General features: G+C 46.9%; 1 protein-coding gene across 1 annotated transcript; it reads left to right on the forward strand.

Moving 5' to 3' along the window:
* Positions 1 to 11628: 11628 nt before the first annotated feature.
* Positions 11629 to 57832, forward strand: LOC118855246 (nascent polypeptide-associated complex subunit alpha, muscle-specific form-like). Its single transcript, XM_036765327.1, has 16 exons — positions 11629 to 11759; positions 15335 to 15509; positions 15818 to 16576; positions 22260 to 22433; positions 22614 to 23324; positions 29006 to 29190; positions 29317 to 30070; positions 35748 to 35932; positions 36059 to 36896; positions 42580 to 42764; positions 42891 to 43728; positions 49420 to 49604; positions 49731 to 50568; positions 56265 to 56310; positions 56429 to 56487; positions 56618 to 57832. The coding sequence occupies exons 1-16, from the start codon at positions 11629 to 11631 to the stop codon at positions 57830 to 57832; spliced, it is 7278 nt and encodes a 2425-aa protein (XP_036621222.1).
* The last annotated feature ends 12810 nt before the right edge of the window (positions 57833 to 70642 follow it).

Below are 70642 nucleotides of genomic sequence, written 5' to 3' on the forward strand. Positions count from 1 at the left end.
GAGAGCAAGGAATAGATTACCTGTCAGACCTGTGGAGAAAGGAAGGATTTATGACCAAACACGAGGTGGAGAATGTTATCAAATGCAAAATGCAAAATTAAATAAAATGGTTTTTGGGCCAACAAAGCCAATGCATCCTTGGGTAGAATGGAAACAGAAAGCTGGGAAACATTTTGGACAACCAAATTCTCTGATGAAGGCCTCAGTTCTAAAATATACAGAGAACAGGCAGACTTCAGAAAAGCCTGGAAAGACTTACATGAACTGGTGCCGTGTGAAGGGAGCAGAACCAAGACAACATTGTCCACAGTAACAGCAACACTGTGAGATGCCCAACTTTGATAGACTTAGCTCTTCTTAGCAATGCAAGGATCTAAGACAACTCCAAGGTGCTCATGATGGACAATGCTCTCCACCTCCAGAGATGCAGTCCAGAGACTGGAGTCTGAATGCTAATCGGAGCATAGTATTTTTTCTTCTTGCTTTCCTTTCTCTTGGTTTTTCCTTTTAGTTTTGATTCTTCTCTCACAATATGACTAATATGGAAATATGTCTAATTGGACTGTATATGTATAGCCCATATCAGATCGCATGCCCTCTTGTGGAGTGGGGAGTGGAGGGAGGAAGAAATAATTTGGAGTTCAAACCCTTGTAAAAGTGAATATTGAAAGCTATCTTTACTTGTAATGGGAAGAAACAAAATACTATTAAGTGGGGGGAAACATTTCCTGCTTTAAGTTTCGAGTTTCAAATACTCTTCACCTTCATTTCCATCTCTCCTCCCTTAGAAGGTGAATAATCTGCTTTAGAATATATGTGTGCAATCACATAAAACATTTCCACGTTAATCATCTTGTGCAAGAAAACATGAACAAGAAAGAATGAATGAAAAAACAGAGAAAAGAAAGGGAAGAGAAAGAAGGAAAGAGGAAAAGGAAGAGAGAAAGAGAATGATGAAAGAAGAAAGAATTAGAAAGAGGAAAGATTGAAGGAAAAGATAAAAATGAATGAGAGAAAAAAGAAAGAAAAAAGAGAAAAATTCAGAAAGAAAGACAGAAAGAAAGAAAGAAAAAGAAAGAAAGAAAGAAGGAAAGGAATAAAGAAAGGAAGTAAGGGAGAAAGAAAGGAAGAAAAAAGGAAGAAAGAAAGAAGGAAGGAAGAAGAGAGTAAGGAAAGAAGTAAGGCAAATTAAAAACAATTTGTTTCAGTCTTCAATCTGATGTCACCAGTTCTTGCTCTGAATGCACAGTGCATTTTTCATCATGAGTCCTTTTGGATTTCTCTTCCCATTTTTTCCTCACTTGCTTTTCCAAATCCTTTTTGAGCTCTTCCATGGCCTGAGACCAATTCATATTTTTCTTGGAGGCTTTTGATGTAGGCTCTTTGACTTTGTTGACTTCTTCCAGCTGAATGTTTTGATCTTCTTTGTCACCAAAAAAAAAAAAAAGATTCTCAAGTCTGAGTCTGAATCTGAGTCCTCTTTCACTGCCTGGCCATGTTCCCAGACAACTACTTGACCCTTGAGCTTTTTGTCAGGGTATGACTGCTTGTAGAATAGAGAGTACTTTGTCCCAAGCTTGAAGGGCTGCACTGCTGTTTTCAAAGCTACTTCTATACAGCAAGCTCTGCCACAGCAGCTCTCCTCCTCCCCCAAGAACCACCAACCAGGATGGTGAGCCAGATCCCAGCAGGGCAAGGAAGGCTCTGCACTCCCGCTCTGATTCGCCACTTAATTCCTCCCACCGGCTAGGCCTGGCACCAGAAGCAACTGCAGCTGGAGCTCTGGAAGCAGCCTTAGAACTGAACCACCTCCACCACCCCATGGGGCTGGGGCCGACCGTGCCCTCCTCTCACTCTGATCTAGCAGTTTGTCCACAAACCTGCTCTGTTGTCTTTGGTGTTTGTGGGTTGAGAAGTCTGGTAACTACCACAGCTCAATGATTCAGGACCCCACGGCCAGTTGCGCCTGGCTCTCGGTCTGGTTGGTCCTGGCGTGGCCCACGCTGGGCTGTGCACATTTATTTTCTTGATGAAAAAAATTGGTGAAATGCTAAATGCTAACCCCCTGACCTCTCTCTCTGTCTCTCTGTCTCTGTCTCTCTCTCTTTCTCTCTCTCTCTCTCCCCCCTCTGTCTCTTTCTCTCTGCTTTTCCTTCTGACTTTTCATCAGTGCACTTCATTCAACACAGTAGGTAGGCCCATTTTATGATAACACCACACAGGGCAGCCCAGTTTCTTCACCAAGAGAGTCTTCACCAAGAGACTGTTCCCCAACAGATGTGAAGCCCACACCTGAATTGATATAAACAGATCACTTTCAGTAGCATGAATACAGAGTGGTGACCTAACTGAGACCTTAAGTATCAAGAGCACTGCTCCATGGTTCCTTTGTTGTAGGTCTGGGTGTTTTGATGGAATGCAATGTCATTTGGAATCAGCTGAGGAATGGGGCAGCCATGCTTGTACAAGCATCCTTATGAAGCCCTGGCTGGCTGGAGAGGGGCAGGAATGAGGCATTGAGGCTGTCCCTTGAGCACTTGACACTAATCTTGGGGTAAATGGAGGCCCTAATCCATCCATTGCCAAGTGCTATGTGCCCAGAATGGGCTCTAAAAGAATGCACTCTTGGCATTGTGACCATCACCCTAGAGAAGTCACTCAGTATTGGTGGAACCCAAGAGGAGGATGCAAAATGCATCAGGTCTGGGCCAACGTCCCACAGTGTCCCAATGTCCCAATGTCCCAATACTCCAAGACCCCAGAATGTCCCTGCCTGCAAGCTGCTGACTAGGTGCTCAGGGCACAGGATGCAGATCACCCCAAGGCATTTGTCAAGACAAGGGAGACATTTTCAGGTTTAAGGGCAGGTTTCATTAAGAGGAAATGATTGTCCAGGTTCCCAGGGATGGGAAATGATGCCCAAGAAAGGCAAGGAAACACTTTGTAGGAGAAACTGGAGGAGTCAGGGAATGAGGGCTGTTGATGGGCAGCTCAGGAACCTCCAGCCATGGCCCAGCATTTGGTGGCAGAGCAGAAGATCCTTCGGAGACGACCCAGAGGTTTTCCAGGGAGTCTGGGTGGTGTGCTAGGCAGCCCATGGGTGTGTTCCTTTGCAGTGTGATGTCCCCTTGGCCAAGGAGGAGTGGTAGCATGGAAGGATGGGGGATTGGGAGAGCTGCTGTCTCAGGGCAGCTTCCTGGGTAACAGTAGAGAGCAAGCAAAGAAGAAATCATGGTTCCTTGATGGACCAGTGGCCTGGAGATCAGCAGAATGCTGAGAAAGGAGCAGTGCTGCTGGGAACTGGGAGTGGATGGTGGGTCTTGTAGAGTGGTGTGTTTTCCTAGGGGTCTCAGGGGAAGTTCAAGGTGTAGGTATCAGATCTTACACTGGCAGCAAACTGGCACACAGCAACTGGAGCCACAATTGGACTGACAGCAGCTCCCACAGCCAGAGCCACAGCTGGACTGACAGCAGCCTCCACAGCCAGAACCACAGCCTCCCTTGCAGCCCCCACAGCTGGAGCCACAGCCTCCCTTGCAGCGTCCACCACAGCTGGAGCCACAGCCTCCCTTGCTGCCTCCACCACAGCTGGAGCTGGAGCAAGCTGGCACACAACAGCAGACAGGCTTGCAACAGCTGGACTGAGAGCAGCCCCCACAGCCTCCACCACAGCTGGAGCAGGAGCAAGCTGGCACACAACAGCAGACAGGCTTGCAACAGCTGGACTGACAGCAGCCTCCACAGCCTCCACCACAGCTGGACTGACAGCAGCCTCCACAGCCAGAGCCACAGCTGGACTGGCAGCAGCCCCTACAGCTGGAGCCACAGCCTCCCTTGCAGCTTCCACCACAGCTGGAGCCACAGCCTCCCTTGCAGCCTCCACCACAGCTGGAGCCACAGCCTCCCTTGCTGCCTCCACCACAGCTGGAGCAGGAGCAGGCTGGCACACAGCAGCAGACAGGCTTGCAGCAGCAAACTGGCACACAGCAACTGGAGCCACAGCCCCCACAGCTGGAGCCACAGCCTCCTGAACAGCCAGAGCAGCCCATGGTGCTGGGAGCTTGGAGGAACTTGGTGTACACAGGGGTGGAAGGTGTCGAGAGAGAGAGAGGAATCAGTGGGTTGTGGCCGCCGCTCTCAGCACCCAGCTTTTATACCGTGGGGCAGCAGCACTATAAAAACAAAGGGCATGTGCTCACTTCCTTCTTAATGTTTACAGTTGTCCCCTGGAGTTGCTTTTGTTTTGGTTGCTGGTCAGCGGGCCACGGGCTGTCCTGGCCTGCAGTTTAGGGAGCCTTCAAATTTTTTTCTTTAAAAAATATTGTTTATTTAAAACATTTTTTCTTTTTCATTTTGAGTTCCTCATGCTCTCCCTCCCTCCCTCTTCATCCACCGGCCACTGAGAAGACAAGCAATATGACATCAATTTTACATGTAAAATGCCAAACACATTTCCACGTTAGCCATATATTTTTTTAAAAGGGAGAAAAATAAGGAAGATGAGCCAATCCTACTCCAATTCCCACTCAGAATTAATCAGTTCTCCCTTTGGAGGGCAACAGCATTTTTTCATCATCAGTCTTTTGGAACTGTCTTGGACGTTTGTATAAATCAGAGTGACCAAGGCTTTCCCAGTTTATCACCATTGCAATACCACTGCTACCATGCACAGCGTTCTCTTGCTTCTTCTCACTTCGTTTTGCATCAGTTCATATGGGTCTTGCCCTGTTTTTCAGAAACCATCTTCCCTGTCATTTCCCACACCACCATCGTACTTAATCACAATCATATGCCACAACTTGTTCAGCTGTTCCCAATTCATAAGCATCCTCTGAATTTCCAATTCTTCATCACCACTGGAAGAGATACTATAAATATTTTTGTACATATATGTCTTTTTCCTTTTTCTTTGTTCTCTTTGGGATATAGACCTACTACTGGTATTGCTGGGTCAAAGAGTATATGCAGTTTTATAGACTTTGGATTTAGTTCCAAATTGTTCTCCCGAATGGTTGGACCAGTTCTCAACTCTGCCAACAGTGTATAAGTGTACCTGTTTTTCCCTCATCCCCTCTAGCATTTGTCATTTCTGATAGATATGATGTGGTACCTCGGAGGTGATTTAATTTACATCTATCTAATCAAGAGGGATTTTAGGCATTTTTTTCCATACAACTACAGATAGCTTTGATTTCTTTTTCTTAAAACTGTCTATTCATATCTGTTCATTCTATTCATATTCATATCCTTTTATCAATTCAATGGCTCTATAAATCTGACTCAATTCTTTCCTCAGTATATACTTGAGAAGTAAGGCCTTTATCAGAGAAACGTGCTATGAAAATGTTTGACACTACTTCCTTGTCTATGGTACCTTTTAGCAAAATGTAGTCTCCCTGATTATCCCTTTTAATTAGGCTTATTTTTGCTTTTGTTTTGTCCAATGTCATGATTGCTATCCCCACTTTTTTTTTTATTTCAGCTGTAGCATAAGAGATTCTGCTCCAGCTCTTTACTTTAATTCTGGGTGTGTGTCTTTGTATTTCAAATGTAAACAACATATTGTTGAATTCTGGTTTCTAATCCATTGTGCTATATGCTTTCATTTTATGGGTGAGCTAATCCCATTCACATTCATGATTCTTAACTGTATTTCCTTCTATCCCATTTTCTGCTGCTTCTTCCTCTTTCTTTGTATTTTTTATCCTGTCCCTCCTCAAAAATCTATTTGGCTTCTAACCACTGCCTCCTTTAATCTGCTCTCCCTTTTATCATCCCCCCTTTCTCTTTTCCCATTCCCCTCCTATTTCCTTATTGGGTAAGTTACATTTGTTTGTATAACAGTGTGTGTGTGTGTGTGTGTGTGTGTGTGTATGTATATACATATGTATACGTATATATATATACACGTATATACGTGTGTATATATATATATATATTCTTCCTTCTTTGAACCAATTCTGATGAGAGTGAAGTTCAAGCATTGTCCACCATCCACTCCCCCCATTTTCCCCTCCAGTATTAAAGTCTTTCCTTGCACTCCTCTTTTATGTAAGAAAATTTCCCCATTCTACCTCTCCTCTTTCTCTCAGTACATCCGTCTTTCTCACTGCTTCATTTTTGGAGGGAGATCATTTCAACAAAATGATCAGCTCATACCCATGCCCTCTGTCTATGTAAACTCCTTTTAACTGCCCTAATAATGAAAAAATTTGTAGGAGTTACATTATCATCGTCCCATATAGTAATAGGAAAAGTTTAACTTTACTGAGTCCCTTATGATTTCTCTTTTGTGTTTGCCTTTTTATGCTTCTCTTAAGTCTTGGGTTTGAATGTCAGATTTTCTATTCAGCTCTGCTCTCTTTGTCAGGAATGCTTGAAAGTCCTCTTTCATTAAATATCCATTTTTTTCCTTGAAGGAATACACTCAGTTTTGCTGGGTAGATGATTCTTGATTGTAATCCTAGCTCTTTTGCCCTCTGGAATATTAATGTAGAAGATGCTAAATCTCATGTGATGCTCATTATGGCTCCATGATATTTGAATCATTTCTTTCTGGCTGCTTAAACTATTTTCTCTTTGATTTGGGAGCTCTGGAATTTGGCTGTAATATTCCTAGGAATTTTCAGTTTGGGATCTCTTTTGGTGGATCCTTTCAATTTCTATTTTACCCACTGAATCTAAGATATCAGGGCAGTTTTGCTTGATAATTTCTTGAAATATGCTGTCTGGGATCTTTCTTCAATCATGGCTTTCAATAGTCAAATAATTTTAAAATTATCTCTCCTTGATCTACTTTCTAGGCCAATTGTTTTTTTTTTTTTTCCAATGAGCTGTTTCACATTTTCTTCTATTTTTTATTCTTTTGACCTTGTTTTATTATTTGTTGATGTCTCATGGAGACATTAGATTCCACTTGCCTAATTCTAGTTTTTAAGAAATTATTTTCTTCAGTGAGATTTTTTAAAAATTTCAAAAATTTATTTTTTCCCATTAAATGTAAAATGCACACGTTGTTATCTCTTTCAGGACAGACCTCACTTGGATTTTGAGTGTCTTCCCAGAGCTTGGTCACAAGAATGTTTTTCTCATACATCTCACTGTAGCCTGGACATCACTTGGGCTCTATCTACACCTATATATCTCGTTATCTCTTCCAGGACAGACCTCACTTGGATTTTGAGTGTCTTCCCAGAGCTTGGTCATAAGAACATTTTTCTCATGCATCTCGGTGTAGCCTAGACATCACCTGGGCCCTAGGAGGCTGTGTTCCAGTAGCCTCAGCTTTGGCAGTCAATTCAGTATAAGCTATGCAGCAGAGCAAGCTGTGTTTGTGCTCTGAGAACTAGCCCAGCTAGTTTTAGAAGTCCTCAGTCTTCAGGAGACTACTGCCAGAGGAGGAGTATCTTTGGTGACTGAAAGGATGTCTCAGTGGAGAGAGGGCTGAATTGGAAGTTAGAGGACACAGCTTGAAATTCTATCTCTGTCATTTAGGACTTAGGTAACCTTGGATATGTCACTTGCTTACTTCTAAGCTTCAGTTTCTTTATCTGTAAAATGGTGGAGTTGAAGAGGATGAGCTGTAAGTCATTTCCAATTCTAGTTCTCTGACCTAACTTTAATCTGTGTTAAAAAAAGGGATCTTTTTCTGGAGGAGGGGAGGCAGGGCAATTGGGGTTAAGTGACTTGCCAGAGGTCACACAGCTAGTAATTGTGGCAAGTGTTTGAGGCCAGGTTTGAACTCAGGTCCTCCTGACTCCAGGGCTGGTGCTCTACTCACTGTGCCACCTAGCTGCCCCAAAAGAGGGGTTTTTGTAGAAATGAAATCTCAGATCCTTGAAATATTGGGATCGGAACTTATTCATTACAACCCAATTTCATTCCATGCCATGCCATGCCATGCCATGCCATATATCTAAACTAACACCTATCCAGTTGTATCAGTGAGGCAAGATTCATGGTCTTGAAGATGACCATGAACATGCCCATATAGTTTGGAATCTCAAAGTATAAGAGATTCTCTAAATAGAAGGCAGAGGAAATATAACATTTATTTAGATACCAGAAGATCAAACCCCAAGACCAGTAACTCCAACCCGGCATAGCAGTAATTGTATTCCAAAGCCAGTAGCTACCTCAATGTAACAAGAAGGAAATTATAACACAGCATTACAGCAAGGAACCAAATCATCCTATAACCTTCCTACCCTGCTGGAGCCTTCCCATAAACACTCATGAATCCCAACTATCTGCTTGCCTTCATTCTCTCTCCCTTCAATTCTCTGGTCTCCACTCTTCCCTGGTTTCTACTCTTCATTCTGCACTCTGCAGCTCTGTCAACTCTGAGTTCTAACTCCTTCTTGGGCTGAATTCTGAATTCTCAACAGTTACCTTCTGGGTATATATACTCTTTTTAGGGCCCAATCAAGTAAAGCATATAGGCCTGGGGCTTAGCGCCTAGTAAGTAAAGGGTATAGGCCTGCCTTCAAACAAACCTCTAATCAAGCCTTCCTTAACTAGCTCCACCTGAGGCATATTGAATGGGCGAGAAAGATCTTTAATCACTGATTGGCATCACACCAGTGCTTGCTATCTACATGGCACTTTGGTAGGTGCTGAGGATACCGACATGAAAGTGAAACAGTCCATGGCCTCAAGAAACCTGTGCTTCAGAACCACAGATGTGGGCTTGCACAGCCTGGATTGTTTTCTTTTAAAATTTTCAAGAGTTAGCTCTTTGGCATGGGCCCCTACCCAGCTTTGACTCCCAAGAACATCAGAATTTAGCTCATTACTTGCCCTCCCTCAAGGGTATTCAATTCCCCAGTGTGCATCAAGGCACAACTGCACAAATCATGGAGAAAGTATATCTCACACACCAAAAAATGGAAAAAAAGGCCCATGTCAGGCTCGTGGAGAGGCAGGGAAAATTTCCCCTTTGACGTCTATGACTTCCTTCAAGTCCCAGCTCAAGCTCCTCCCTTGAAGCCTTTCCCAGGCTGGCTTCATGCTCCAGCTTCCCCTCAGTTTCTCCTGCCCGGAGGCTTTTTGTAAGTTATTGTTTCCATCTTGTCTCCCTTAGACGGGGAACTCTGGGGGGATAGTGGCAGGTGCGTGCCTTCATATTCTGTAATCCAAGGACAGAGCGCAGTGCCTGCCATAGAGGAGAGGCTTGTTTGATTCCACCTGACTTGATTGTTCAGGCACCTATCCAGCTGTTGCAGGCTTACAGGGCTACCTTGCGGTTTAAAGACCTTGACGGCAGGGAAGGAAGTCAGCATTCCTAAAGAACCGGCCCATCTCCCTAAATCTATCCTGTCCCAATTGCTCCATACCAGGGATAACAGAGGCCAGCTTTGTCCCTCCACGTACCTCTATGCCTTCTCGTTTCTTGAGCGTAGACAGTTCCCTGATCCTCAAGTCTTGTGCAGCCGGCTGGGTTGGGGTCTCTACTCTGGAGTGTCCCATTCCTCTGCTGCTGGTGTCCTTCCCTCCAGGTTCCTGGACTAATTCTCCACCTCTTTTGAGTCCATTTGTGGCTTGGGATTTTTCTGATCTCTCATCCCCATGGATATTTGGCAGCTCAAGGACCTCCAGCAGCTCCCCTTCCTCTAGGACACAATGCCTTTGCTTGGTTTTCAACCCACTGTGATCTGGTTCCAGCTGACCTTTGCAGCCTTAGTGCATAGCACTCTCTTTTCAAGGCACCCTGCGTTCCTTCCAAACTGGCCCAAACAGGATTCTGATGGAACAGCACCTCCATTTTGGTCTCTATGTCTTTGCCCGGGATATCCCCTCTCTTTGGGCAAGTCACTTTACCCTGTTTGCCTCAGTTACCTCATCTATAAAATGAGCTGGAGAAGGAAATGACAAACCACTCCAGCATCTGCCAAGAAAAGCCCCAATGGGGTCACAGAGTCAGACACAGCCGAACAACAGCAAAAACAAGAAACTGATGGAGAAAAAGTTAGTAGACTGAACTTAAAAGGGTGTCAGTCGCTAATCGTTTACCATTGCGGGGAATAGAAAAAAACCCAGAAGATATTCTGAGCGATGTCCTCAGAAGAACTGAGGACGGCTTTAAAGAGCTGAAGCAAGATTAACACTAGGAAGAAACAAAAAGCATAAGAAGAAGAAAGTGTAAACATTAGAAACCACAGGAACAAGGAAGCAACAATGTTTACGTGCTGAACAGAAAGAGTGAGAGGGGTGGGGGAGGGGAGGACCTCTATGAGGACTGTAAGAGGAAATCGGCAAGAAAAGGAGTAGGACCAACCACAGGCTCTGGAAATTCAGACTTTAGAGGACGGACAAGCTGAAAAACCAAAAGTGAAACGAGCTCAGAAAAGAACTCGGCAACCGAGAGAAATGGGAAACCTGATGATCTGAGTGTCAGACCCAGTGGAGGTAGAAATGCCACCACCTTTAGGATCACTGACATGCCAGGAAATTTAGTGAAAGAAAAGTATCTGAACATTTTGTTCCATGAAATCGTTCTAGAGACCTTTCTAGAAATAAAAAGCCGATAACAGACAATCCACCTGGAGTCTGGACAACGGGCCGGCCTTCTCTACTTCTCTTTGCTCACAGATCTCTTCGGGCAGGCTCTGCAGTGCTCCAGGGCCTGGGCCATTCAGCCCGATGCCATCTGCAGAACTCAGATACCGTTAGAACTGGGTGTCTTCCATGACAGTAGAACTCACCTGGGGTGAGCATATGTCTTCCTGCTTCCTCCTTCCTAATCCCCCCACTTTTGGATTATTTTCTATTCATTTGGCACATACTTTGTCTATGTATCTGGGTCCATGCATTTTTTTTAGCACCATTTCTATTTCTTTCTGTGCTGCAGCACATTGGAGCTGTAAAAATTACCCAAATGTTATGATTCAGCTCTCCTTAATAGTGAAGAGTTACAAATAAAAATCTTTCTGAAGCCCGCCCCCTTCCCCACCAGGGCTACTCCCCAACTCTCACTAAAACCCCATGGGGCAGGGTTCCAGGGTGAGGGTTCAAGAGGGAACCATGAGGTGCTGAGAAGGGTCCAGCATTAATTCACTGAAGAAATCTATTTTTAAAAGTATTTCCTAAGGCTTTAGAGGAAGAATAGTTGATACAAAACATTTTCCCACAAATCTGGGACACTTTCCGACAAGCACCTACAGAGTCTGGGGAGACTACACTTAGGCTTAGAGAAAGCGTACCCCCCTAGCTGTGCTTATCTGGAGGTGCCTTCTCCCCTCGGGAAGGTCCCTTTTGGCTGGGGGGGCTCTTACCAGGGCTCCAGGCATTACTGAGTCCGCAGAAGCCAAAAGCTGCTCTTCCTTGGTCTTCCTGGGCCAGATCTGAGGGATGCCACATGGCAAAGGCAGCATGAATGGAGGGATAGGAAAGGAAAGGAAAAACAAGAGAGAGTCACCAGTGAAAACTGTCCCCTCAAAGCAACAGACTGAAAGGGTCCAGAAGATGCCTGCCACCACAGTCTTTTCACGTCCTTGCCAAGTGAAATGCTGGCTATGGCAGCCAAGGACAGCAGCTGTTTAGAACACAGATTCATTTGTAAAATGGTATGGAGGAGAGGGGTGGAAAATTCTAAATGGTGTGGCCTCATACAGCACTGAGGAGCGGGAAATGACCCAGCTAAGCCTAATGATGCTGAGTGCTTTTGAGAATGCCCCAGGAGGAAAGTGGGCAATATCTGTGAAGAGAAGAGGGAGCATCCCGCACTCACAGGGTGCTCTAGACCCTGGCACCCTGCTCGGGTGAGAAGCTTTCTTGATGGAGAATCACTGGAAGGGGGAAACTTGCTATTCAGTCGTATTTCAGTTGGGTCCAGCACTTCATGACCCATTTGGGGGTTTCTTGGCAGAGACACTGGAGGGTTTGCCATTTCCTTCTCCAGCTCATTTTACAGATGAGGAAATTGAGGCCAGCAGGGTGAAGTGACTTGCCCAGGGTCACACAGCTGGGAAGTATGTGGGGTCACATTCGAACTCAGGGAGAGAAGTCTTCCTGATTCCAAGCCCAGTGCTCTGTGCACCATGGCGCCACCTAGACGCCCCAAGGGGCATGTGAACAAGGCGATATGTGAACACTTCCAAGACACTTCTACTGAATCAATCAAAAGGAATCAAATAGGAATAGACTGAATGAAGACAGATGAGCCACACAATCAATGTCATATGGGTGGTTGAAGAAAACCAGCCATATCCTGTAGGACTTAAATGAAACAGCAAGACCCTTTGGAATCTGGCATTCTAACAGCAAGTAAGACTAGGAGAGCGGGCAGGCTAGCTCCAGGCGAGCTCCCGAGAGGAATTCCTTGGGGAAGAGGAAAGAAAGGGAGGAAAGACTTTTGGTCTCCTTTCCGTTAACTGGACAATGGATTTCCTGTGTGAAAGGTGAAAAGATGTGAAGTGTCCATCAGCACTTGAAATACTGCCCCTGAAAAAGTAAAGGCAGTGGAGAGAAGGATATTGCTAAGGTTGCCAGGTGAACTGTGCCACCCTGGGGAGTTCATTTTGTCTCTTCCGCTGTCACCTATCCATCATGCCCAGGGGACTGAATGGCACCTGGCACAGGCACTCAGCTTCTAGTGCATGGATCATTTCCACGATATTCCACAATATGCCCAGCTGCTCTTTCTACCTCCTGTTTCTCCAGTCAGACTCTGTGCCGGGTACATTTATCTGGCACCTTCCTTCCCTTCTCACCTTTGTCCTATCATAATTGCTCAAGCACATACTGTAGCAGATTGCTTACCTTTCTGGGGGAGGAGAGAGAGAAATAAGGGAGGAAGGAATTTGCAACTCAAAACATAAAACAAGAAATGTTAAAAAATATTTTACCAGCAATTAGGGGAAAATGAAATTGTTTTTAAAAAAAAATCCATAATCACTTCAGCCTTGCCAGCCCCTGGTCAGGGCAAGGAGGATCCTTGGACCAAAGTGGGAGAATTCCTGGTCTCCAGAGCCTTTCCTGATCAGATGACCACAGTCTTCCTCCATCATCCAGCTCCTTTCCCCATTACTGGTGACCCCAAGCCTTCCCTTCTTTTCCATAGCCGCCATGAGGGCCAGGAATCAGGGTCACAATGCTACCCATCATTCCCCCTGCCTCCAGCAGGCATGCAGACCCCTTGCCCCATACCCCTCCAGTCCCTGACTTAGCTCTTCACAGCAATATAACAACGCTAGACACAATCCAAAAGGACTCATGATGAAAAATGCAATCTGCTTCAAGAGCAAGAACTGGTAACATCAGATGGAAGACTGAAGCATACTATTTTTAATTTGCCTTATTTCTATCCTTCCTTCCTTTTTCCTTCCTTTCTTCGTTTCTTCTTTCTTTCTTTCTTTCTTTCTTTCTTTCTTTCTTTCTTTCTTTCTTTCTTTCTTTCTTCCTTTCTTCCTTCCTTTCTTTTTTATTCCTTTCTTCCTTTCTTTATTCCTTTCTTTCTTTCTTTCTGTCTTTCTTTCTCTATTTTTCTTTTTCTTTCTTTTTCTCTCATTCATTTTTATCTTTTCTTTCAATCTTTCCCCTTTTTTCTAATTTTTCTTCTTCATTCTCTTTCTCTCTTCCTTTTTCTCTTTCCTTCTTTTTCTTCCCTTTCTTTTCTCTATTTCTTTCATTCATTCTTTCTTGTTCAAGTTTTCTTGCACAAGATGATTAACATGGAAATGTTTTATGTGATTGCACAGATGTATCCTAAAGGAGATTGCTCACCTTCTCAGGGAGGGGAGATGGAAATAAAGGATGAAGAGTATTTGAAACTCGAAACTTAAAGCAGGAAATGCTTCCCCCCACTTAATAGTATTTTGTTTCTTCCCATTACAAGTAAAGATAGCTTTCAATATTCACTTACAAGGGTTTGAACTCCAAATTATTTCTTCCTCCCTCCACTCCCCACTCCACAAGAGGGCATGCCATCTGATATAGGCTATACATGTACAGTCCGATTAGACATATTTCCATATTAGTCATACTGTGAGAGAAGAATCAAAACTAAAAGGAAAAACCAAGAGAAAGGAAAGCAAGAAGAAAAAATACTATGCTCCGATTAGCATTCAGACTCCAGTCTCTGGACTGCATCTCTGGAGGTGGAGAGCATTGTCCATCATGAGCACCTTGGAGTTGTCTTAGATCCTTGCATTGCTAAGAAGAGCTAAGTCTATCAAAGTTGGGCATCTCACAGTGTTGCTGTTACTGTGGACAATGTTGTCTTGGTTCTGCTCCCTTCACACGGCACCAGTTCATGTAAGTCTTTCCAGGCTTTTCTGAAGTCTGCCTGTTCTCTGTATATTTTAGAACTGAGGCCTTCATCAGAGAATTTGGTTGTCCAAAATGTTTCCCAGCTTTCTGTTTCCATTCTACCCAAGGATGCATTGGCTTTGTTGGCCCAAAAACCATTTTATTTAATTTTGCATTTTGCATTTGATAACATTCTCCACCTCGTGTTTGGTCATAAATCCTTCCTTTCTCCACAGGTCTGACAGGTAATCTATTCCTTGCTCTCCTAATTTAAAGCAGGAAATGTGAAAATTTGTTTCACATGGAATTGGAGAAAAATAAAATATTATTTTAAAAACAAGCACAATGAATCACCTCCCCCTTGCCAGCCACTGGTTAGGGCCAGGAGGATCCATGGACCAAAGTGAGAGAGTTCCTGGTCTCCAGAGCCTTTCCTGATCAGATGACCACAGTCTTCCTCCACCATCCAGCTCCTTTCCCCATCACTGCTGACCCCAAGCCTTCCCTTCTTTTCCCCAGCCACCATGAGGGCCTGGACTCAGGGTCACAATGCTCCCCATCTTTCCCCCTGCCTCCAGCAGACATGCAGAAGCCTTGCCCCTGACCCCTCCAGTGCTGCTCTCTTGACTCTGATGGGGCATGACAGGACCTCTCTGCCCACATGGTGGCAGCAATGAGGTTGAAGCCTCCTTGCTCAGCTCACAAGACACTGCCTCCTCTGGCCTTGTCCCCCGTGGCAGGCCCTTCCCAACTTAGCCCCATCAGCTCTGTTGGACCTGGGACTGCTTGCCCGACTGCCAGTTTTGTCTGGGCTTGCTTCGTCCTCTCTTCCTTCTCGAGGGGAGGCAAGAGCTGGGCCCCTCTCACCTGATACGGCACAGGACATGCTCACTTGGCATCCACCTGTGGTCTTCCCTTCTTCCTCCTTGAAGCAAGGTCATCGGTGCTTTGCAGTGTCTGCCAGCAGCTTTCTCAGCCCTGCCTTGGCCATGACTCTTCTCTCAGCCTGTTGACTTAGGGCATGTGCATGGGGCTCAAGAACCAAACATGTTGTGTCTCACACATGCATGCTATCACCTGCCCACAGATTTCTAGGGATCCTCTGCTTCTTCCCTGGCTTCTGGGCTCTCTGCATTTATTTGCCAGCTGGGGCTGAAGTGGGGGAGCCTAGAGGCTCCTGGGTGGAGCTGTCAGATCCCAATGTCCCTATGGGCAGTGCCAAACAGCCCTGTTGGCCAATCAAGGCAGCCTGCTGCTTCCAGGTGAGTCATGGCCACAAGGCCTGCCCCAACACGATCCAAAGACTGAGCCAATGGCAGCCAGGGCCCCAGTGTACAACAACAACCCACCAAGCCTACAGGGGCTTCTCCTGCATCTGCAGGGCTTCAGAGTGAGGGGCAAGTGAGCATGTGCCCAGGTCTGTCCCTGCTGCTGCACGCAGTATAAAAGCTGGGTGCTGAGAGGCGCGGCCACAACCCACTGACTCCTCCCTCTATCTCGACACCTTCCACCCCTGTGTACACCAAGTTCCTCCAAGCTCCCAGCACCATGGGCTGCTCTGGCTGTTCAGGAGGCTGTGGCTCCAGCTGTGGGGGCTGTGGCTCCAGTTGCTGTGTGCCAGTTTGCTGCTGCAAGCCTGTCTGCTGTTCTGTGCCAGCCTGCTCCTGCTCCAGCTGTGGTGGAGGCAGCAAGGGAGGCTGTGGCTCCAGCTGTGGTGGAGGCTGCAAGGGAGGCTGTGGCTCCAGCTGTAGGAGCTGCTGCCAGTCCAGCTGTGGCTCTGGCTGTGGAGGCTGCTGCCAGTCCAGCTGTTGCTCTGGCTGTGGAGGCTGCTGTCAGTCCAGCTGTTGCAAGCCTGTCTGCTGCTGTGTGCCAGCTTGCTCCTGCTCCAGCTGTGGTGGACGTTGTGGGGGCTGCTCCCAGTCCAGCTGTTGCAAGCCTGTCTGCTGTTGTGTGCCAGCTTGCTCCTGCTCCGGCTGTGGTGGAGGCTGTGGGGGCTGCTCTCAGTCCAGCTGTTGCAAGCCTGTCTGCTGTTGTGTGCCAGCTTGCTCCTGCTCCGGCTGTGGTGGAGGCTGTGGGGGCTGCTGTCAGTCCAGCTGTTGCAAGCCTGTCTGCTGTTGTGTGCCAGCTTGCTCCTGCTCCGGCTGTGGTGGAGGCTGTGGGGGCTGCTCTCAGTCCAGCTGTTGCAAGCCTGTCTGCTGTTGCGTGCCAGCTTGCTCCTGCTCCGGCTGTGGTGGAGGCTGTGGCTCCAGCTGTGGAGGCTGTTGCTAGTCCAGCTGCTGCAAGCCCTGCTGCCGGCAGTCCAGCAGCTGTGTCCCTGTTTGCTGCCAGTGTAAGATCTGAAGCCCACCCCTTGAACTTCCCATGAGACCCCTAGGAAAACACACCACTCTACAAGACTCACCATCCACTCCCAGCTCCCAGCAGCACTGCTCCTTTCTCATCATTCTTCCTGATCTCCAGGCCACTGGCCCATCAGGGAACCATCATTTCTGCTTTGCCTGTTCTCTACTGTTACTCAGGAAGCTGCCCTGAGACAGCAGCTCTCTCAATCTCCCATCCTTCCATGCTACCCCTCCTCCTTGGCCAAGGGGACATCATACTGCAAAGGAACACACCCATGGGCTAGCCTAGCACACCACTCAGACTCCCTGGAAAAACTCTGGGTCATCTCCAAAGGATCCTCTGCTCTGCCACCAGATGCTGGGCCATGGCTGGAGGTTCCTGAGCTGCCCATCAACAGCCCTCATTCCCTGACTCCTCCACTTTCTCCTACAAAGTGTCTCCTTGCCTTTCTTGGGCATCATTTCCCATCCCTGGGAACCTGGACAATCATTTCCTTTTAATAAAACCTGCCCTTAAACCTGAAAATGTCTCCGTTGTCTTGACAAATGGCTTGGGGTGATCTGCATCCTGTGACCTGAGCACGTGGTCAGCAGCTTGCAGGCAGGGACATTCTGGGATTTTGGGGTCTTGGGACATTTTGGGACATTGACCCAGACCTGATGCACTTTGTATCCTCCTCTTGGGTTTCACCAACACTGAGTGACTTCTCCAGGGTGATGGTCACAATGCCAAGAGCTCATGATTTTAGAGCCCGTTCTGGTCACATAGCACTTGGCAATAGATGGATTAGGGTCTCCATTTACCCCAAGATCAGTGTCAAGTGTCAGTGGCCATGGGGTCCTGACTTCTCAACCCACAAACACCAAAGACAACAGAGCAGGTTTGTGGACAAATTGCTAGATCAGAGTGAGAGGAGGGCACAGTTGGCCCCAAACACATGGGGTGGTGGAGGTGGTTCAGCTCTGAGGCTGCTTCCAGAGCTCCAGCTGCAGTTGCGTCTGGTGCCAGGCCTAGCCAGGGGGAGGAATTAAGTGGCAGGTCAGAGCGGGAGTGCAGAGCCTTCCTTGCCCTGCTGGGATCTGGCTCACCATCCTGGTTGGCGGTTCTTGGGAGGGGAGGAGTGCTGCTGTGGCAGAGTTTGCTGTGCAGAAGTGGCTTTGAAAACAGCAGTGCAGCCCCTCAAGCTTGGGACAAAGTGCTCTCTATTCTACAAGCAGTCATACCCTGACAAAAAGCTCAAGGGTCAAGTAGTTGTCTGGGAACATGGCCAGGCAGCGAAAGAGGACTCAGATTCAGACTCAGACTTGAGAATCTTTTTTTTTGGGTGACAAAGAAGATCAAAACATACAGCCGGAAGAAGTCAACAAAGTCAAAGAGCCTACATCAAAAGCCCCCAAGAAAAATATGAATTGGTCTCAGGTCATGGAAGAGCTCAAAAAGGATTTGCAAAAGCCAGTAAGGAAAAAATAGGAAGAGAAATGAGAATGATGTGAGAAAACTGTGAAAAGAAGTCAATGACTTGCTAAAGAAGAGCCAAAAAATAGTGAAGGAAACAGCAGCTTAAAAAAGAGACTAATCCAAATGGCAAAAGAGCTCCAAAAAGACAATGAGGAGAAGAATACCTTGAAAGGCAGAATTAGCCAAATGGAAAAGGAGGCCCAAAAAACCACTGAAGAAAATACTACCTAAAAATTAGACTGGAGCAAGTGGAAGCTTGTGACTTTATGAGAAATCAAGATACTATAAAATAGAACCAAAGGAATGAAAAAAATGGAAGACTATGAGAACTATCTCCCTGGAAAAACCACTGACCAGGAAAAATGATCCAGGAGAGATAATTTAAAAATTATTGGACTACCTGCAAGCCATGATCAAGAAAAGAGCCTAGACATCATCTTTCAAGAAATCATCAAGGAGAACTGCCCTGATATTCTCGAACCAGAGGGGAAAATAGAAATTGAAAGAATCCACCCATCACCTCTTGAAAAAGATGAAAAAAAGAAAACTCCTAGGGATATTGTCACTAAATTCCAGACTTTCCAGGTCAAGGAGAAAATACTGCAAGCAGCCAGAAAGAAACAATTTGAGTACTGTGGAAACACAGTCAGGATAACACAAGATCTAGTGTCTTCTACATTAAGGGATCTTAGGGCTTGGAATATGATATTCGGGAGGTCAAAGGAGTTAGGATTAAAACCAAGAAACACCTGCCCAGCAAAACTGAGTATCATGCTCCAAGGCAAAATATGGATTTTCAATAAAATCGAGGACTTTCAAGTTTCTCAGTGAAAAGACCAGAGCTGAATTGAAAATATGACTTTCAAACACAAGAATCAAGAGAAGCATGAAAAGGTAAACAAGAAAGAGAAATCATAAGGGACTTACTAAATTTGAACTGTTTGGTTTACATTCATGCACTGAATGATGATGTGTGTAATTCATGAGACCTTTCTCAGTATTAGGGTAGTTGAAGGTAGTTGAATATACACATATATAGACAGAGGGCACAGGGTGAGTTGAACATGAAGGGATGATATCTAAAACACTAAACTAAAATTAAGGAATGAGAGAGGAATATAATGGGGTAAATTATGTCACATAAAAGTGGCAAGAAAAAGCAGCTCGTTGGAAAGGAAGAGAGGGCAGGTGAGGGGGAATGAGTGCATCTTGCTGTCATCATCAGATTTGACTCGAGGAGGGAATAACATACACACTCAGTTGGATATCTTACCCCAGAGGAAACTAGGGAGAAGGGGATAACAAAGGAGGGATGATAGAAGAGAGGGCAGATAGAGGGAAAGAAATAATCCAAAGCAATGACTTTTGAAAAGGGACAGGGTCAAGGGACAAAACCGAATAAAGGGGGACAGGATAGGATGGAGGGAAATGTAGTTTGTCTTTCACAACATGAGTATTGTGGAAGTGTTTTACATAATGATACATGTGTGGCCTATGTTGAATTGCTTGCCTTCTTAGGCAGGGTGGCTGTGGAGGGAAGAGGGGAGACAATTTGGAACTCAAAGTCTTAAAAACAGATGCTCAGAAAAGGTTGTTTCTGCATGCAACTGGGAAATAAGATATATAGGGAATGGGGCATAGAAATCTATCCTGCCCTACAAGAAAGAAAGGGGAAAGGGGATTGGGAGGGAGTGGGGTGACAGAAGGGAGGGCTGACTGGGGAATGGGGCAATCAGAATGTATGCCATCTTGGAGTGGGGGGGAGGGTAGAAATGGGGAGAAAATTTGTACCTCAAAATCTTGTGAAAATCAATGCTGAAAACTACAAAGTATTAAATAATAAAATATGGAAAAAAAAAAGAAAATAACTGTTGGGGAGAGTCAAACCAGGCAGAGGAAAGTATTGAAAACCATCAGAAAGGAATACTGATAAAAAGCTGAAACGACTGGGAATGACTTAGCTCTTCTCAGCAATATAACAACCCTAGACACAATCCAAAAGGACTCATGATGAAAAATGCAATCTGCAATCAAGAGCAAGAACTGGTGACATCAGATGGAAAACTGAAACATATTATTTTTAATTTGCCTTATTTCTTTCCTTCCTTCCTATTTCCTTCCTTTCTTCATTCCTTCTTTCTTCCTTCCTTTCTTTTTTATTCCTTTCTTCCTTTCTTTATTCCTTTCTTTCTTTCTTTCTTTCTTTCTGTCTTTCTTTCTCTATTTTTCTCCTTTTTCTTTCTTTTTCTCTCATTCATTTTTATCTTTTCCTTTAATCTTTCCTCTTTTTTTCTAATTTTTCTTCTTCATTCTCTTTCTCTCTTCCTTTTTCTCTTTCCTTCTTTCTCTTCCCTTTCTTTTCTCTATTTCTTTCATTCATTCTTTCTTGTTCAAGTTTTCTTGCACAAGATGATTAACATGGAAATGTTTTATGTGATTGCACAGATGTATCCTAAAGGAGATTGCTCACCTTCTCAGGGAGGGGAGATGGAAATAAAGGATGAAGAGTATTTGAAACTCGAAACTTAAAGCAGGAAATGCTTCCCCCCACTTAATAGTATTTTGTTTCTTCCCATTACAAGTAAAGATAGCTTTCAATATTCACTTACAAGGGTTTGAACTCCAAATTATTTCTTCCTCCCTCCACTCCCCACTCCACAAGAGGGCATGCCATCTGATATAGGCTATACATGTACAGTCCGATTAGACATATTTCCATATTAGTCATACTGTGAGAGAAGAATCAAAACTAAAAGGAAAAACCAAGAGAAAGGAAAGCAAGAAGAAAAAATACTATGCTCCGATTAGCATTCAGACTCCAGTCTCTGGACTGCATCTCTGGAGGTGGAGAGCATTGTCCATCATGAGCACCTTGGAGTTGTCTTAGATCCTTGCATTGCTAAGAAGAGCTAAGTCTATCAAAGTTGGGCATCTCACAGTGTTGCTTTTACTGTGGACAATGTTGTCTTGGTTCTGCTCCCTTCACACGGCACCAGTTCATGTAAGTCTTTCCAGGCTTTTCTGAAGTCTGCCTGTTCTCTGTATATTTTAGAACTGAGGCCTTCATCAGAGAATTTGGTTGTCCAAAATGTTTCCCAGCTTTCTGTTTCCATTCTACCCAAGGATGCATTGGCTTTGTTGGCCCAAAAACCATTTTATTTAATTTTGCATTTTGCATTTGATAACATTCTCCACCTCGTGTTTGGTCATAAATCCTTCCTTTCTCCACAGGTCTGACAGGTAATCTATTCCTTGCTCTCCTAATTTAAAGCAGGAAATGTGAAAATTTGTTTCACATGGAATTGGAGAAAAATAAAATATTATTTTAAAAACAAGCACAATGAATCACCTCCCCCTTGCCAGCCACTGGTTAGGGCCAGGAGGATCCATGGACCAAAGTGAGAGAGTTCCTGGTCTCCAGAGCCTTTCCTGATCAGATGACCACAGTCTTCCTCCACCATCCAGCTCCTTTCCCCATCACTGCTGACCCCAAGCCTTCCCTTCTTTTCCCCAGCCACCATGAGGGCCTGGACTCAGGGTCACAATGCTCCCCATCTTTCCCCCTGCCTCCAGCAGACATGCAGAAGCCTTGCCCCTGACCCCTCCAGTGCTGCTCTCTTGACTCTGATGGGGCATGACAGGACCTCTCTGCCCACATGGTGGCAGCAATGAGGCTGAAGCCTCCTTGCTCAGCTCACAAGACACTGCCTCCTCTGGCCTTGTCCCCCGTGGCAGGCCCTTCCCAACTTAGCCCCATCAGCTCTGTTGGACCTGGGACTGCTTGCCCGACTGCCAGTTTTGTCTGGGCTTGCTTCGTCCTCTCTTCCTTCTCGAGGGGAGGCAAGAGCTGGGCCCCTCTCACCTGATACGGCACAGGACATGCTCACTTGGCATCCACCTGTGGTCTTCCCTTCTTCCTCCTTGAAGCAAGGTCATCGGTGCTTTGCAGTGTCTGCCAGCAGCTTTCTCAGCCCTGCCTTGGCCATGACTCTTCTCTCAGCCTGTTGACTTAGGGCATGTGCATGGGGCTCAAGAACCAAACATGTTGTGTCTCACACATGCATGCTATCACCTGCCCACAGATTTCTAGGGATCCTCTGCTTCTTCCCTGGCTTCTGGGCTCTCTGCATTTATTTGCCAGCTGGGGCTGAAGTGGGGGAGCCTAGAGGCTCCTGGGTGGAGCTGTCAGATCCCAATGTCCCTATGGGCAGTGCCAAACAGCCCCATTGGCCAATCAAGGCAGCCTGCTGCTTCCAGGTGAGTCATGGCCACAAGGCCTGCCCCAACACGATCCAAAGACTGAGCCAATGGCAGCCAGGGCCCCAGTGTACAACAACAACCCACCAAGCCTACAGGGGCTTCTCCTGCATCTGCAGGGCTTCAGAGTGAGGGGTAAGTGAGCATGTGCCCAGGCCTGTCCCTGCTGCTGCACGCAGTATAAAAGCTGGGTGCTGAGAGGGGCAGCCACAACCCACTGACTCCTCCCTCTATCTCGACACCTTCCACCCCTGTGTACACCAAGTTCCTCCAAGCTCCCAGCACCATGGGCTGCTCTGGCTGTTCAGGAGGCTGTGGCTCCAGCTGTGGGGGCTGTGGCTCCAGTTGCTGTGTGCCAGTTTGCTGCTGCAAGCCTGTCTGCTGCTGTGTGCCAGCCTGCTCCTGCTCCAGCTGTGGTGGAGGCAGCAAGGGAGGCTGTGGCTCCAGCTGTGGTGGAGGCTGCAAGGGAGGCTGTGGCTCCAGCTGTGGTGGAGGCTGCAAGGGAGGCTGTGGCTCCAGCTGTAGGGGCTGCTGCCAGTCCAGCTGTGGCTCTGGCTGTGGAGGCTGCTGTCAGTCCAGCTGTGGTGGAGGCTGTGGGGGCTGCTGTCAGTCCAGCTGTTGCAAGCCTGTCTGCTGCTGTGTGCCAGCTTGCTCCTGCTCCAGCTGTGGTGGAGGCTGTGGGGGCTGCTCCCAGTCCAGCTGTTGCAAGCCTGTCTGCTGTTGTGTGCCAGCTTGCTCCTGCTCCGGCTGTGGTGGAGGCTGTGGGGGCTGCTCTCAGTCCAGCTGTTGCAAGCCTGTCTGCTGTTGTGTGCCAGCTTGCTCCTGCTCCAGCTGTGGTGGAGGCTGTGGGGGCTGCTCTCAGTCCAGCTGTTGCAAGCCTGTCTGCTGTTGTGTGCCAGCTTGCTCCTGCTCCGGCTGTGGTGGAGGCTGTGGCTCCAGCTGTGGAGGCTGTTGCTAGTCCAGCTGCTGCAAGCCCTGCTGCCGGCAGTCCAGCAGCTGCGTCCCTGTTTGCTGCCAGTGTAAGATCTGAAGCCCACCCCTTGAACTTCCCATGAGACCCCTAGGAAAACACACCACTCTACAAGACTCACCATCCACTCCCAGCTCCCAGCAGCACTGCTCCTTTCTCATCATTCTTCCTGATCTCCAGGCCACTGGCCCATCAGGGAACCATCATTTCTGCTTTGCCTGTTCTCTACTGTTACTCAGGAAGCTGCCCTGAGACAGCAGCTCTCTCAATCCCCCATCCTTCCATGCTACCCCTCCTCCTTGGCCAAGGGGACATCATACTGCAAAGGAACACACCCATGGGCTAGCCTAGCACACCACTCAGACTCCCTGGAAAAACTCTGGGTCATCTCCAAAGGATCCTCTGCTCTGCCACCAGATGCTGGGCCATGGCTGGAGGTTCCTGAGCTGCCCATCAACAGCCCTCATTCCCTGACTCCTCCACTTTCTCCTACAAAGTGTCTCCTTGCCTTTCTTGGGCATCATTTCCCATCCCTGGGAACCTGGACAATCATTTCCTTTTAATAAAACCTGCCCTTAAACCTGAAAATGTCTCCGTTGTCTTGACAAATGGCTTGGGGTGATCTGCATCCTGTGACCTGAGCATGTGGTCAGCAGCTTGCAGGCAGGGACATTCTGGGATTTTGGGGTCTTGGGACATTTTGGGACATTGACCCAGACCTGATGCACTTTGTATCCTCCTCTTGGGTTTCACCAACACTGAGTGACTTCTCCAGGGTGATGGTCACAATGCCAAGAGCTCATGATTTTAGAGCCCGTTCTGGTCACATAGCACTTGGCAATAGATGGATTAGGGTCTCCATTTACCCCAAGATCAGTGTCAAGTGTCAGTGGCCATGGGGTCCTGACTTCTCAACCCACAAACACCAAAGACAACAGAGCAGGTTTGTGGACAAATTGCTAGATCAGAGTGAGAGGAGGGCACAGTCGGCCCCAGACACATGGGGTGGTGGAGGTGGTTCAGCTCTGAGGCTGCTTCCAGAGCTCCAGCTGCAGTTGTGTCTGGTGCCAGGCCTAGCCAGGGGGAGGAATTAAGTGGCAGGTCAGAGCGGGAGTGCAGAGCCTTCCTTGCCCTGCTGGGATCTGGCTCACCATCCTGGTTGGCGGTTCTTGGGAGGGGAGGAGTGCTGCTGTGGCAGAGTTTGCTGCGCAGAAGTGGCTTTGAAAACAGCAGTGCAGCCCCTCAAGCTTGGGACAAAGTGCTCTCTATTCTACAAGCAGTCATACCCTGACAAAAAGCTCAAGGGTCAAGTAGTTGTCTGGGAACATGGCCAGGCAGCGAAAGAGGACTCAGATTCAGACTCAGACTTGAGAATCTTTTTTTTGGGTGACAAAGAAGATCAAAACATACAGCCGGAAGAAGTCAACAAAGTCAAAGAGCCTACATCAAAAGCCCCCAAGAAAAATATGAATTGGTCTCAGGTCATGGAAGAGCTCAAAAAGGATTTGCAAAAGCCAGTAAGGAAAAAATAGGAAGAGAAATGAGAATGATGTGAGAAAACTGTGAAAAGAAGTCAATGACTTGCTAAAGAAGAGCCAAAAAATAGTGAAGGAAACAGCAGCTTAAAAAAGAGACTAATCCAAATGGCAAAAGAACTCCAAAAAGACAATGAGGAGAAGAATGCCTTGAAAGGCAGAATTAGCCAAATGGAAAAGGAGGCCCAAAAAACCACTGAAGAAAATACTACCTAAAAATTAGACTGGAGCAAGTGGAAGCTTGTGACTTTATGAGAAATCAAGATACTATAAAATAGAACCAAAGGAATGAAAAAAATGGAAGACTATGAGAACTATCTCCCTGGAAAAACCACTGACCAGGAAAAAAGATCCAGGAGAGATAATTTAAAAATTATTGGACTACCTGCAAGCCATGATCAAGAAAAGAGCCTAGACATCATCTTTCAAGAAATCATCAAGGAGAACTGCCCTGATATTCTCGAACCAGAGGGGAAAATAGAAATTGAAAGAATCCACCCATCACCTCTTGAAAAAGATGAAAAAAAGAAAACTCCTAGGGATATTGTCACTAAATTCCAGACTTTCCAGGTCAAGGAGAAAATACTGCAAGCAGCCAGAAAGAAACAATTTGAGTACTGTGGAAACACAGTCAGGATAACACAAGATCTAGTGTCTTCTACATTAAGGGATCTTAGGGCTTGGAATATGATATTCGGGAGGTCAAAGGAGTTAGGATTAAAACCAAGAAACACCTGCCCAGCAAAACTGAGTATCATGCTCCAAGGCAAAATATGGATTTTCAATAAAATCGAGGACTTTCAAGTTTCTCAGTGAAAAGACCAGAGCTGAATTGAAAATATGACTTTCAAACACAAGAATCAAGAGAAGCATGAAAAGGTAAACAAGAAAGAGAAATCATAAGGGACTTACTAAATTTGAACTGTTTGGTTTACATTCATGCACTGAATGATGATGTGTGTAATTCATGAGACCTTTCTCAGTATTAGGGTAGTTGAAGGTAGTTGAATATACACATATATAGACAGAGGGCACAGGGTGAGTTGAACATGAAGGGATGATATCTAAAACACTAAACTAAAATTAAGGAATGAGAGAGGAATATAATGGGGTAAATTATGTCACATAAAAGTGGCAAGAAAAAGCAGCTCGTTGGAAAGGAAGAGAGGGCAGGTGAGGGGGAATGAGTGCATCTTGCTGTCATCATCAGATTTGACTCGAGGAGGGAATAACATACACACTCAGTTGGATATCTTACCCCAGAGGAAACTAGGGAGAAGGGGATAACAAAGGAGGGATGATAGAAGAGAGGGCAGATAGAGGGAAAGAAATAATCCAAAGCAATGACTTTTGAAAAGGGACAGGGTCAAGGGACAAAACCGAATAAAGGGGGACAGGATAGGATGGAGGGAAATGTAGTTTGTCTTTCACAACATGAGTATTGTGGAAGTGTTTTACATAATGATACATGTGTGGCCTATGTTGAATTGCTTGCCTTCTTAGGCAGGGTGGCTGTGGAGGGAAGAGGGGAGACAATTTGGAACTCAAAGTCTTAAAAACAGATGCTCAGAAAAGGTTGTTTCTGCATGCAACTGGGAAATAAGATATATAGGGAATGGGGCATAGAAATCTATCCTGCCCTACAAGAAAGAAAGGGGAAAGGGGATTGGGAGGGAGTGGGGTGACAGAAGGGAGGGCTGACTGGGGAATGGGGCAATCAGAATGTATGCCATCTTGGAGTGGGGGGGAGGGTAGAAATGGGGAGAAAATTTGTACCTCAAAATCTTGTGAAAATCAATGCTGAAAACTACAAAGTATTAAATAATAAAATATGGAAAAAAAAAGAAAATAACTGTTGGGGAGAGTCAAACCAGGCAGAGGAAAGTATTGAAAACCATCAGAAAGGAATACTGATAAAAAGCTGAAACGACTGGGAATGACTTAGCTCTTCTCAGCAATATAACAACCCTAGACACAATCCAAAAGGACTCATGATGAAAAATGCAATCTGCAATCAAGAGCAAGAACTGGTGACATCAGATGGAAAACTGAAACATATTATTTTTAATTTGCCTTATTTCTTTCCTTCCTTCCTATTTCCTTCCTTTCTTCATTCCTTCTTTCTTCCTTCCTTTCTTTTTTATTCCTTTCTTCCTTTCTTTATTCCTTTCTTTCTTTCTTTCTTTCTTTCTGTCTTTCTTTCTCTATTTTTCTCCTTTTTCTTTCTTTTTCTCTCATTCATTTTTATCTTTTCCTTTAATCTTTCCTCTTTTTTTCTAATTTTTCTTCTTCATTCTCTTTCTCTCTTCCTTTTTCTCTTTCCTTCTTTCTCTTCCCTTTCTTTTCTCTATTTCTTTCATTCATTCTTTCTTGTTCAAGTTTTCTTGCACAAGATGATTAACATGGAAATGTTTTATGTGATTGCACAGATGTATCCTAAAGGAGATTGCTCACCTTCTCAGGGAGGGGAGATGGAAATAAAGGATGAAGAGTATTTGAAACTCGAAACTTAAAGCAGGAAATGCTTCCCCCCACTTAATAGTATTTTGTTTCTTCCCATTACAAGTAAAGATAGCTTTCAATATTCACTTACAAGGGTTTGAACTCCAAATTATTTCTTCCTCCCTCCACTCCCCACTCCACAAGAGGGCATGCCATCTGATATAGGCTATACATGTACAGTCCGATTAGACATATTTCCATATTAGTCATACTGTGAGAGAAGAATCAAAACTAAAAGGAAAAACCAAGAGAAAGGAAAGCAAGAAGAAAAAATACTATGCTCCGATTAGCATTCAGACTCCAGTCTCTGGACTGCATCTCTGGAGGTGGAGAGCATTGTCCATCATGAGCACCTTGGAGTTGTCTTAGATCCTTGCATTGCTAAGAAGAGCTAAGTCTATCAAAGTTGGGCATCTCACAGTGTTGCTTTTACTGTGGACAATGTTGTCTTGGTTCTGCTCCCTTCACACGGCACCAGTTCATGTAAGTCTTTCCAGGCTTTTCTGAAGTCTGCCTGTTCTCTGTATATTTTAGAACTGAGGCCTTCATCAGAGAATTTGGTTGTCCAAAATGTTTCCCAGCTTTCTGTTTCCATTCTACCCAAGGATGCATTGGCTTTGTTGGCCCAAAAACCATTTTATTTAATTTTGCATTTTGCATTTGACAACATTCTCCACCTCGTGTTTGGTCATAAATCCTTCCTTTCTCCACAGGTCTGACAGGTAATCTATTCCTTGCTCTCCTAATTTAAAGCAGGAAATGTGAAAATTTGTTTCACATGGAATTGGAGAAAAATAAAATATTATTTTAAAAACAAGCACAATGAATCACCTCCCCCTTGCCAGCCACTGGTTAGGGCCAGGAGGATCCATGGACCAAAGTGAGAGAGTTCCTGGTCTCCAGAGCCTTTCCTGATCAGATGACCACAGTCTTCCTCCACCATCCAGCTCCTTTCCCCATCACTGCTGACCCCAAGCCTTCCCTTCTTTTCCCCAGCCACCATGAGGGCCTGGACTCAGGGTCACAATGCTCCCCATCTTTCCCCCTGCCTCCAGCAGACATGCAGAAGCCTTGCCCCTGACCCCTCCAGTGCTGCTCTCTTGACTCTGATGGGGCATGACAGGACCTCTCTGCCCACATGGTGGCAGCAATGAGGCTGAAGCCTCCTTGCTCAGCTCACAAGACACTGCCTCCTCTGGCCTTGTCCCCCGTGGCAGGCCCTTCCCAACTTAGCCCCATCAGCTCTGTTGGACCTGGGACTGCTTGCCCGACTGCCAGTTTTGTCTGGGCTTGCTTCGTCCTCTCTTCCTTCTCGAGGGGAGGCAAGAGCTGGGCCCCTCTCACCTGATACGGCACAGGACATGCTCACTTGGCATCCACCTGTGGTCTTCCCTTCTTCCTCCTTGAAGCAAGGTCATCGGTGCTTTGCAGTGTCTGCCAGCAGCTTTCTCAGCCCTGCCTTGGCCATGACTCTTCTCTCAGCCTGTTGACTTAGGGCATGTGCATGGGGCTCAAGAACCAAACATGTTGTGTCTCACACATGCATGCTATCACCTGCCCACAGATTTCTAGGGATCCTCTGCTTCTTCCCTGGCTTCTGGGCTCTCTGCATTTATTTGCCAGCTGGGGCTGAAGTGGGGGAGCCTAGAGGCTCCTGGGTGGAGCTGTCAGATCCCAATGTCCCTATGGGCAGTGCCAAACAGCCCCATTGGCCAATCAAGGCAGCCTGCTGCTTCCAGGTGAGTCATGGCCACAAGGCCTGCCCCAACACGATCCAAAGACTGAGCCAATGGCAGCCAGGGCCCCAGTGTACAACAACAACCCACCAAGCCTACAGGGGCTTCTCCTGCATCTGCAGGGCTTCAGAGTGAGGGGCAAGTGAGCATGTGCCCAGGCCTGTCCCTGCTGCTGCACGCAGTATAAAAGCTGGGTGCTGAGAGGGGCAGCCACAACCCACTGACTCCTCCCTCTATCTCGACACCTTCCACCCCTGTGTACACCAAGTTCCTCCAAGCTCCCAGCACCATGGGCTGCTCTGGCTGTTCAGGAGGCTGTGGCTCCAGCTGTGGGGGCTGTGGCTCCAGTTGCTGTGTGCCAGTTTGCTGCTGCAAGCCTGTCTGCTGCTGTGTGCCAGCCTGCTCCTGCTCCAGCTGTGGTGGAGGCAGCAAGGGAGGCTGTGGCTCCAGCTGTGGTGGAGGCTGCAAGGGAGGCTGTGGCTCCAGCTGTGGTGGAGGCTGCAAGGGAGGCTGTGGCTCCAGCTGTAGGGGCTGCTGCCAGTCCAGCTGTGGCTCTGGCTGTGGAGGCTGCTGTCAGTCCAGCTGTGGTGGAGGCTGTGGGGGCTGCTGTCAGTCCAGCTGTTGCAAGCCTGTCTGCTGCTGTGTGCCAGCTTGCTCCTGCTCCAGCTGTGGTGGAGGCTGTGGGGGCTGCTCCCAGTCCAGCTGTTGCAAGCCTGTCTGCTGTTGTGTGCCAGCTTGCTCCTGCTCCGGCTGTGGTGGAGGCTGTGGGGGCTGCTCTCAGTCCAGCTGTTGCAAGCCTGTCTGCTGTTGTGTGCCAGCTTGCTCCTGCTCCAGCTGTGGTGGAGGCTGTGGGGGCTGCTCTCAGTCCAGCTGTTGCAAGCCTGTCTGCTGTTGTGTGCCAGCTTGCTCCTGCTCCGGCTGTGGTGGAGGCTGTGGCTCCAGCTGTGGAGGCTGTTGCTAGTCCAGCTGCTGCAAGCCCTGCTGCCGGCAGTCCAGCAGCTGCATCCCTGTTTGCTGCCAGTGTAAGATCTGAAGCCCACCCCTTGAACTTCCCATGAGACCCCTAGGAAAACACACCACTCTACAAGACTCACCATCCACTCCCAGCTCCCAGCAGCACTGCTCCTTTCTCATCATTCTTCCTGATCTCCAGGCCACTGGCCCATCAGGGAACCATCATTTCTGCTTTGCCTGTTCTCTACTGTTACTCAGGAAGCTGCCCTGAGACAGCAGCTCTCTCAATCCCCCATCCTTCCATGCTACCCCTTCTCCTTGGCCAAGGGGACATCATACTGCAAAGGAACACACCCATGGGCTAGCCTAGCACACCACTCAGACTCCCTGGAAAAACTCTGGGTCATCTCCAAAGGATCCTCTGCTCTGCCACCAGATGCTGGGCCATGGCTGGAGGTTCCTGAGCTGCCCATCAACAGCCCTCATTCCCTGACTCCTCCACTTTCTCCTACAAAGTGTCTCCTTGCCTTTCTTGGGCATCATTTCCCATCCCTGGGAACCTGGACAATCATTTCCTTTTAATAAAACCTGCCCTTAAACCTGAAAATGTCTCCGTTGTCTTGACAAATGGCTTGGGGTGATCTGCATCCTGTGACCTGAGCATGTGGTCAGCAGCTTGCAGGCAGGGACATTCTGGGATTTTGGGGTCTTGGGACATTTTGGGACATTGACCCAGACCTGATGCACTTTGTATCCTCCTCTTGGGTTTCACCAACACTGAGTGACTTCTCCAGGGTGATGGTCACAATGCCAAGAGCTCATGATTTTAGAGCCCGTTCTGGTCACATAGCACTTGGCAATAGATGGATTAGGGTCTCCATTTACCCCAAGATCAGTGTCAAGTGTCAGTGGCCATGGGGTCCTGACTTCTCAACCCACAAACACCAAAGACAACAGAGCAGGTTTGTGGACAAATTGCTAGATCAGAGTGAGAGGAGGGCACAGTCGGCCCCAGACACATGGGGTGGTGGAGGTGGTTCAGCTCTGAGGCTGCTTCCAGAGCTCCAGCTGCAGTTGTGTCTGGTGCCAGGCCTAGCCAGGGGGAGGAATTAAGTGGCAGGTCAGAGCGGGAGTGCAGAGCCTTCCTTGCCCTGCTGGGATCTGGCTCACCATCCTGGTTGGCGGTTCTTGGGAGGGGAGGAGTGCTGCTGTGGCAGAGTTTGCTGCGCAGAAGTGGCTTTGAAAACAGCAGTGCAGCCCCTCAAGCTTGGGACAAAGTGCTCTCTATTCTACAAGCAGTCATACCCTGACAAAAAGCTCAAGGGTCAAGTAGTTGTCTGGGAACATGGCCAGGCAGCGAAAGAGGACTCAGATTCAGACTCAGACTTGAGAATCTTTTTTTTGGGTGACAAAGAAGATCAAAACATACAGCCGGAAGAAGTCAACAAAGTCAAAGAGCCTACATCAAAAGCCCCCAAGAAAAATATGAATTGGTCTCAGGTCATGGAAGAGCTCAAAAAGGATTTGCAAAAGCCAGTAAGGAAAAAATAGGAAGAGAAATGAGAATGATGTGAGAAAACTGTGAAAAGAAGTCAATGACTTGCTAAAGAAGAGCCAAAAAATAGTGAAGGAAACAGCAGCTTAAAAAAGAGACTAATCCAAATGGCAAAAGAACTCCAAAAAGACAATGAGGAGAAGAATGCCTTGAAAGGCAGAATTAGCCAAATGGAAAGGAGGCCCAAAAAACCACTGAAGAAAATACTACCTAAAAATTAGACTGGAGCAAGTGGAAGCTTGTGACTTTATGAGAAATCAAGATACTATAAAATAGAACCAAAGGAATGAAAAAAATGGAAGACTATGAGAACTATCTCCCTGGAAAAACCACTGACCAGGAAAAAAGATCCAGGAGAGATAATTTAAAAATTATTGGACTACCTGCAAGCCATGATCAAGAAAAGAGCCTAGACATCATCTTTCAAGAAATCATCAAGGAGAACTGCCCTGATATTCTCGAACCAGAGGGGAAAATAGAAATTGAAAGAATCCACCCATCACCTCTTGAAAAAGATGAAAAAAAGAAAACTCCTAGGGATATTGTCACTAAATTCCAGACTTTCCAGGTCAAGGAGAAAATACTGCAAGCAGCCAGAAAGAAACAATTTGAGTACTGTGGAAACACAGTCAGGATAACACAAGATCTAGTGTCTTCTACATTAAGGGATCTTAGGGCTTGGAATATGATATTCGGGAGGTCAAAGGAGTTAGGATTAAAACCAAGAAACACCTGCCCAGCAAAACTGAGTATCATGCTCCAAGGCAAAATATGGATTTTCAATAAAATCGAGGACTTTCAAGTTTCTCAGTGAAAAGACCAGAGCTGAATTGAAAATATGACTTTCAAACACAAGAATCAAGAGAAGCATGAAAAGGTAAACAAGAAAGAGAAATCATAAGGGACTTACTAAATTTGAACTGTTTGGTTTACATTCATGCACTGAATGATGATGTGTGTAATTCATGAGACCTTTCTCAGTATTAGGGTAGTTGAAGGTAGTTGAATATACACATATATAGACAGAGGGCACAGGGTGAGTTGAACATGAAGGGATGATATCTAAAACACTAAACTAAAATTAAGGAATGAGAGAGGAATATAATGGGGTAAATTATGTCACATAAAAGTGGCAAGAAAAAGCAGCTCGTTGGAAAGGAAGAGAGGGCAGGTGAGGGGGAATGAGTGCATCTTGCTGTCATCATCAGATTTGACTCGAGGAGGGAATAACATACACACTCAGTTGGATATCTTACCCCAGAGGAAACTAGGGAGAAGGGGATAACAAAGGAGGGATGATAGAAGAGAGGGCAGATAGAGGGAAAGAAATAATCCAAAGCAATGACTTTTGAAAAGGGACAGGGTCAAGGGACAAAACCGAATAAAGGGGGACAGGATAGGATGGAGGGAAATGTAGTTTGTCTTTCACAACATGAGTATTGTGGAAGTGTTTTACATAATGATACATGTGTGGCCTATGTTGAATTGCTTGCCTTCTTAGGCAGGGTGGCTGTGGAGGGAAGAGGGGAGACAATTTGGAACTCAAAGTCTTAAAAACAGATGCTCAGAAAAGGTTGTTTCTGCATGCAACTGGGAAATAAGATATATAGGGAATGGGGCATAGAAATCTATCCTGCCCTACAAGAAAGAAAGGGGAAAGGGGATTGGGAGGGAGTGGGGTGACAGAAGGGAGGGCTGACTGGGGAATGGGGCAATCAGAATGTATGCCATCTTGGAGTGGGGGGGAGGGTAGAAATGGGGAGAAAATTTGTACCTCAAAATCTTGTGAAAATCAATGCTGAAAACTACAAAGTATTAAATAATAAAATATGGAAAAAAAAGAAAATAACTGTTGGGGAGAGTCAAACCAGGCAGAGGAAAGTATTGAAAACCATCAGAAAGGAATACTGATAAAAAGCTGAAACGACTGGGAATGACTTAGCTCTTCTCAGCAATATAACAACCCTAGACACAATCCAAAAGGACTCATGATGAAAAATGCAATCTGCAATCAAGAGCAAGAACTGGTGACATCAGATGGAAAACTGAAACATATTATTTTTAATTTGCCTTATTTCTTTCCTTCCTTCCTATTTCCTTCCTTTCTTCATTCCTTCTTTCTTCCTTCCTTTCTTTTTTATTCCTTTCTTCCTTTCTTTATTCCTTTCTTTCTTTCTTTCTTTCTGTCTTTCTTTCTCTATTTTTCTCCTTTTTCTTTCTTTTTCTCTCATTCATTTTTATCTTTTCCTTTAATCTTTCCTCTTTTTTTCTAATTTTTCTTCTTCATTCTCTTTCTCTCTTCCTTTTTCTCTTTCCTTCTTTCTCTTCCCTTTCTTTTCTCTATTTCTTTCATTCATTCTTTCTTGTTCAAGTTTTCTTGCACAAGATGATTAACATGGAAATGTTTTATGTGATTGCACAGATGTATCCTAAAGGAGATTGCTCACCTTCTCAGGGAGGGGAGATGGAAATAAAGGATGAAGAGTATTTGAAACTCGAAACTTAAAGCAGGAAATGCTTCCCCCCACTTAATAGTATTTTGTTTCTTCCCATTACAAGTAAAGATAGCTTTCAATATTCACTTTTACAAGGGTTTGAACTCCAAATTATTTCTTCCTCCCTCCACTCCCCACTCCACAGGAGGGCATGCCATCTGATATAGGCTATACATGTACAGTCCGATTAGACATATTTCCATATTAGTCATACTGTGAGAGAAGAATCAAAACTAAAAGGAAAAACCAAGAGAAAGGAAAGCAAGAAGAAAAAATACTATGCTCCGATTAGCATTCAGACTCCAGTCTCTGGACTGCATCTCTGGAGGTGGAGAGCATTGTCCATCATGAGCACCTTGGAGTTGTCTTAGATCCTTGCATTGCTAAGAAGAGCTAAGTCTATCAAAGTTGGGCATCTCACAGTGTTGCTGTTACTGTGGACAATGTTGTCTTGGTTCTGCTCCCTTCACACGGCACCAGTTCATGTAAGTCTTTCCAGGCTTTTCTGAAGTCTGCCTGTTCTCTGTATATTTTAGAACTGAGGCCTTCATCAGAGAATTTGGTTGTCCAAAATGTTTCCCAGCTTTCTGTTTCCATTCTACCCAAGGATGCATTGGCTTTGTTGGCCCAAAAACTATTTTATTTAATTTTGCATTTTGCATTTGATAACATTCTCCACCTCGTGTTTGGTCATAAATTCTTCCTTTCTCCACAGGTCTGACAGGTAATCTATTCCTTGCTCTCCTAATTTAAAGCAGGAAATGTGAAAATTTGTTTCACATGGAATTGGAGAAAAATAAAATATTATTTTAAAAACAAGCACAATGAATCACCTCCCCCTTGCCAGCCACTGGTTAGGGCCAGGAGGATCCATGGACCAAAGTGAGAGAGTTCCTGGTCTCCAGAGCCTTTCCTGATCAGATGACCACAGTCTTCCTCCACCATCCAGCTCCTTTCCCCATCACTGCTGACCCCAAGCCTTCCCTTCTTTTCCCCAGCCACCATGAGGGCCTGGACTCAGGGTCACAATGCTCCCCATCTTTCCCCCTGCCTCCAGCAGACATGCAGAAGCCTTGCCCCTGACCCCTCCAGTGCTGCTCTCTTGACTCTGATGGGGCATGACAAGACCTCTCTGCCCACATGGTGGCAGCAATGAGGCTGAAGCCTCCTTGCTCAGCTCACAAGACACTGCCTCCTCTGGCCTTGTCCCCCGTGGCAGGCCCTTCCCAACTTAGCCCCATCAGCTCTGTTGGACCTGGGACTGCTTGCCCGACTGCCAGTTTTGTCTGGGCTTGCTTCGTCCTCTCTTCCTTCTCGAGGGGAGGCAAGAGCTGGGCCCCTCTCACCTGATACGGCACAGGACATGCTCACTTGGCATCCACCTGTGGTCTTCCCTTCTTCCTCCTTGAAGCAAGGTCATCGGTGCTTTGCAGTGTCTGCCAGCAGCTTTCTCAGCCCTGCCTTGGCCATGACTCTTCTCTCAGCCTGTTGACTTAGGGCATGTGCATGGGGCTCAAGAACCAAACATGTTGTGTCTCACACATGCATGCTATCACCTGCCCACAGATTTCTAGGGATCCTCTGCTTCTTCCCTGGCTTCTGGGCTCTCTGCATTTATTTGCCAGCTGGGGCTGAAGTGGGGGAGCCTAGAGGCTCCTGGGTGGAGCTGTCAGATCCCAATGTCCCTATGGGCAGTGCCAAACAGCCCATGTGGCCAATCAAGGCAGCCTGCTGCTTCCAGGTGAGTCATGGCCACAAGGCCTGCCCCAACACGATCCAAAGACTGAGCCAATGGCAGCCAGGGCCCCAGTGTACAACAACAACCCACCAAGCCTACAGGGGCTTCTCCTGCATCTGCAGGGCTTCAGAGTGAGGGGCAAGTGAGCATGTGCCCAGGCCTGTCCCTGCTGCTGCACGCAGTATAAAAGCTGGGTGCTGAGAGGGGCAGCCACAACCCACTGACTCCTCCCTCTATCTCGACACCTTCCACCCCTGTGTACACCAAGTTCCTCCAAGCTCCCAGCACCATGGGCTGCTCTGGCTGTTCAGGAGGCTGTGGCTCCAGCTGTGGGGGCTGTGGCTCCAGTTGCTGTGTGCCAGTTTGCTGCTGCAAGCCTGTCTGCTGCTGTGTGCCAGCCTGCTCCTGCTCCAGCTGTGGTGGAGGCAGCAAGGGAGGCTGTGGCTCCAGCTGTGGTGGAGGCTGCAAGGGAGGCTGTGGCTCCAGCTGTGGTGGAGGCTGCAAGGGAGGCTGTGGCTCCAGCTGTAGGGGCTGCTGCCAGTCCAGCTGTGGCTCTGGCTGTGGAGGCTGCTGTCAGTCCAGCTGTGGTGGAGGCTGTGGGGGCTGCTGTCAGTCCAGCTGTTGCAAGCCTGTCTGCTGCTGTGTGCCAGCTTGCTCCTGCTCCAGCTGTGGTGGAGGCTGTGGGGGCTGCTCCCAGTCCAGCTGTTGCAAGCCTGTCTGCTGTTGTGTGCCAGCTTGCTCCTGCTCCGGCTGTGGTGGAGGCTGTGGGGGCTGCTCTCAGTCCAGCTGTTGCAAGCCTGTCTGCTGTTGTGTGCCAGCTTGCTCCTGCTCCAGCTGTGGTGGAGGCTGTGGGGGCTGCTCTCAGTCCAGCTGTTGCAAGCCTGTCTGCTGTTGTGTGCCAGCTTGCTCCTGCTCCGGCTGTGGTGGAGGCTGTGGGGGCTGCTCTCAGTCCAGCTGTTGCAAGCCTGTCTGCTGTTGTGTGCCAGCTTGCTCCTGCTCCGGCTGTGGTGGAGGCTGTGGCTCCAGCTGTGGAGGCTGTTGCTAGTCCAGCTGCTGCAAGCCCTGCTGCCGGCAGTCCAGCAGCTGCATCCCTGTTTGCTGCCAGTGTAAGATCTGAAGCCCACCCCTTGAACTTCCCATGAGACCCCTAGGAAAACACACCACTCTACAAGACTCACCATCCACTCCCAGCTCCCAGCAGCACTGCTCCTTTCTCATCATTCTTCCTGATCTCCAGGCCACTGGCCCATCAGGGAACCATCATTTCTGCTTTGCCTGTTCTCTACTGTTACTCAGGAAGCTGCCCTGAGACAGCAGCTCTCTCAATCCCCCATCCTTCCATGCTACCCCTCCTCCTTGGCCAAGGGGACATCATACTGCAAAGGAACACACCCATGGGCTAGCCTAGCACACCACTCAGACTCCCTGGAAAAACTCTGGGTCATCTCCAAAGGATCCTCTGCTCTGCCACCAGATGCTGGGCCATGGCTGGAGGTTCCTGAGCTGCCCATCAACAGCCCTCATTCCCTGACTCCTCCACTTTCTCCTACAAAGTGTCTCCTTGCCTTTCTTGGGCATCATTTCCCATCCCTGGGAACCTGGACAATCATTTCCTTTTAATAAACCTGCCCTTAAACCTGAAAATGTCTCCGTTGTCTTGACAAATGGCTTGGGGTGATCTGCATCCTGTGACCTGAGCATGTGGTCAGCAGCTTGCAGGCAGGGACATTCTGGGATTTTGGGGTCTTGGGACATTTTGGGACATTGACCCAGACCTGATGCACTTTGTATCCTCCTCTTGGGTTTCACCAACACTGAGTGACTTCTCCAGGGTGATGGTCACAATGCCAAGAGCTCATGATTTTAGAGCCCGTTCTGGTCACATAGCACTTGGCAATAGATGGATTAGGGTCTCCATTTACCCCAAGATCAGTGTCAAGTGTCAGTGGCCATGGGGTCCTGACTTCTCAACCCACAAACACCAAAGACAACAGAGCAGGTTTGTGGTACAAATTGCTAGATCAGAGTGAGAGGAGGGCACAGTCGGCCCCAGACACATGGGGTGGTGGAGGTGGTTCAGCTCTGAGGCTGCTTCCAGAGCTCCAGCTGCAGTTGCGTCTGGTGCCAGGCCTAGCCAGGGGGAGGAATTAAGTGGCAGGTCAGAGCGGGAGTGCAGAGCCTTCCTTGCCCTGCTGGGATCTGGCTCACCATCCTGGTTGGCGGTTCTTGGGAGGGGAGGAGTGCTGCTGTGGCAGAGTTTGCTGCGCAGAAGTGGCTTTGAAAACAGCAGTGCAGCCCCTCAAGCTTGGGACAAAGTGCTCTCTATTCTACAAGCAGTCATACCCTGACAAAAAGCTCAAGGGTCAAGTAGTTGTCTGGGAACATGGCCAGGCAGCGAAAGAGGACTCAGATTCAGACTCAGACTTGAGAATCTTTTTTTTGGGTGACAAAGAAGATCAAAACATACAGCCGGAAGAAGTCAACAAAGTCAAAGAGCCTACATTCAAAAGCCCCCAAGAAAAATATGAATTGGTCTCAGGTCATGGAAGAGCTCAAAAAGGATTTGCAAAAGCCAGTAAGGAAAAAATAGGAAGAGAAATGAGAATGATGTGAGAAAACTGTGAAAAGAAGTCAATGACTTGCTAAAGAAGAGCCAAAAAATAGTGAAGGAAACAGCAGCTTAAAAAAGAGACTAATCCAAATGGCAAAAGAACTCCAAAAAGACAATGAGGAGAAGAATGCCTTGAAAGGCAGAATTAGCCAAATGGAAAAGGAGGCCCAAAAAACCACTGAAGAAAATACTACCTAAAAATTAGACTGGAGCAAGTGGAAGCTTGTGACTTTATGAGAAATCAAGATACTATAAAATAGAACCAAAGGAATGAAAAAAATGGAAGACTATGAGAACTATCTCCCTGGAAAAACCACTGACCAGGAAAAAAGATCCAGGAGAGATAATTTAAAAATTATTGGACTACCTGCAAGCCATGATCAAGAAAAGAGCCTAGACATCATCTTTCAAGAAATCATCAAGGAGAACTGCCCTGATATTCTCGAACCAGAGGGGAAAATAGAAATTGAAAGAATCCACCCATCACCTCTTGAAAAAGATGAAAAAAAGAAAACTCCTAGGGATATTGTCACTAAATTCCAGACTTTCCAGGTCAAGGAGAAAATACTGCAAGCAGCCAGAAAGAAACAATTTGAGTACTGTGGAAACACAGTCAGGATAACACAAGATCTAGTGTCTTCTACATTAAGGGATCTTAGGGCTTGGAATATGATATTCGGGAGGTCAAAGGAGTTAGGATTAAAACCAAGAAACACCTGCCCAGCAAAACTGAGTATCATGCTCCAAGGCAAAATATGGATTTTCAATAAAATCGAGGACTTTCAAGTTTCTCAGTGAAAAGACCAGAGCTGAATTGAAAATATGACTTTCAAACACAAGAATCAAGAGAAGCATGAAAAGGTAAACAAGAAAGAGAAATCATAAGGGACTTACTAAATTTGAACTGTTTGGTTTACATTCATGCACTGAATGATGATGTGTGTAATTCATGAGACCTTTCTCAGTATTAGGGTAGTTGAAGGTAGTTGAATATACACATATATAGACAGAGGGCACAGGGTGAGTTGAACATGAAGGGATGATATCTAAAACACTAAACTAAAATTAAGGAATGAGAGAGGAATATAATGGGGTAAATTATGTCACATAAAAGTGGCAAGAAAAAGCAGCTCGTTGGAAAGGAAGAGAGGGCAGGTGAGGGGGAATGAGTGCATCTTGCTGTCATCATCAGATTTGACTCGAGGAGGGAATAACATACACACTCAGTTGGATATCTTACCCCAGAGGAAACTAGGGAGAAGGGGATAACAAAGGAGGGATGATAGAAGAGAGGGCAGATAGAGGGAAAGAAATAATCCAAAGCAATGACTTTTGAAAAGGGACAGGGTCAAGGGACAAAACCGAATAAAGGGGGACAGGATAGGATGGAGGGAAATGTAGTTTGTCTTTCACAACATGAGTATTGTGGAAGTGTTTTACATAATGATACATGTGTGGCCTATGTTGAATTGCTTGCCTTCTTAGGCAGGGTGGCTGTGGAGGGAAGAGGGGAGACAATTTGGAACTCAAAGTCTTAAAAACAGATGCTCAGAAAAGGTTGTTTCTGCATGCAACTGGGAAATAAGATATATAGGGAATGGGGCATAGAAATCTATCCTGCCCTACAAGAAAGAAAGGGGAAAGGGGATTGGGAGGGAGTGGGGTGACAGAAGGGAGGGCTGACTGGGGAATGGGGCAATCAGAATGTATGCCATCTTGGAGTGGGGGGGAGGGTAGAAATGGGGAGAAAATTTGTACCTCAAAATCTTGTGAAAATCAATGCTGAAAACTACAAAGTATTAAATAATAAAATATGGAAAAAAAAAGAAAATAACTGTTGGGGAGAGTCAAACCAGGCAGAGGAAAGTATTGAAAACCATCAGAAAGGAATACTGATAAAAAGCTGAAACGACTGGGAATGACTTAGCTCTTCTCAGCAATATAACAACCCTAGACACAATCCAAAAGGACTCATGATGAAAAATGCAATCTGCAATCAAGAGCAAGAACTGGTGACATCAGATGGAAAACTGAAACATATTATTTTTAATTTGCCTTATTTCTTTCCTTCCTTCCTATTTCCTTCCTTTCTTCATTCCTTCTTTCTTCCTTCCTTTCTTTTTTATTCCTTTCTTCCTTTCTTTATTCCTTTCTTTCTTTCTTTCTTTCTTTCTGTCTTTCTTTCTCTATTTTTCTCCTTTTTCTTTCTTTTTCTCTCATTCATTTTATCTTTTCCTTTAATCTTTCCTCTTTTTTTCTAATTTTTCTTCTTCATTCTCTTTCTCTCTTCCTTTTTCTCTTTCCTTCTTTCTCTTCCCTTTCTTTTCTCTATTTCTTTCATTCATTCTTTCTTGTTCAAGTTTTCTTGCACAAGATGATTAACATGGAAATGTTTTATGTGATTGCACAGATGTATCCTAAAGGAGATTGCTCACCTTCTCAGGGAGGGGAGATGGAAATAAAGGATGAAGAGTATTTGAAACTCGAAACTTAAAGCAGGAAATGCTTCCCCCCACTTAATAGTATTTTGTTTCTTCCCATTACAAGTAAAGATAGCTTTCAATATTCACTTTTACAAGGGTTTGAACTCCAAATTATTTCTTCCTCCCTCCACTCCCCACTCCACAAGAGGGCATGCCATCTGATATAGGCTATACATGTACAGTCCGATTAGACATATTTCCATATTAGTCATACTGTGAGAGAAGAATCAAAACTAAAAGGAAAAACCAAGAGAAAGGAAAGCAAGAAGAAAAAATACTATGCTCCGATTAGCATTCAGACTCCAGTCTCTGGACTGCATCTCTGGAGGTGGAGAGCATTGTCCATCATGAGCACCTTGGAGTTGTCTTAGATCCTTGCATTGCTAAGAAGAGCTAAGTCTATCAAAGTTGGGCATCTCACAGTGTTGCTGTTACTGTGGACAATGTTGTCTTGGTTCTGCTCCCTTCACACGGCACCAGTTCATGTAAGTCTTTCCAGGCTTTTCTGAAGTCTGCCTGTTCTCTGTATATTTTAGAACTGAGGCCTTCATCAGAGAATTTGGTTGTCCAAAATGTTTCCCAGCTTTCTGTTTCCATTCTACCCAAGGATGCATTGGCTTTGTTGGCCCAAAAACTATTTTATTTAATTTTGCATTTTGCATTTGATAACATTCTCCACCTCGTGTTTGGTCATAAATTCTTCCTTTCTCCACAGGTCTGACAGGTAATCTATTCCTTGCTCTCCTAATTTAAAGCAGGAAATGTGAAAATTTGTTTCACATGGAATTGGAGAAAAATAAAATATTATTTTAAAAACAAGCACAATGAATCACCTCCCCCTTGCCAGCCACTGGTTAGGGCCAGGAGGATCCATGGACCAAAGTGAGAGAGTTCCTGGTCTCCAGAGCCTTTCCTGATCAGATGACCACAGTCTTCCTCCACCATCCAGCTCCTTTCCCCATCACTGCTGACCCCAAGCCTTCCCTTCTTTTCCCCAGCCACCATGAGGGCCTGGACTCAGGGTCACAATGCTCCCCATCTTTCCCCCTGCCTCCAGCAGACATGCAGAAGCCTTGCCCCTGACCCCTCCAGTGCTGCTCTCTTGACTCTGATGGGGCATGACAAGACCTCTCTGCCCACATGGTGGCAGCAATGAGGCTGAAGCCTCCTTGCTCAGCTCACAAGACACTGCCTCCTCTGGCCTTGTCCCCCGTGGCAGGCCCTTCCCAACTTAGCCCCATCAGCTCTGTTGGACCTGGGACTGCTTGCCCGACTGCCAGTTTTGTCTGGGCTTGCTTCGTCCTCTCTTCCTTCTCGAGGGGAGGCAAGAGCTGGGCCCCTCTCACCTGATACGGCACAGGACATGCTCACTTGGCATCCACCTGTGGTCTTCCCTTCTTCCTCCTTGAAGCAAGGTCATCGGTGCTTTGCAGTGTCTGCCAGCAGCTTTCTCAGCCCTGCCTTGGCCATGACTCTTCTCTCAGCCTGTTGACTTAGGGCATGTGCATGGGGCTCAAGAACCAAACATGTTGTGTCTCACACATGCATGCTATCACCTGCCCACAGATTTCTAGGGATCCTCTGCTTCTTCCCTGGCTTCTGGGCTCTCTGCATTTATTTGCCAGCTGGGGCTGAAGTGGGGGAGCCTAGAGGCTCCTGGGTGGAGCTGTCAGATCCCAATGTCCCTATGGGCAGTGCCAAACAGCCCCGTTGGCCAATCAAGGCAGCCTGCTGCTTCCAGGTGAGTCATGGCCACAAGGCCTGCCCCAACACGATCCAAAGACTGAGCCAATGGCAGCCAGGGCCCCAGTGTACAACAACAACCCACCAAGCCTACAGGGGCTTCTCCTGCATCTGCAGGGCTTCAGAGTGAGGGGCAAGTGAGCATGTGCCCAGGCCTGTCCCTGCTGCTGCACGCAGTATAAAAGCTGGGTGCTGAGAGGGGCAGCCACAACCCACTGACTCCTCCCTCTATCTCGACACCTTCCACCCCTGTGTACACCAAGTTCCTCCAAGCTCCCAGCACCATGGGCTGCTCTGGCTGTTCAGGAGGCTGTGGCTCCAGCTGTGGGGGCTGTGGCTCCAGTTGCTGTGTGCCAGTTTGCTGCTGCAAGCCTGTCTGCTGCTGTGTGCCAGCCTGCTCCTGCTCCAGCTGTGGTGGAGGCAGCAAGGGAGGCTGTGGCTCCAGCTGTGGTGGAGGCTGCAAGGGAGGCTGTGGCTCCAGCTGTGGTGGAGGCTGCAAGGGAGGCTGTGGCTCCAGCTGTAGGGGCTGCTGCCAGTCCAGCTGTGGCTCTGGCTGTGGAGGCTGCTGTCAGTCCAGCTGTGGTGGAGGCTGTGGGGGCTGCTGTCAGTCCAGCTGTTGCAAGCCTGTCTGCTGCTGTGTGCCAGCTTGCTCCTGCTCCAGCTGTGGTGGAGGCTGTGGGGGCTGCTCCCAGTCCAGCTGTTGCAAGCCTGTCTGCTGTTGTGTGCCAGCTTGCTCCTGCTCCGGCTGTGGTGGAGGCTGTGGGGGCTGCTCTCAGTCCAGCTGTTGCAAGCCTGTCTGCTGTTGTGTGCCAGCTTGCTCCTGCTCCAGCTGTGGTGGAGGCTGTGGGGGCTGCTCTCAGTCCAGCTGTTGCAAGCCTGTCTGCTGTTGTGTGCCAGCTTGCTCCTGCTCCGGCTGTGGTGGAGGCTGTGGGGGCTGCTCTCAGTCCAGCTGTTGCAAGCCTGTCTGCTGTTGTGTGCCAGCTTGCTCCTGCTCCGGCTGTGGTGGAGGCTGTGGCTCCAGCTGTGGAGGCTGTTGCTAGTCCAGCTGCTGCAAGCCCTGCTGCCGGCAGTCCAGCAGCTGCGTCCCTGTTTGCTGCCAGTGTAAGATCTGAAGCCCACCCCTTGAACTTCCCATGAGACCCCTAGGAAAACACACCACTCTACAAGACTCACCATCCACTCCCAGCTCCCAGCAGCACTGCTCCTTTCTCATCATTCTTCCTGATCTCCAGGCCACTGGCCCATCAGGGAACCATCATTTCTGCTTTGCCTGTTCTCTACTGTTACTCAGGAAGCTGCCCTGAGACAGCAGCTCTCTCAATCCCCCATCCTTCCATGCTACCCCTCCTCCTTGGCCAAGGGGACATCATACTGCAAAGGAACACACCCATGGGCTAGCCTAGCACACCACTCAGACTCCCTGGAAAAACTCTGGGTCATCTCCAAAGGATCCTCTGCTCTGCCACCAGATGCTGGGCCATGGCTGGAGGTTCCTGAGCTGCCCATCAACAGCCCTCATTCCCTGACTCCTCCACTTTCTCCTACAAAGTGTCTCCTTGCCTTTCTTGGGCATCATTTCCCATCCCTGGGAACCTGGACAATCATTTCCTTTTAATAAAACCTGCCCTTAAACCTGAAAATGTCTCCGTTGTCTTGACAAATGGCTTGGGGTGATCTGCATCCTGTGACCTGAGCATGTGGTCAGCAGCTTGCAGGCAGGGACATTCTGGGATTTTGGGGTCTTGGGACATTTTGGGACATTGACCCAGACCTGATGCACTTTGTATCCTCCTCTTGGGTTTCACCAACACTGAGTGACTTCTCCAGGGTGATGGTCACAATGCCAAGAGCTCATGATTTTAGAGCCCGTTCTGGTCACATAGCACTTGGCAATAGATGGATTAGGGTCTCCATTTACCCCAAGATCAGTGTCAAGTGTCAGTGGCCATGGGGTCCTGACTTCTCAACCCACAAACACCAAAGACAACAGAGCAGGTTTGTGGTCAAATTGCTAGATCAGAGTGAGAGGAGGGCACAGTCGGCCCCAGACACATGGGGTGGTGGAGGTGGTTCAGCTCTGAGGCTGCTTCCAGAGCTCCAGCTGCAGTTGCGTCTGGTGCCAGGCCTAGCCAGGGGGAGGAATTAAGTGGCAGCTCAGAGCGGGAGTGCAGAGCCTTCCTTGCCCTGCTGGGATCTGGCTCACCATCCTGGTTGGCGGTTCTTGGGAGGGGAGGAGTGCTGCTGTGGCAGAGTTTGCTGCGCAGAAGTGGCTTTGAAAACAGCAGTGCAGCCCCTCAAGCTTGGGACAAAGTGCTCTCTATTCTACAAGCAGTCATACCCTGACAAAAAGCTCAAGGGTCAAGTAGTTGTCTGGGAACATGGCCAGGCAGCGAAAGAGGACTCAGATTCAGACTCAGACTTGAGAATCTTTTTTTTTGGGTGACAAAGAAGATCAAAACATACAGCCGGAAGAAGTCAACAAAGTCAAAGAGCCTACTTCAAAAGCCCCCAAGAAAAATATGAATTGGTCTCAGGTCATGGAAGAGCTCAAAAAGGATTTGCAAAAGCCAGTAAGGAAAAAATAGGAAGAGAAATGAGAATGATGTGAGAAAACTGTGAAAAGAAGTCAATGACTTGCTAAAGAAGAGCCAAAAAATAGTGAAGGAAACAGCAGCTTAAAAAAGAGACTAATCCAAATGGCAAAAGAACTCCAAAAAGACAATGAGGAGAAGAATGCCTTGAAAGGCAGAATTAGCCAAATGGAAAAGGAGGCCCAAAAAACCACTGAAGAAAATACTACCTAAAAATTAGACTGGAGCAAGTGGAAGCTTGTGACTTTATGAGAAATCAAGATACTATAAAATAGAACCAAAGGAATGAAAAAAATGGAAGACTATGAGAACTATCTCCCTGGAAAAACCACTGACCAGGAAAAAAGATCCAGGAGAGATAATTTAAAAATTATTGGACTACCTGCAAGCCATGATCAAGAAAAGAGCCTAGACATCATCTTTCAAGAAATCATCAAGGAGAACTGCCCTGATATTCTCGAACCAGAGGGGAAAATAGAAATTGAAAGAATCCACCCATCACCTCTTGAAAAAGATGAAAAAAAGAAAACTCCTAGGGATATTGTCACTAAATTCCAGACTTTCCAGGTCAAGGAGAAAATACTGCAAGCAGCCAGAAAGAAACAATTTGAGTACTGTGGAAACACAGTCAGGATAACACAAGATCTAGTGTCTTCTACATTAAGGGATCTTAGGGCTTGGAATATGATATTCGGGAGGTCAAAGGAGTTAGGATTAAAACCAAGAAACACCTGCCCAGCAAAACTGAGTATCATGCTCCAAGGCAAAATATGGATTTTCAATAAAATCGAGGACTTTCAAGTTTCTCAGTGAAAAGACCAGAGCTGAATTGAAAATATGACTTTCAAACACAAGAATCAAGAGAAGCATGAAAAGGTAAACAAGAAAGAGAAATCATAAGGGACTTACTAAATTTGAACTGTTTGGTTTACATTCATGCACTGAATGATGATGTGTGTAATTCATGAGACCTTTCTCAGTATTAGGGTAGTTGAAGGTAGTTGAATATACACATATATAGACAGAGGGCACAGGGTGAGTTGAACATGAAGGGATGATATCTAAAACACTAAACTAAAATTAAGGAATGAGAGAGGAATATAATGGGGTAAATTATGTCACATAAAAGTGGCAAGAAAAAGCAGCTCGTTGGAAAGGAAGAGAGGGCAGGTGAGGGGGAATGAGTGCATCTTGCTGTCATCATCAGATTTGACTCGAGGAGGGAATAACATACACACTCAGTTGGATATCTTACCCCAGAGGAAACTAGGGAGAAGGGGATAACAAAGGAGGGATGATAGAAGAGAGGGCAGATAGAGGGAAAGAAATAATCCAAAGCAATGACTTTTGAAAAGGGACAGGGTCAAGGGACAAAACCGAATAAAGGGGGACAGGATAGGATGGAGGGAAATGTAGTTTGTCTTTCACAACATGAGTATTGTGGAAGTGTTTTACATAATGATACATGTGTGGCCTATGTTGAATTGCTTGCCTTCTTAGGCAGGGTGGCTGTGGAGGGAAGAGGGGAGACAATTTGGAACTCAAAGTCTTAAAAACAGATGCTCAGAAAAGGTTGTTTCTGCATGCAACTGGGAAATAAGATATATAGGGAATGGGGCATAGAAATCTATCCTGCCCTACAAGAAAGAAAGGGGAAAGGGGATTGGGAGGGAGTGGGGTGACAGAAGGGAGGGCTGACTGGGGAATGGGGCAATCAGAATGTATGCCATCTTGGAGTGGGGGGAGGGTAGAAATGGGGAGAAAATTTGTACCTCAAAATCTTGTGAAAATCAATGCTGAAAACTACAAAGTATTAAATAATAAAATATGGAAAAAAAAAGAAAATAACTGTTGGGGAGAGTCAAACCAGGCAGAGGAAAGTATTGAAAACCATCAGAAAGGAATACTGATAAAAAGCTGAAACGACTGGGAATGACTTAGCTCTTCTCAGCAATATAACAACCCTAGACACAATCCAAAAGGACTCATGATGAAAAATGCAATCTGCAATCAAGAGCAAGAACTGGTGACATCAGATGGAAAACTGAAACATATTATTTTTAATTTGCCTTATTTCTTTCCTTCCTTCCTATTTCCTTCCTTTCTTCATTCCTTCTTTCTTCCTTCCTTTCTTTTTTATTCCTTTCTTCCTTTCTTTATTCCTTTCTTTCTTTCTTTCTTTCTTTCTTTCTTTCTGTCTTTCTTTCTCTATTTTTCTCCTTTTTCTTTCTTTTTCTCTCATTCATTTTTATCTTTTCCTTTAATCTTTCCTCTTTTTTTCTAATTTTTCTTCTTCATTCTCTTTCTCTCTTCCTTTTTCTCTTTCCTTCTTTCTCTTCCCTTTCTTTTCTCTATTTCTTTCATTCATTCTTTCTTGTTCAAGTTTTCTTGCACAAGATGATTAACATGGAAATGTTTTATGTGATTGCACAGATGTATCCTAAAGGAGATTGCTCACCTTCTCAGGGAGGGGAGATGGAAATAAAGGATGAAGAGTATTTGAAACTCGAAACTTAAAGCAGGAAATGCTTCCCCCCACTTAATAGTATTTTGTTTCTTCCCATTACAAGTAAAGATAGCTTTCAATATTCACTTTTACAAGGGTTTGAACTCCAAATTATTTCTTCCTCCCTCCACTCCCCACTCCACAAGAGGGCATGCCATCTGATATAGGCTATACATGTACAGTCCGATTAGACATATTTCCATATTAGTCATACTGTGAGAGAAGAATCAAAACTAAAAGGAAAAACCAAGAGAAAGGAAAGCAAGAAGAAAAAATACTATGCTCCGATTAGCATTCAGACTCCAGTCTCTGGACTGCATCTCTGGAGGTGGAGAGCATTGTCCATCATGAGCACCTTGGAGTTGTCTTAGATCCTTGCATTGCTAAGAAGAGCTAAGTCTATCAAAGTTGGGCATCTCACAGTGTTGCTGTTACTGTGGACAATGTTGTCTTGGTTCTGCTCCCTTCACACGGCACCAGTTCATGTAAGTCTTTCCAGGCTTTTCTGAAGTCTGCCTGTTCTCTGTATATTTTAGAACTGAGGCCTTCATCAGAGAATTTGGTTGTCCAAAATGTTTCCCAGCTTTCTGTTTCCATTCTACCCAAGGATGCATTGGCTTTGTTGGCCCAAAAACTATTTTATTTAATTTTGCATTTTGCATTTGATAACATTCTCCACCTCGTGTTTGGTCATAAATTCTTCCTTTCTCCACAGGTCTGACAGGTAATCTATTCCTTGCTCTCCTAATTTAAAGCAGGAAATGTGAAAATTTGTTTCACATGGAATTGGAGAAAAATAAAATATTATTTTAAAAACAAGCACAATGAATCACCTCCCCCTTGCCAGCCACTGGTTAGGGCCAGGAGGATCCATGGACCAAAGTGAGAGAGTTCCTGGTCTCCAGAGCCTTTCCTGATCAGATGACCACAGTCTTCCTCCACCATCCAGCTCCTTTCCCCATCACTGCTGACCCCAAGCCTTCCCTTCTTTTCCCCAGCCACCATGAGGGCCTGGACTCAGGGTCACAATGCTCCCCATCTTTCCCCCTGCCTCCAGCAGACATGCAGAAGCCTTGCCCCTGACCCCTCCAGTGCTGCTCTCTTGACTCTGATGGGGCATGACAAGACCTCTCTGCCCACATGGTGGCAGCAATGAGGCTGAAGCCTCCTTGCTCAGCTCACAAGACACTGCCTCCTCTGGCCTTGTCCCCCGTGGCAGGCCCTTCCCAACTTAGCCCCATCAGCTCTGTTGGACCTGGGACTGCTTGCCCGACTGCCAGTTTTGTCTGGGCTTGCTTCGTCCTCTCTTCCTTCTCGAGGGGAGGCAAGAGCTGGGCCCCTCTCACCTGATACGGCACAGGACATGCTCACTTGGCATCCACCTGTGGTCTTCCCTTCTTCCTCCTTGAAGCAAGGTCATCGGTGCTTTGCAGTGTCTGCCAGCAGCTTTCTCAGCCCTGCCTTGGCCATGACTCTTCTCTCAGCCTGTTGACTTAGGGCATGTGCATGGGGCTCAAGAACCAAACATGTTGTGTCTCACACATGCATGCTATCACCTGCCCACAGATTTCTAGGGATCCTCTGCTTCTTCCCTGGCTTCTGGGCTCTCTGCATTTATTTGCCAGCTGGGGCTGAAGTGGGGGAGCCTAGAGGCTCCTGGGTGGAGCTGTCAGATCCCAATGTCCCTATGGGCAGTGCCAAACAGCCCTGTTGGCCAATCAAGGCAGCCTGCTGCTTCCAGGTGAGTCATGGCCACAAGGCCTGCCCCAACACGATCCAAAGACTGAGCCAATGGCAGCCAGGGCCCCAGTGTACAACAACAACCCACCAAGCCTACAGGGGCTTCTCCTGCATCTGCAGGGCTTCAGAGTGAGGGGCAAGTGAGCATGTGCCCAGGCCTGTCCCTGCTGCTGCACGCAGTATAAAAGCTGGGTGCTGAGAGGGGCAGCCACAACCCACTGACTCCTCCCTCTATCTCGACACCTTCCACCCCTGTGTACACCAAGTTCCTCCAAGCTCCCAGCACCATGGGCTGCTCTGGCTGTTCAGGAGGCTGTGGCTCCAGCTGTGGGGGCTGTGGCTCCAGTTGCTGTGTGCCAGTTTGCTGCTGCAAGCCTGTCTGCTGCTGTGTGCCAGCCTGCTCCTGCTCCAGCTGTGGTGGAGGCAGCAAGGGAGGCTGTGGCTCCAGCTGTGGTGGAGGCTGCAAGGGAGGCTGTGGCTCCAGCTGTGGTGGAGGCTGCAAGGGAGGCTGTGGCTCCAGCTGTAGGGGCTGCTGCCAGTCCAGCTGTGGCTCTGGCTGTGGAGGCTGCTGTCAGTCCAGCTGTGGTGGAGGCTGTGGGGGCTGCTGTCAGTCCAGCTGTTGCAAGCCTGTCTGCTGCTGTGTGCCAGCTTGCTCCTGCTCCAGCTGTGGTGGAGGCTGTGGGGGCTGCTCCCAGTCCAGCTGTTGCAAGCCTGTCTGCTGTTGTGTGCCAGCTTGCTCCTGCTCCGGCTGTGGTGGAGGCTGTGGGGGCTGCTCTCAGTCCAGCTGTTGCAAGCCTGTCTGCTGTTGTGTGCCAGCTTGCTCCTGCTCCAGCTGTGGTGGAGGCTGTGGGGGCTGCTGTCAGTCCAGCTGTTGCAAGCCTGTCTGCTGTTGTGTGCCAGCTTGCTCCTGCTCCGGCTGTGGTGGAGGCTGTGGGGGCTGCTCTCAGTCCAGCTGTTGCAAGCCTGTCTGCTGTTGTGTGCCAGCTTGCTCCTGCTCCGGCTGTGGTGGAGGCTGTGGCTCCAGCTGTGGAGGCTGTTGCTAGTCCAGCTGCTGCAAGCCCTGCTGCCGGCAGTCCAGCAGCTGCGTCCCTGTTTGCTGCCAGTGTAAGATCTGAAGCCCACCCCTTGAACTTCCCATGAGACCCCTAGGAAAACACACCACTCTACAAGACTCACCATCCACTCCCAGCTCCCAGCAGCACTGCTCCTTTCTCATCATTCTTCCTGATCTCCAGGCCACTGGCCCATCAGGGAACCATCATTTCTGCTTTGCCTGTTCTCTACTGTTACTCAGGAAGCTGCCCTGAGACAGCAGCTCTCTCAATCCCCCATCCTTCCATGCTACCCCTCCTCCTTGGCCAAGGGGACATCATACTGCAAAGGAACACACCCATGGGCTAGCCTAGCACACCACTCAGACTCCCTGGAAAAACTCTGGGTCATCTCCAAAGGATCCTCTGCTCTGCCACCAGATGCTGGGCCATGGCTGGAGGTTCCTGAGCTGCCCATCAACAGCCCTCATTCCCTGACTCCTCCACTTTCTCCTACAAAGTGTCTCCTTGCCTTTCTTGGGCATCATTTCCCATCCCTGGGAACCTGGACAATCATTTCCTTTTAATAAAACCTGCCCTTAAACCTGAAAATGTCTCCGTTGTCTTGACAAATGGCTTGGGGTGATCTGCATCCTGTGACCTGAGCATGTGGTCAGCAGCTTGCAGGCAGGGACATTCTGGGATTTTGGGGTCTTGGGACATTTTGGGACATTGACCCAGACCTGATGCACTTTGTATCCTCCTCTTGGGTTTCACCAACACTGAGTGACTTCTCCAGGGTGATGGTCACAATGCCAAGAGCTCATGATTTTAGAGCCCGTTCTGGTCACATAGCACTTGGCAATAGATGGATTAGGGTCTCCATTTACCCCAAGATCAGTGTCAAGTGTCAGTGGCCATGGGGTCCTGACTTCTCAACCCACAAACACCAAAGACAACAGAGCAGGTTTGTGGTCAAATTGCTAGATCAGAGTGAGAGGAGGGCACAGTCGGCCCCAGACACATGGGGTGGTGGAGGTGGTTCAGCTCTGAGGCTGCTTCCAGAGCTCCAGCTGCAGTTGCGTCTGGTGCCAGGCCTAGCCAGGGGGAGGAATTAAGTGGCAGCTCAGAGCGGGAGTGCAGAGCCTTCCTTGCCCTGCTGGGATCTGGCTCACCATCCTGGTTGGCGGTTCTTGGGAGGGGAGGAGTGCTGCTGTGGCAGAGTTTGCTGCGCAGAAGTGGCTTTGAAAACAGCAGTGCAGCCCCTCAAGCTTGGGACAAAGTGCTCTCTATTCTACAAGCAGTCATACCCTGACAAAAAGCTCAAGGGTCAAGTAGTTGTCTGGGAACATGGCCAGGCAGCGAAAGAGGACTCAGATTCAGACTCAGACTTGAGAATCTTTTTTTTTGGGTGACAAAGAAGATCAAAACATACAGCCGGAAGAAGTCAACAAAGTCAAAGAGCCTACTTCAAAAGCCCCCAAGAAAAATATGAATTGGTCTCAGGTCATGGAAGAGCTCAAAAAGGATTTGCAAAAGCCAGTAAGGAAAAAATAGGAAGAGAAATGAGAATGATGTGAGAAAACTGTGAAAAGAAGTCAATGACTTGCTAAAGAAGAGCCAAAAAATAGTGAAGGAAACAGCAGCTTAAAAAAGAGACTAATCCAAATGGCAAAAGAACTCCAAAAAGACAATGAGGAGAAGAATGCCTTGAAAGGCAGAATTAGCCAAATGGAAAAGGAGGCCCAAAAAACCACTGAAGAAAATACTACCTAAAAATTAGACTGGAGCAAGTGGAAGCTTGTGACTTTATGAGAAATCAAGATACTATAAAATAGAACCAAAGGAATGAAAAAAATGGAAGACTATGAGAACTATCTCCCTGGAAAAACCACTGACCAGGAAAAAAGATCCAGGAGAGATAATTTAAAAATTATTGGACTACCTGCAAGCCATGATCAAGAAAAGAGCCTAGACATCATCTTTCAAGAAATCATCAAGGAGAACTGCCCTGATATTCTCGAACCAGAGGGGAAAATAGAAATTGAAAGAATCCACCCATCACCTCTTGAAAAAGATGAAAAAAAGAAAACTCCTAGGGATATTGTCACTAAATTCCAGACTTTCCAGGTCAAGGAGAAAATACTGCAAGCAGCCAGAAAGAAACAATTTGAGTACTGTGGAAACACAGTCAGGATAACACAAGATCTAGTGTCTTCTACATTAAGGGATCTTAGGGCTTGGAATATGATATTCGGGAGGTCAAAGGAGTTAGGATTAAAACCAAGAAACACCTGCCCAGCAAAACTGAGTATCATGCTCCAAGGCAAAATATGGATTTTCAATAAAATCGAGGACTTTCAAGTTTCTCAGTGAAAAGACCAGAGCTGAATTGAAAATATGACTTTCAAACACAAGAATCAAGAGAAGCATGAAAAGGTAAACAAGAAAGAGAAATCATAAGGGACTTACTAAATTTGAACTGTTTGGTTTACATTCATGCACTGAATGATGATGTGTGTAATTCATGAGACCTTTCTCAGTATTAGGGTAGTTGAAGGTAGTTGAATATACACATATATAGACAGAGGGCACAGGGTGAGTTGAACATGAAGGGATGATATCTAAAACACTAAACTAAAATTAAGGAATGAGAGAGGAATATAATGGGGTAAATTATGTCACATAAAAGTGGCAAGAAAAAGCAGCTCGTTGGAAAGGAAGAGAGGGCAGGTGAGGGGGAATGAGTGCATCTTGCTGTCATCATCAGATTTGACTCGAGGAGGGAATAACATACACACTCAGTTGGATATCTTACCCCAGAGGAAACTAGGGAGAAGGGGATAACAAAGGAGGGATGATAGAAGAGAGGGCAGATAGAGGGAAAGAAATAATCCAAAGCAATGACTTTTGAAAAGGGACAGGGTCAAGGGACAAAACCGAATAAAGGGGGACAGGATAGGATGGAGGGAAATGTAGTTTGTCTTTCACAACATGAGTATTGTGGAAGTGTTTTACATAATGATACATGTGTGGCCTATGTTGAATTGCTTGCCTTCTTAGGCAGGGTGGCTGTGGAGGGAAGAGGGGAGACAATTTGGAACTCAAAGTCTTAAAAACAGATGCTCAGAAAAGGTTGTTTCTGCATGCAACTGGGAAATAAGATATATAGGGAATGGGGCATAGAAATCTATCCTGCCCTACAAGAAAGAAAGGGGAAAGGGGATTGGGAGGGAGTGGGGTGACAGAAGGGAGGGCTGACTGGGGAATGGGGCAATCAGAATGTATGCCATCTTGGAGTGGGGGGGAGGGTAGAAATGGGGAGAAAATTTGTACCTCAAAATCTTGTGAAAATCAATGCTGAAAACTACAAAGTATTAAATAATAAAATATGGAAAAAAAAAGAAAATAACTGTTGGGGAGAGTCAAACCAGGCAGAGGAAAGTATTGAAAACCATCAGAAAGGAATACTGATAAAAAGCTGAAACGACTGGGAATGACTTAGCTCTTCTCAGCAATATAACAACCCTAGACACAATCCAAAAGGACTCATGATGAAAAATGCAATCTGCAATCAAGAGCAAGAACTGGTGACATCAGATGGAAAACTGAAACATATTATTTTTAATTTGCCTTATTTCTTTCCTTCCTTCCTATTTCCTTCCTTTCTTCATTCCTTCTTTCTTCCTTCCTTTCTTTTTTATTCCTTTCTTCCTTTCTTTATTCCTTTCTTTCTTTCTTTCTTTCTTTCTTTCTTTCTTTCTGTCTTTCTTTCTCTATTTTTCTCCTTTTTCTTTCTTTTTCTCTCATTCATTTTAATCTTTTCCTTTAATCTTTCCTCTTTTTTTCTAATTTTTCTTCTTCATTCTCTTTCTCTCTTCCTTTTTCTCTTTCCTTCTTTCTCTTCCCTTTCTTTTCTCTATTTCTTTCATTCATTCTTTCTTGTTCAAGTTTTCTTGCACAAGATGATTAACATGGAAATGTTTTATGTGATTGCACAGATGTATCCTAAAGGAGATTGCTCACCTTCTCAGGGAGGGGAGATGGAAATAAAGGATGAAGAGTATTTGAAACTCGAAACTTAAAGCAGGAAATGCTTCCCCCCACTTAATAGTATTTTGTTTCTTCCCATTACAAGTAAAGATAGCTTTCAATATTCACTTTTACAAGGGTTTGAACTCCAAATTATTTCTTCCTCCCTCCACTCCCCACTCCACAAGAGGGCATGCCATCTGATATAGGCTATACATGTACAGTCCGATTAGACATATTTCCATATTAGTCATACTGTGAGAGAAGAATCAAAACTAAAAGGAAAAACCAAGAGAAAGGAAAGCAAGAAGAAAAAATACTATGCTCCGATTAGCATTCAGACTCCAGTCTCTGGACTGCATCTCTGGAGGTGGAGAGCATTGTCCATCATGAGCACCTTGGAGTTGTCTTAGATCCTTGCATTGCTAAGAAGAGCTAAGTCTATCAAAGTTGGGCATCTCACAGTGTTGCTGTTACTGTGGACAATGTTGTCTTGGTTCTGCTCCCTTCACACGGCACCAGTTCATGTAAGTCTTTCCAGGCTTTTCTGAAGTCTGCCTGTTCTCTGTATATTTTAGAACTGAGGCCTTCATCAGAGAATTTGGTTGTCCAAAATGTTTCCCAGCTTTCTGTTTCCATTCTACCCAAGGATGCATTGGCTTTGTTGGCCCAAAAACTATTTTATTTAATTTTGCATTTTGCATTTGATAACATTCTCCACCTCGTGTTTGGTCATAAATTCTTCCTTTCTCCACAGGTCTGACAGGTAATCTATTCCTTGCTCTCCTAATTTAAAGCAGGAAATGTGAAAATTTGTTTCACATGGAATTGGAGAAAAATAAAATATTATTTTAAAAACAAGCACAATGAATCACCTCCCCCTTGCCAGCCACTGGTTAGGGCCAGGAGGATCCATGGACCAAAGTGAGAGAGTTCCTGGTCTCCAGAGCCTTTCCTGATCAGATGACCACAGTCTTCCTCCACCATCCAGCTCCTTTCCCCATCACTGCTGACCCCAAGCCTTCCCTTCTTTTCCCCAGCCACCATGAGGGCCTGGACTCAGGGTCACAATGCTCCCCATCTTTCCCCCTGCCTCCAGCAGACATGCAGAAGCCTTGCCCCTGACCCCTCCAGTGCTGCTCTCTTGACTCTGATGGGGCATGACAAGACCTCTCTGCCCACATGGTGGCAGCAATGAGGCTTCAGCCTCATTGCTCAGCTCACAAGACACTGCCTCCTCTGGCCTTGTCCCCCGTGGCAGGCCCTTCCCAACTTAGCCCCATCAGCTCTGTTGGACCTGGGACTGCTTGCCCGACTGCCAGTTTTGCCTGGGCTTGCTTCGTCCTCTCTTCCTTCTCGAGGGGAGGCAAGAGCTGGGCCCCTCTCACCTGATACGGCACAGGACATGCTCACTTGGCATCCACCTGTGGTCTTCCCTTCTTCCTCCTTGAAGCAAGGTCATCGGTGCTTTGCAGTGTCTGCCAGCAGCTTTCTCAGCCCTGCCTTGGCCATGACTCTTCTCTCAGCCTGTTGACTTAGGGCATGTGCATGGGGCTCAAGAACCAAACATGTTGTGTCTCACACATGCATGCTATCACCTGCCCACAGATTTCTAGGGATCCTCTGCTTCTTCCCTGGCTTCTGGGCTCTCTGCATTTATTTGCCAGCTGGGGCTGAAGTGGGGGAGCCTAGAGGCTCCTGGGTGGAGCTGTCAGATCCCAATGTCCCTATGGGCAGTGCCAAACAGCCCTGTTGGCCAATCAAGGCAGCCTGCTGCTTCCAGGTGAGTCATGGCCACAAGGCCTGCCCCAACACGATCCAAAGACTGAGCCAATGGCAGCCAGGGCCCAGTGTACAACAACAACCCACCAAGCCTACAGGGGCTTCTCCTGCATCTGCAGGGCTTCAGAGTGAGGGGCAAGTGAGCATGTGCCCAGGCCTGTCCCTGCTGCTGCACGCAGTATAAAAGCTGGGTGCTGAGAGGGGCAGCCACAACCCACTGACTCCTCCCTCTATCTCGACACCTTCCACCCCTGTGTACACCAAGTTCCTCCAAGCTCCCAGCACCATGGGCTGCTCTGGCTGTTCAGGAGGCTGTGGCTCCAGCTGTGGGGGCTGTGGCTCCAGTTGCTGTGTGCCAGTTTGCTGCTGCAAGCCTGTCTGCTGCTGTGTGCCAGCCTGCTCCTGCTCCAGCTGTGGTGGAGGCAGCAAGGGAGGCTGTGGCTCCAGCTGTGGTGGAGGCTGCAAGGGAGGCTGTGGCTCCAGCTGTGGTGGAGGCTGCAAGGGAGGCTGTGGCTCCAGCTGTAGGGGCTGCTGCCAGTCCAGCTGTGGCTCTGGCTGTGGAGGCTGCTGTCAGTCCAGCTGTGGTGGAGGCTGTGGGGGCTGCTGTCAGTCCAGCTGTTGCAAGCCTGTCTGCTGCTGTGTGCCAGCTTGCTCCTGCTCCAGCTGTGGTGGAGGCTGTGGGGGCTGCTCCCAGTCCAGCTGTTGCAAGCCTGTCTGCTGTTGTGTGCCAGCTTGCTCCTGCTCCGGCTGTGGTGGAGGCTGTGGGGGCTGCTCTCAGTCCAGCTGTTGCAAGCCTGTCTGCTGTTGTGTGCCAGCTTGCTCCTGCTCCGGCTGTGGTGGAGGCAGCAAGGGAGGCTGTGGCTCCAGCTGTGGTGGAGGCTGCAAGGGAGGCTGTGGCTCCAGCTGTGGTGGAGGCTGCAAGGGAGGCTGTGGCTCCAGCTGTGGTGGAGGCTGCAAGGGAGGCTGTGGCTCCAGCTGTGGTGGAGGCTGCAAGGGAGGCTGTGGCTCCAGTTGTGGGGGCTGCAAGGGAGGCTGTGGCTCCAGCTGTGGTGGAAGCTGCAAGGGAGGCTGTGGCTCCAGCTGTGGGGGCTGCTGCCAGGCTGGCTGTGGGGGCTGCTGTCAGTCCAGCTGTGGCTCTGGCTGTGGGGGCTGCTGTCAGTCCAGCTGTTGCAAGCCTGTCTGCTGTTGTGTGCCAGCTTGCTCCTGCTCCGGCTGTGGTGGAGGCTGTGGGGGCTGCTCTCAATCCAAGTGTTGCAAGCCTGTCTGCTGCTGTGTGCCAGCTTGCTCCTGCTCCGGCTGTGGTGGAGGCTGTGGGGCCTGCTCTCAATCCAAGTGTTGCAAGCCTGTCTGCTGCTGTGTGCCAGCTTGCTCCTGCTCCGGCTGTGGTGGAGGCTGTGGCTCCAGCTGTGGTGGAGGCTGTTGCCAGTCCAGCTGCTGCAAGCCCTGCTGCCAGCAGTCCAACTGCTGTGTCCCTGTTTGCTGCCAGTGTAAGATCTGAAGCCCACCCCTTGAACTTCCCATGAGACCCCTAGGAAAACACACCACTTTACAAGACCCACCATCCACTCCCAGCTCCCAGCAGCACTGCTCCTTTCTCAGCATTCTTGCTGATCTCCAGGCCACTGGTCCATCAGGGAACCATCATTTCTGCTTTGCCTGCTCTCTACTGTTACTCAGGAAGCTGCCCTGAGACAGCAGCTCTCCCAATCCCCCATCCTTCCATGCTACCCCTCCTCCTTGGCCAAGGGGACATCACACCGCAAAGGAACACACCCATGGACTAGCCTAGCACACCACCCAGACCCCCTGGAAAACCTCTGGGTCGTCTCCGAAGGATCTTCTGCTCTGCCACCAGATGCTGGGCCATGGCTGGAGGTTCCTGAGCTGCCCATCAACAGCCCTCATTCCCTGACTCCTCCACTTTCTCCTACAAAGTGTCTCCTTGCCTTTCTTGGGCATCATTTCCCATCCCTGGGAACCTGCACAATCATTTCCTTTTAATTAAATCTGCCCTTAAACCTGAAAATGTCTCCTTTGTCTTGACAAATGCCTTGGGGTGATCTGCATCCTGTTCCCTGAGTACCTAGTCAGCAGCTTGCAGGCAGGGACATTCTGGGGTCTTGGGACATTTTGGGACATTGACCCAGACCTGATGCATTTTGCATCCTCCTCTTGGGTTCCACCAATACTGAGTGACTTCTCCAGGGTGATGGACACAATGCCAAGAGCTCATGCCTTTAGAGCCCATTATGGGCACATAGCACTTGGCAATAGATGGATTAGGGCCTCCATTTACCCCAAGATCAGTGTCAAGTGCTCAAGGGACAGCCTCAATGCCTCATTCCTGCCCCTCTCCAGCCAGCCAGGGCTTCATAAGGATGCATGTGCACGCATGGCTGCCCCATTCCTCAGCTGATTCCAAATGACATTGCCTTCCATCAAAACACCCTCACCTACAACAAAGGAACCATGGAGCAGTGCTCTTGATACTTAAGGTCTCAGTTAGGTCACCACTCTGTATTCATCCTACTGAACGTGATCTGCTTATATCCATTCAAGTGTTGTCTCCACATCTGTTGGGGAACAGTCTCTTGCTGGAGACTCTCTTGGTGGAGAAACGGGGCTGCCCTGTGTGGTGTTATCATAAAATGGGCCTGCCTACCATGTTGAATGAAGTGCACTGAGGAAAAGTCAGAAGGAAAAGCAGAGAGAAAGACACAGAAGAGAGAGAAAGAGACAGAGGGGAGAGAGAGAGAGAAAGAGAGAGAGAGAGACAGAGACAGAGAGACAGAGACAGAGAGAGAGGTCAGGGGGTTAGCATTTAGCATTTCACCAATTTTTTTCATCAAGTAAATGAATGTGCACAGCCCAGCGTGGGCCATGCCAGGACCAACCAGATCGAGAGCCAGGCGCAACTGGCCGTGGGGTCCTGAATCTTTGAGCTGTGGTAGTTACCAGACTTCTCAACCCACAAACACCAAAGACAACAGAGCAGGTTTGTGGACAAACTGCTAGATCAGAGTGAGAGGAGGGCACGGTCGGCCCCAGCCCCATGGGGTGGTGGAGGTGGTTCAGCTCTGAGGCTGCTTCCAGAGCTCCAGCTGCAGTTGCTTCTGGTGCCAGGCCTAGCCGGTGGGAGGGATTAAGTGGCGGATCAGAGCGGGAGTGCAGAGCCTTCCTTGCCCTGCTGGGATCTGGCTCACCATCCTGGTCGGCGGTTCTTGGGGGAGGAGGAGAGCTGCTGTGGCAGAGCTTGCTGTGTAGAAGTAGCTTTGGAAACAGCAGTGCAGCCCCTCAAGCTTGGGACAAAGTACTCTCTATTCTACAAGCACTCATACCCTGACAAAAAGCTCAAGGGTCAAGTAGTTGTCTGGGAACTTGGCCAGGCAGCGAAAGAGGACTCAGATTCAGACTCAGACTTGAGAATCTTTTTTTTGGGTGACAAAGAAGATCAAAACATACAGCCGGAGGAAGTCAACAAAGTCAAAGAGCCTACATCAAAAGCCCCCAAGAAAAATATGGATTGGTCTCAGGCCATGCAAAAGCTCAAAAAGGATTTGGAAAAGCAAGTAAGGAAAAAATGGGAAAAGAAATGAGAGTGATGTGAGAAAACCATGAAAAGAAGTCAACGACTTGCTAAAGGAGACCCAAAAAATACTGAAGGAAACAGCAGCTTAAAAAAGAGACTAATCCAAATGGCAAAAGAGCTCCAAAAAGCCAATGAGGAGAAGAATGCCTTGAAAGGCAGAATTAGGCAAATGGAAAAGGAGGCCCAAAAGACCACTGAAGAAAATACTACGTAAACAATTAGATTGGAGCGAGTGGAAGCTAGTAACTTCATGAGAAATCAAGATACTATAAAATAGAAGCAAAGGAATGAAAAAAATGGAAGACAATGTGAACTATCTCACTGGAAAAACCACTGACCTGAAAAATAGATGCAGGAGCGATAATTTAAAAATTATTGGACTACCTGCAAGCAATGATCAGAAAAAGAGCCTAGACATCATCTTTCAAGAAATTATCAGGGAGAACCGCTCTGATATTCTCGAGCCAGAGGGGAAAATAGAAATTGAAAGAATACACCCATCACCTCCTGAAAAAGATGAAAAAAAGAAAACTCCTAGGGATATTGTCACCAAATTCCAGACTTTCCAGGTCAAGGAGAAAATACTGCAAGCAGCCAGAAAGAAAAAATTTAAATACTGTGGAAACAGAATCAGGATAACACATGATCTAGCATCTTCTACATTAAGGGATCGTAGGGCTTGGAATATGATATTCCGGAGGTCAAAGGAGTTAGGATTAAAACCAAGAAACACCTACCCAGCAAAACTGAGTATCATGCTCCAAGGCAAAATATGGATTTTCAATAAAATCGAGGACTTTCAAGCTTTCTCAGTGAAAAGACCAGAGCTGAATTGAAAATATGACTTTCAAACACAAGAATCAAGAGAAGCATGAAAAGGTAAACCAAAAAGAGAAATCATAAGGGACTTACTAAATTTGAACTGTTTGGTTTACATTCATGCACTGAATGATGATGTGTGTAATTCATGAGACCTTTCTCAGTATTAGGGTAGTTGAAGGTAGTTGAATATACATATATATAGACAGAGGGCACAGGGTGAGTTGAACATGAAGGGACGATATCTAAAAAACTAAACTAAAACTAAGGGATGAGAGAGCAATATATTGAGAGAGGGAGAAAGGGAGAGACAGAATGGGGTAAATTATCTCACATAAAAGTGGCAAGAAAAAGCAGTTTGTTGGAAGGGAAGAGGGGGCAGGTGAGGGGGAATGAGAGCATCTTGCTGTCATCAGATTTGACTCGAGGAGGGAATAACATGCACACTCAATTGGATATCTTACCCCAGAGGAAACTAGGGAGAAGGGGATAACAAAGGATGGACGATAGAAGAGAGGGCAGATAGAGGGAAAGAAATAATCCAAAGCAATGACTTTTGAAAAGGGACAGGGTCAAGGGACAAAACCGAATAAAGGGGGACAGGATAGGATGGAGGGAAATGTAGTTAGTCTTTCACAACATGAGTATTGTGGAAGTGTTTTACATAATGATACATGTGTGGCCTATGTTGAATTGCTTGCCTTCTTAGGCAGGGTGGCTGGGGAGGGAAGAGGGGAGACAATTTGGAACTCAAAGTTTTAAAAACAGATGCTCAGAAAAAGTTGTTTCTGCATGCAACTGGGAAATAAGATATATAGGGAATGGGACATAGAAATCTATCCTGCCCTACAAGAAAGAAAGGGGAAAGGGGATTGGGAGGGAGTGAGGTGACAGAAGGGAGGGCTGACTGGGGAATGGGGCAATCAGAATGTATGCTATCTTGGAGTTGGGGGGAGGGTAGAAAGGGGGAGAAAATTTGTACCTCAAAATCTTGTGAAAATCAATGCTGAAAACTAAAAAGTATTAAATAATAAAATATGGAATTAAAAAAAAGAAAATGACTGTTGGGGAGAGTCAGACCAGGCAGAGGAAAGTATTGAAAACCATCACAAAGGAATACTGATAAAAAGCTGAAATGACTGGGAATGACTTAGCTCTTCTCAGTAATATTACAACCCTAGACACAATCCAAAAGGACTCATGATCAAAAGTGCAATCTGCTTCAAGAACAAGAACTGGTGACATCAGATTGAAGACTGAAGCATATTATTTTTAATTTGCCTTATTTCTTTCCTTCCTTCCTTTTTCCTTCCTTTCTTCCTTCTTTCTTTCTTCCTTCCTTCCTTCCTTCCTTCCTTCCTTTCTTTCTTTCTTTCTTTCTTTCTTTCTTTCTTTCTTTCTTTCTTTCTTTCTTTCTTTCTTTCTTTCTGTCTTTCTCTATTTTTCTCCTTTTTCTTTCTTTTTCTCTCCTTCATTTTAATCTTTTCCTTTAATCTTTCCTCTTTTTTTCTAATTTTTCTTCTTCATTCTCTTTCTCTCTTCCTTTTTCCCTTTCCTTCATTCTCTTCCCTTTCTTTTCTCTATTTCTTTCATTCATTCTTTCTTGTTCAAGTTTTCTTGCACAAGATGATTAACATGGAAATGTTTTATGTGATTGCACAGATGTATCCTAAAGGAGATTGCTCACCTTCTCAGGGAGGGGAGATGGAAATAAAGGATGAAGAGTATTTGAAACTCGAAATTTAAAGCAGGAAATGTTTCCCCCCACTTAATAGTATTTTGTTTCTTCCCATTACAAGTAAAGATAGCTTTCAATATTCACTTTTACAAGGGTTTGAACTCCAAATTATTTCTTCCTCCCTCCACTCCCCACTCCACAAGAGGGCATGCCATCTGATATAGGCTATACGTGTACAGTCCGATTAGACATATTTCCATATTAGTCATACTGTGAGAGAAGAATCAAAACTAAAAGGAAAAACCAAGAGAAAGGAAAGCAAGAAGAAAAAATACTATGCTCCGATTAGCATTCAGACTCCAGTCTCTGGACTGCATCTCTGGAGGTGGAGAGCATTGTCCATCATGAGCACCTTGGAGTTGTCTTAGATCCTTGCATTGCTAAGAAGAGCTAAGTCTATCAAAGTTGGGCATCTCACAGTGTTGCTTTTACTGTGGACAATGTTGTCTTGGTTCTGCTCCCTTCACACGGCACCAGTTCATGTAAGTCTTTCCAGGCTTTTCTGAAGTCTGCCTGTTCTCTGTATATTTTAGAACTGAGGCCTTCATCAGAGAATTTGGTTGTCCAAAATGTTTCCCAGCTTTCTGTTTCCATTCTACCCAAGGATGCATTGGCTTTGTTGGCCCAAAAACTATTTTATTTAATTTTGCATTTTGCATTTGATAACATTCTCCACCTCATGTTTGGTCATAAATTCTTCCTTTCTCCACAGGTCTGACAGGTAATCTATTCCTTGCTCTCCTAATTTAAAGCAGGAAATGTGAAAATTTGTTTCACATGGAATTGGAGAAAAATGAAATATTATTTTAAAAACAGGCACAATGAATCACCTCACCCTTGCCAGCCACTGGTTAGGGCCAGGAGGATCCATGGACCAAAGTGAGAGAGTTCCTGGTCTCCAGAGCCTTTCCTGATCAGATGACCACAGTCTTCCTCCACCATCCAGCTCCTTTCCCCATCACTGCTGACCCCAAGCCTTCCCTTCTTTTCCCCAGCCGCCATGAGGGCCAGGACTCAGGGTCACAATGCTCCCCATTTTTCCCCCTGCCTCCAGCAGACATGCAGAAGCCTTGCCCCTGACCCCTCCGGTGCTGCTCTCTTGACTCTGATGGGGCATGACAGGACCTCTCTGCCCACATGGTGGCAGCAATGAGGCTGAAGCCTCCTTGCTCAGCTCAAAAGACACTGCCTCCTCTGGCTTTATCCCCTGTGGCAGGCCCTTCCCCAACCTAGCCCCATCAGGTCTACTGGACCTGGGACACCTTCCCTGACTGCCTGTTTTGCCTGTGCTTCCTTCTTCCTCTCTTCCTTCTTGAGGGGAGGCAAGAGCTGGCCCCCTCTCACCTGATACGGCACAGGACATGCTCACTTGACACCCACCGGTGGTCTTCCCTTTTTCCTCCTTGAAGCAAGGTCATCGGTGCTTTGCAGTGTCTGCCAGCAGCTTTGTCAGCCCTGCCTTGGCCATGACTCTTCTCTCAGCCTGTAGACTTGAGGCATGTTCATGGGGCTGAAGAGCCAAACACGTTGTGCCACGCACATGCCTGCTCCAACCTGCCCACACATCTCCAGGAATCTTCTGCTTCTTCCCTGGCTTCTGGGCTCTCTGCATCTCCTTGTCATCTGGGGCTGAACTGGGGGAGCCTGGAGGCTCCTGCGTGGAGCTGGCAGATCCCAATGTCCCTATGGGCAGTGCCAAACAGCCCTGTTGGCCAATCAAGGCAGCCTGCGGCTTCCAGGTGAGTCATGGCCACAAGGCCCGTCCCAACACGATCCAAAGACTGAGCCAATGGCAGCCAGGGGCCCAGTGTCCAACAACAACCTACCAAGCCTACAGGGGCTTCTCCTGCATCTGCAAGGCTTCAGAGTGAGCGGCAAGTGAGCATGTGCCCAGTCCCATCCCTGTTGCTGCTCGCAGTATAAAAGCTGGGTGCTGAGAGGGGCGGCCACAACCCACTGACTCCTCTCTCTCTCTCTCGACACATTCCACCCCTGTGTACACCAAGTTCCTCCAAGCTCCCAGCACCATGGGCTGCTCTGGCTGTTCAGGAGGCTGTGGCTCCAGCTGTGGAGGCTGTGGCTCCAGTTGCTGTGTGCCAGTTTGCTGCTGCAAGCCTGTCTGCTGCTGTGTGCCAGCCTGCTCCTGCTCCAGCTGTGGTGGAGGCAGCAAGGGAGGCTGTGGCTCCAGCTGTGGTGGAGGCTGCAAGGGAGGCTGTGGCTCCAGCTGTGGTGGAGGCTGCAAGGGAGGCTGTGGCTCCAGCTGTGGTGGAGGCTGCAAGGGAGGCTGTGGCTCCAGCTGTGGTGGAGGCTGCAAGGGAGGCTGTGGCTCCAGTTGTGGGGGCTGCAAGGGAGGCTGTGGCTCCAGCTGTGGTGGAAGCTGCAAGGGAGGCTGTGGCTCCAGCTGTGGGGGCTGCTGCCAGGCCAGCTGTGGCTCTGGCTGTGGGGGCTGCTGTCAGTCCAGCTGTGGCTCTGGCTGTGGGGGCTGCTGTCAGTCCAGCTGTTGCAAGCCTGTCTGCTGTTGTGTGCCAGCTTGCTCCTGCTCCGGCTGTGGTGGAGGCTGTGGGGGCTGCTCTCAATCCAAGTGTTGCAAGCCTGTCTGCTGCTGTGTGCCAGCTTGCTCCTGCTCCGGCTGTGGTGGAGGCTGTGGGGGCTGCTCTCAATCCAAGTGTTGCAAGCCTGTCTGCTGCTGTGTGCCAGCTTGCTCCTGCTCCGGCTGTGGTGGAGGCTGTGGGGCCTGCTCTCAATCCAAGTGTTGCAAGCCTGTCTGCTGCTGTGTGCCAGCTTGCTCCTGCTCCGGCTGTGGTGGAGGCTGTGGCTCCAGCTGTGGTGGAGGCTGTTGCCAGTCCAGCTGCTGCAAGCCCTGCTGCCAGCAGTCCAACTGCTGTGTCCCTGTTTGCTGCCAGTGTAAGATCTGAAGCCCACCCCTTGAACTTCCCATGAGACCCCTAGGAAAACACACCACTTTACAAGACCCACCATCCACTCCCAGCTCCCAGCAGCACTGCTCCTTTCTCAGCATTCTTGCTGATCTCCAGGCCACTGGTCCATCAGGGAACCATCATTTCTGCTTTGCCTGCTCTCTACTGTTACTCAGGAAGCTGCCCTGAGACAGCAGCTCTCCCAATCCCCCATCCTTCCATGTTACCCCTCCTCCTTGGCCAAGGGGACATCACACCGCAAAGGAACACACCCATGGACTAGCCTAGCACACCACCCAGACCCCCTGGAAAACCTCTGGGTCGTCTCCGAAGGATCTTCTGCTCTGCCACCAGATGCTGGGCCATGGCTGGAGGTTCCTGAGCTGCCCATCAACAGCCCTCATTCCCTGACTCCTCCACTTTCTCCTACAAAGTGTCTCCTTGCCTTTCTTGGGCATCATTTCCCATCCCTGGGAACCTGCACAATCATTTCCTTTTAATTAAATCTGCCCTTAAACCTGAAAATGTCTCCCTTGTCTTGACAAATGCCTTGGGGTGATCTGCATCCTGTTCCCTGAGTACCTAGTCAGCAGCTTGCAGGCAGGGACATTCTGGGGTCTTGGGACATTTTGGGACATTGACCCAGACCTGATGCATTTTGCATCCTCCTCTTGGGTTCCACCAATACTGAGTGACTTCTCCAGGGTGATGGACACAATGCCAAGAGCTCATGCTTTTAGAGCCCATTCTGGGCACATAGCACTTGGCAATAGATGGATTAGGGCCTCCATTTACCCCAAGATCAGTGTCAAGTGCTCAAGGGACAGCCTCAATGCCTCATTCCTGCCCCTCTCCAGCCAGCCAGGGCTTCATAAGGATGCATGTGCACGCATGGCTGCCCCATTCCTCAGCTGATTCCAAATGACATTGCCTTCCATCAAAACACCCTCACCTACAACAAAGGAACCATGGAGCAGTGCTCTTGATACTTAAGGTCTCAGTTAGGTCACCACTCTGTATTCATCCTACTGAACGTGATCTGCTTATATCCATTCAAGTGTTGTCTCCACATCTGTTGGGGAACAGTCTCTTGCTGGAGACTCTCTTGGTGGAGAAACGGGGCTGCCCTGTGTGGTGTTATCATAAAATGGGCCTGCCTACCATGTTGAATGAAGTGCACTGAGGAAAAGTCAGAAGGAAAAGCAGAGAGAAAGACACAGAAGAGAGAGAAAGAGACAGAGGGGAGAGAGAGAGAGAAAGAGAGAGAGAGAGACAGAGACAGAGAGACAGAGACAGAGAGAGAGGTCAGGGGGTTAGCATTTAGCATTTCACCAATTCTTTTCATCAAGTAAATGAATGTGCACAGCCCAGCGTGGGCCATGCCAGGACCAACCAGATCGAGAGCCAGGCGCAACTGGCCGTGGGGTCCTGAATCTTTGAGCTGTGGTAGTTACCAGACTTCTCAATCCACAAACACCAAAGACAACAGAGCAGGTTTGTGGACAAACTGCTAGATCAGAGTGAGAGGAGGGCACGGTCGGCCCCAGCCCCATGGGGTGGTGGAGGTGGTTCAGCTCTGAGGCTGCTTCCAGAGCTCCAGCTGCAGTTGCTTCTGGTGCCAGGCCTAGCCGGTGGGAGGAATTAAGTGGCGGATCAGAGCGGGAGTGCAGAGCCTTCCTTGCCCTGCTGGGATCTGGCTCACCATCCTGGTCGGCGGTTCTTGGGGGAGGAGGAGAGCTGCTGTGGCAGGCTTGCTGTGTAGAAGTAGCTTTGGAAACAGCAGTGCAGCCCCTCAAGCTTGGGACAAAGTACTCTCTATTCTACAAGCACTCATACCCTGACAAAAAGCTCAAGGGTCAAGTAGTTGTCTGGGAACTTGGCCAGGCAGCGAAAGAGGACTCAGATTCAGACTCAGACTTGAGAATCTTTTTTTTGGGTGACAAAGAAGATCAAAACATACAGCCGGAGGAAGTCAACAAAGTCAAAGAGCCTACATCAAAAGCCCCCAAGAAAAATATGGATTGGTCTCAGGCCATGCAAAAGCTCAAAAAGGATTTGGAAAAGCAAGTAAGGAAAAAATGGGAAAAGAAATGAGAGTGATGTGAGAAAACCATGAAAAGAAGTCAACGACTTGCTAAAGGAGACCCAAAAAATACTGAAGGAAACAGCAGCTTAAAAAAGAGACTAATCCAAATGGCAAAAGAGCTCCAAAAAGCCAATGAGGAGAAGAATGCCTTGAAAGGCAGAATTAGGCAAATGGAAAAGGAGGCCCAAAAGACCACTGAAGAAAATACTACGTAAACAATTAGATTGGAGCAAGTGGAAGCTAGTAACTTCATGAGAAATCAAGATACTATAAAATACAACCAAAGGAATGAAAAAAATGGAAGACAATGTGAACTATCTCACTGGAAAAACCACTGACCTGAAAAATAGATGCAGGAGAGATAATTTAAAAATTATTGGACTACCTGCAAGCAATGATCAGAAAAAGAGCCTAGACATCATCTTTCAAGAAATCATCAAGGAGAACCGCTCTGATATTCTCGAGCCAGAGGGGAAAATAGAAATTGAAAGAATACACCCATCACCTCCTGAAAAAGATGAAAAAAAGAAAACTCCTAGGGATATTGTCACCAAATTCCAGACTTTCCAGGTCAAGGAGAAAATACTGCAAGCAGCCAGAAAGAAAAAATTTAAATACTGTGGAAACAGCATCAGGATAACACATGATCTAGCACCTTCTACATTAAGGGATCGTAGGGCTTGGAATATGATATTCCGGAGGTCAAAGGAGTTAGGATTAAAACCAAGAAACACCTACCCAGCAAAACTGAGTATCATGCTCCAAGGCAAAATATGGATTTTCAATAAAATCGAGGACTTTCAAGCTTTCTCAGTGAAAAGACCAGAGCTGAATTGAAAATATGACTTTCAAACACAAGAATCAAGAGAAGCATGAAAAGGTAAACAAGAAAGAGAAATCATAAGGGACTTACTAAATTTGAACTGTTTGGTTTACATTCATGCACTGAATGATGATGTGTGTAATTCATGAGACCTTTCTCAGTATTAGGGTAGTTGAAGGTAGTTGAATATACATATATATAGACAGAGGGCACAGGGTGAGTTGAACATGAAGGGACGATATCTAAAAAACTAAACTAAAACTAAGGGATGAGAGAGCAATATATTGAGAGAGGGAGAAAGGGAGAGACAGAATGGGGTAAATTATCTCACATAAAAGTGGCAAGAAAAAGCAGTTTGTTGGAAGGGAAGAGGGGGCAGGTGAGGGGGAATGAGAGCATCTTGCTGTCATCAGATTTGACTCGAGGAGGGAATAACATACACACTCAATTGGATATCTTACCCCAGAGGAAACTAGGGAGAAGGGGATAACAAAGGATGGACGATAGAAGAGAGGGCAGATAGAGGGAAAGAAATAATCCAAAGCAATGACTTTTGAAAAGGGACAGGGTCAAGGGACAAAACCGAATAAAGGGGGACAGGATAGGATGGAGGGAAATGTAGTTAGTCTTTCACAACATGAGTATTGTGGAAGTGTTTTACATAATGATACATGTGTGGCCTATGTTGAATTGCTTGCCTTCTTAGGCAGGGTGGTTGTGGAGGGAAGAGGGGAGACAATTTGGAACTCAAAGTTTTAAAAACAGATGCTCAGAAAAAGTTGTTTCTGCATGCAACTGGGAAATAAGATATATAGGGAATGGGACATAGAAATCTATCCTGACCTACAAGAAAGAAAGGGGAAAGGGGATTGGGAGGGAGTGGGGTGACAGAAGGGAGGGCTGACTGGGGAAAGGGGCAATCAGAATGTATGCTATCTTGGAGTTGGGGGGAGGGTAGAAATGGGGAGAAAATTTGTACCTCAAAATATTGTGAAAATCAATGCTGAAAACTAAAAAGTATTAAATAATAAAATATGGAATTAAAAAAAAAAGAAAATGAATGTTGGGGAGAGTCAGACCAGGCAGAGGAAAGTATTGAAAACCATCACAAAGGAATACTGATAAAAAGCTGAAATGACTGGGAATGACTTAGCTCTTCTCAGTAATATTACAACCCTAGACACAATCCAAAAGGACTCATGATCAAAAGTGCAATCTGCTTCAAGAACAAGAACTGGTGACATCAGATTGAAGACTGAAGCATATTATTTTTAATTTGCCTTATTTCTTTCCTTCCTTCCTTTTTCCTTCCTTTCTTCCTTCTTTCTTTCTTCCTTCCTTCCTTCCTTCCTTCCTTTCTTTCTTTCTTTCTTTCTTTCTTTCTTTCTTTCTTTCTTTCTTTCTTTCTTTCTTTCTTTCTTTCTTTCTGTCTTTCTCTATTTTTCTCCTTTTTCTTTCTTTTTCTCTCCTTCATTTTTATCTTTTCCTTTAATCTTTCCTCTTTTTTTCTAATTTTTCTTCTTCATTCTCTTTCTCTCTTCCATTTTCCCTTTCCTTCGTTCTCTTCCCTTTCTTTTCTCTATTTCTTTCATTCATTCTTTCTTGTTCAAGTTTTCTTGCACAAGATGATTAACATGGAAATGTTTTATGTGATTGCACAGATGTATCCTAAAGGAGATTGCTCACCTTCTCAGGGAGGGGAGATGGAAATAAAGGATGAAGAGTATTTGAAACTCGAAATTTAAAGCAGGAAATGTTTCCCCCCACTTAATAGTATTTTGTTTCTTCCCATTACAAGTAAAGATAGCTTTCAATATTCACTTTTACAAGGGTTTGAACTCCAAATTATTTCTTCCTCCCTCCACTCCCCACTCCACAGGAGGGCATGCCATCTGATATAGGCTATACATGTACAGTCCGATTAGACATATTTCCATATTAGTCATACTGTGAGAGAAGAATCAAAACTAAAAGGAAAAACCAAGAGAAAGGAAAGCAAGAAGAAAAAATACTATGCTCCGATTAGCATTCAGACTCCAGTCTCTGGACTGCATCTCTGGAGGTGGAGAGCATTGTCCATCATGAGCACCTTGGAGTTGTCTTAGATCCTTGCATTGCTAAGAAGAGCTAAGTCTATCAAAGTTGGGCATCTCACAGTGTTGCTTTTACTGTGGACAATGTTGTCTTGGTTCTGCTCCCTTCACACGGCACCAGTTCATGTAAGTCTTTCCAGGCTTTTCTGAAGTCTGCCTGTTCTCTGTATATTTTAGAACTGAGGCCTTCATCAGAGAATTTGGTTGTCCAAAATGTTTCCCAGCTTTCTGTTTCCATTCTACCCAAGGATGCATTGGCTTTGTTGG

This window comes from Trichosurus vulpecula, chromosome 6, assembly GCF_011100635.1.
Source record: "Trichosurus vulpecula isolate mTriVul1 chromosome 6, mTriVul1.pri, whole genome shotgun sequence".
Classification (NCBI taxonomy): domain Eukaryota; kingdom Metazoa; phylum Chordata; class Mammalia; order Diprotodontia; family Phalangeridae; genus Trichosurus; species Trichosurus vulpecula.

Coding starts and splice junctions, on each gene's coding strand:
- LOC118855246 (XM_036765327.1), top strand. CDS start 11,629: ATGACCCAGCTAAGCCTAATGATGCTGAGTGCTTTTGAGAATGCCCCA. Junction 22,434..22,613: donor TGCATCTGCAGGGCTTCAGA/GTGAGGGGTAAG, acceptor CTGGCTGTTCAG/GAGGCTGTGGCTCCAGCTGT. Junction 29,191..29,316: donor GGCTTCAGAGTGAGGGGCAA/GTGAGCATGTGC, acceptor GTGTACACCAAG/TTCCTCCAAGCTCCCAGCAC.